This window comes from Typopeltis vanoorti, chromosome 13 (genome assembly GCF_054136105.1).
Source record: "Typopeltis vanoorti isolate ZY-2024b chromosome 13, IOZ_Tvanoo_1.0, whole genome shotgun sequence".
Lineage (NCBI taxonomy): Eukaryota > Metazoa > Arthropoda > Arachnida > Uropygi > Thelyphonidae > Typopeltis > Typopeltis vanoorti.
This window is the reverse complement of record NC_143561.1, coordinates 112362936-112435024: the sequence shown is the minus strand read 5'-3', so window position 1 is coordinate 112435024 and position 72089 is coordinate 112362936.

The window sequence follows — 72089 nt, the reverse complement described above, 5'->3', positions numbered from 1 at the left end:
TAGTCCGCTGTATGCTCAAAAACTGTTTTTGTGCATTTTCTGATTTATTGCTAATCAGCAGAAAGAAAAAAATGGCAATATCTGTAAAATATTGCGTCTTCCTTCTGCAATATAATTTTTTCTGCATTTATATTAATCCATCCTTATTTCCACAGCTTAGATGCTTGGCTAAAATATCACTGGTTCTTGAACAGCTGCCTTCATCTTACATGCGCAAGTAGAAAGGTTGCTTTACGTGCACTTCCTTGGCTACAAAAAAAAAAATCGGAAAAAAGTAACTACACACAAGCAGACTCCTTCTTCACCTGCCGGAACTCCGTTTTCTTTTTTGCCGCAACAAACGCCGTACACACCCACAAACACACTGCTAGAAACGCACTTCACTGAATCTCAAGTCATATCCGAACACCACTGGAATCCCTTTCACACCGTGTCCCGTAATGCTCAGTCGGAGCGCCATCTCCGTACCTGTTCCCTTGTCTGTAACTTCTACTCCAAACGCAGGAAATTTCTACATCGATTCCGTTTCGTCAGCGGTTGCCACACGAGCGCGCTCGTTGATAACTTGGTGGCTAGTGCGTTGCGGGAGACGGTAGAGAGCATAGTCGACGGAGCAGGTGTGTGGCTGGACTACGTCCCGAAGGATGTATCTCTGGTATCTCGTAGTGCCGTGGCTCTGGACAATAGAAGGTGAGTTTACTGCTCGTGATTGTTGTGTTGTCTTGCCATGTTGGGTTCCGAGCAAATTACGAGGTTCGCTGGTACGGAAAGTGCACCCATTGAAAACTAGTTTCCGTATGTTGTAATCCGCCCTTAATTCAGTCACAGGTGGGTAAATAAACTAATTCGCAAAGTCGTTACTTAGAGGGACCAGGATCTTTTTAAACTTCCACGTGCCACTCGAGGCTCGTCAGACATCGACTGCTGTACAGAATTTCTATTTCAGTAATGTGTTTTGATTATGTTTATGTCAATTGAAATGTCTTAAAAGTATTGCAATTCTGATTGGTTAAATAAACTCACGAGGATACTAACAACGGCAGAGGAAACCGTTGAAGAATGCTTTCGTTTGCAGGAAGTGGCAATTAGGAGAAAAAACAAATGATCATCTACTTAAAAGAGAGACAAAGAGAGAGATGTAATTTTTTTTATTCGAAAAAATATTTTATTTTATTTACATTGCGCGTTTGTCTGTGAACTTGAAAGAAAGTGTAAACTGAATTGATAAAGAGAAGACTACCAATTTAGACTAAAAATAGAAGCGAATGTTAAAAGAAAGTGCTAATAATGGCGATCAGTTTGGTTCACTAATTAGTATTAGTTAATACTCCATACTGCACGCATTAAAAATCTGATCAGACGAAAGAATAAACAGAATTTAGGAAAGACACAAAATTTCGTAATAGTCATTTTTCTGAGTGTCTAATTTGGACGAAAATAGTGTCGCTATCGGCGTGATGGATTGATTCGAAAATCTGTAACCCGCAGATAAGGTCGTAGGGCAGCAGATTATGGGAGAAAAATGTAATCGTCACACAAAATAAAAAATGTGGTCACTCCCGCTCCGAGATTGAGGTGAGGATTTGCCCGCTCCATTTACTGCCCATCTCTTTTAGAGGGGGTATTAACGGTCGCGTGCGAGGATGAGTCCTAAAGTGGGAGGAGAGAGGCGGGTCATAGAGACTACGAGGGATTGGTAAACAGCTATTACTTCTTAGACACTCCGTTCTCAGTCAATTCGAACAGATGGACGGGGAAGAAGGAAAAAGGACGGGGGGGGAGTAGAATCGCTCACGACTAATCTCCTAATGAAGCCAGCCATCCACAGCCGACGGCTGATAAACCGTTTTTAACGACCTGTACGGACATCCCGATATGTTCCGTAAGGGTGGGGCACCGCGGAGCTTGTCATCCATAACCAGTGCAAGTTCGGAATGGAGCGGCAGCCAGCTCACCGAGCTGCTCTTTATGTCTTTGTATTAGACTGGTGTGTGTGCGTGGGTGTGCGTGCATTCGCGCACACACGTGGGAGTCCATTTATAAAGCCTAATGGCGGTGTATGGAGATGCCGCTTACGTAAACATGAATCTTCGGGCAGCACGGAAAAATGAGCGTATGATTTGTTTAAGAGTCAGTGAAGCTGTCAGAAAACAAAGCACGTCGCTGTGTTTGCGCTGTTTCACACGCGCCCTTACGAAAGACGAATGAAATAGGACTGACAGAGTTCGTTTACTAATTTTGTTGTTCTGCTAATTTCGGAGAAAAGGTTGTTTTCAGTAGCGGATCGCCTCTTTCACATAATCCATCTGTTCTTCAAGAAGCACAGAAGAGCTGTCGTTAAACCATAACTGAAATATAGAAAACATATCGGATGTTTTCTACAAACAATCCCCATCGGAGTTATTTCAATCGAGTATTCTATTCAAATGAATTAATTACTTTACACCCGTTGCTTATGTTTTAAAAGAATCGCTATTCATTCATCAATGTTTTTATTATTGAACATTAGGAATCTGAAGCGAATCCTTCAGTAGGCTTAGTAATAGAAACAACTTGCCTTTGATGCTCAGCACGATTGAGTTTTGCATTAAAGGAAATGCTGCTTTATTTATCAGTCGCAAATTTAAACAGCGTACTTCCAAAATTAAAACAGAGACAGAGTGGGACAACTTCGTGTTTTGCAAGCAAAATAAATGAAAGCCTTGGGGAAATGTTTACAGTCTGTCGATTCACAAAATTTTAAACCATGTTAATATTTTAAAGCTCTTATCGTTACCTCCATGTTTTCATGGATAAAGTTCAGCTTCTTTCGTATGATAATTTGGATAAAATTTTCATAATAATCAGTCTACATAAACACGTGAAATATTAGTACTTCAATGCAATTAGTATTTCAGTTTAATACTTCAATGCAATTAGTATTTCAGTTTAGTACTTCACATGGAAAATTTGCAGACGTCCTTTTTTTGTATTTTTCATGAGTGTAGGAGGACCGTATTTCAAAAAGATTTTAAATATTAACCTCCCCGTAAGGATCGAGTCCTGTCTTTGAGTCAATTTCAAGTCCTATCAGTTGAGAACAAATGCAGCTGAATCATCTAAATTATCATTGACTGGACTGGGGACGAGATTTATTTCCTTGGAAGAGATTATTCACCTAGAACAGTGTTGGCGAACCTTTTTACCCAGGTGTGTCAAACATCTTCTTTTTTTAAATATTGGCGTTGTTGATGTGCCACTTGCATATATGCATTATAAATTTAACTGCTTAATCATAGCTGGTGACTTATACATATCATATTAGGCTATTTATTTAATAGGACGTTGATATAAAATCCATGGATTCATATTATAAAATTAATTTAATAAACTGAAATTACTGAAATTAGTTTTTTCATCAGAATACCAATATTTTTCAACATCCAAGGTGTGTCACCTAAAACCCTCAAGCGTGTCAGTGCTGACACGCGTGTCATAGGTTCTCCATCACTGACCTAGAACATCTGTTCCCTACCGGTGGTACGCGTACCCCTGGGGGTACGTGCTGAGCCGTTCAGAGGTACACGAAAAATAATCAGTAATGGCGGCAAGTAAAGTAAACAAAATGCAAAAAGTTAGTTATGGAACAAGAAATATTAAGTTTGAATCACCGCTGTTTTAAAAACAAGGGATACACTTTATAGAAATGGGTTTAAAACGGGTACACAAGTGGAAAAAGGTTGAGAACTACTGATCTAGAATATATTTGCGCATAAAACATACATAGTATTGCTGAAACACTATAAGATGAGAAGTGCACATGTCAAATTAAAATATTTGGTTTGATTGCGTCTTCCATCCTAACGCCGATGACTTGGAGCTGTGCTGTTCCAGACATTCCTGCTGGAAGATCTGGTGTACTTCTAAACGCCTTGCATACACAAACGTGTACAATGTTATTCAAATTAGTTGCTATATTTTTAGGTTTATATTTTTTTCACTTCTACGATGTTCATAATAAGGAAAATTTTAGGGAATGCTAATTGAACTTTGGACTGTTCATATTTCTTAGAATTTATAAAAATGTAATGATGCAGCACAAATTATATTTCAGTTTTGTACATGAATTATCACAATTGTTCATAGAATGTGTTGTGTTTTTCCGATTCTTTTCTCCAATGTTTATGCGATGTATACAGTTTATCTCAGGTAGTCATAGAAATTTATCAGACCAGTAATATAGTTTAGGGCTCCCATTTGTGACTAACGACGCTTCTTCCATATTCGACCATATTAAGTAAATTTGACGCTTCTTGTGGTATGCGGGCGTAAAATGACACAATTCTAATGGTATGTAGGAGTGATGACACAGTTCTTGAGGTATGCAGGAGCAATAGTGAGACAGTTTTGGCATACGATGCATTTATTTAAAGTGCGTCATCTCCGATTGAAGCACAAAGATTGCATTTAAATTGTTTTGGATTGCTGAGTCATCTGCATATATAACAACGTTTATATAAATGTTGTTATACAACGATTGGGAACTGTTGTATGATAACATTTCTACAGAGAGCGAAACAAGTGTATAAAATTTCTGTTCCTCTGGAGGGCTCCGGTTTTTTCTCTCCCTTTAAGTGACCATAATAGCAAATCCGGTAGAGTATGTAATTCATTCCATATGCATTCGATAATTTCAAATAAGAACTACGAATTCTTTAGAAAAACAGGTGTAAATTGCTTTCAGTTTAGAAGAGGAGTTGCGCAATGAATGTTTCTGTGTGAATTAGTAATTTATGCTCTGAGAGATCAGAGTATAGATTTTGAAATGTTATTGAAAGTGAGAGAGACGAATATAAATCGCCAAATATAAGTTTGCATAAAATGTTGATCGGATTCTTGTTTTTACGGTTTTATAATTTTCGACGGAATCATGGAAGGACTCGCGGAACCTCTAGAAGGGCTCATATAATTGGGAGGAGGGTTAACTCGTCTCATACAGTAGGGTTTTTCTTTATACAAAACAGATAATGATCTTAAGTTTCATTAGTCAGTCGTATTAGTAGATAATCACACACACACACACACACACACACACACACACACACACACACACACACACACACACACACACACACACACACACACATTTGGTGGCCCACGTTTTGTATTTATATTGCAAATTTAAATAATAAAGAGACTGCAGATCGACTTATTTTTTTTTTTTTTGAAATTAAACGTTTAAACCACCCCCAGGGTTCAGGGAATAATTTACTAATGATACAACTGACAGGATTACGTTCACAAGAAAGAAAGAAGGAAATTCTTGCTTCACTTATTAAGATGTTTTCATTCATCATTGTAGAGGGACTTCTTGTTCGCTGATATACGAGGAAGAGGATAAGAAACATTAGCTTCCACTCTAATCATGTCACGTGGTTTCTCAGTATTATTTAAATAGTGATGCAGCTTCCCCTATCCAGATTAAAAAATAAAATTGAGTTTAAAAGTGGATAATTATTTATATCCTTTCTCAGACTGTTGGTCGTTGAAGACTGTGAAGGCCATCAGGCTTAGTTTTTTTTATGTATTTTAAATTACTTCCGGTTTCGGGACAGATCGTGTTTTTTGAACACTTTTCGAAAAGAAATCTCCCAGTTCTTAAAATTAGCTAACTTAGCCTGCTTTAAAACGGTATACGAAATTCCCCTTGTATTGAACGGGATTTTAACCAATTTCTCATTCCTGGTCAAGCTCACAAATGTAAACGCTAATTCCTCGTAGCAACGGTTGCAAGCTTCTCTGACTATGATTATGATAGGGGTGAAGACGTAGTTTCCCTCACGGAAACTGTTTCGGTACTCATTTTTATGCGGAATGAACCGGAATTCCAGTTTTTTTTATCCCACAGAACGAGCACAGTCCAGAAGTCTAGGAATAAGAATTGATGGATCCTTTTAAGACTCAATAGAATTTTAAAAAAGTATTTTTTTCCCTTCGTTTCATAAAAGCGTGCTACACGGCAGAACATCTCCGTAGTGCAGTCACAAGAATATCAGAATAATCCCAGTTGCAAACATGTGGGTTCGAATCCTTCTAGGACATAAACCATCATAAGAGATTTTCAACTAAAGATGAGTTGGCCAGTGTGCGTGTGTGTAAAATAGGGAAATGATGGGATTTTTCTTGAGCAAAACACTGGCTGGAAAACTACTCATTTAAACAAATCAAATTTTTTGGTGACTTTAAAGTTTTAGTTGCTCGGCTGTAATTCCAACTCACAGCGCTTTTTTTGCAAAATGTTTTCTTTCGGAAATGCTGGAGTGTTTGGCTTAGAACACTCTCTTGCTTTTAGGCACCTCCAAAACGCAGAGTTGACCTACACAGCATGCTCAAGTTATTTACGACAAGTTGCTGTCACGACAGGGAAGTTAATGGAAAATTTTATTTAAGTCACTCAAACTGGCACAAAAAAATAATTTTAATGGATTGTGGATTTCGTTTTCCTGCGTCTTGTATTTAAATTACGTTTTCGAATTCTGAAAAAAAAAAGAATAAAATAACAATTTTTTAAAAAACTTTTCTATCATAAATTCTTTTATATGAAACATCACTGATCAGAATAAGAATGCAAGTGATCAATGAACCTTACTTTTTGTCTAAAAAGGGGCTTACTCTGGAATGTGTCAGCCTATAAATTAGCGTATAGCCCCTGCAAGCATATTGCAATTTTTTTTAATGTTTTCCTAGTTAAAAATTAACTACTCTCACCTAAAATTACCTTAGAAGGAAATTCCACTAATCAAATAAAGTTCTATTTGGAAAGTTTCTTGACGCCTGAAATTCAACATCTGTTGGTGAGGCTTCCGTTTTTAGTATTGCGATATTTCTGTCGTACCCACTGGAGGAAAATCTAATTAACCAAGAAAATGACTGCGAGAAGCCTTCCGATTTAACTAAAATGAATACTAATTTCAGGAAGCTCACAGCTACGGGGGGTTAAATCGATTGCCATATAGAAATGAAAAACAAGCGCTTGATGAAGAAGTACTATAGTTCTGAAACAATCTACGAGAAATAGTACAACATGCACAACACTTCGGAACACCAGTTGCACATGCTAAAATTCTCTAAGATATTTTGTTACTCAGATTTGGAACTTTCATCGTTAATATGAGCTGTGACGTAAGGATCGGCATCATAATATCATGAAATAATATGTTCGCGGTGTTTTAAAGGGAAAAAGACACTAAATTATCTCACGACAACTGCGATTCGATGGAAGTCGCAAGGAGAAGATGTGCGAAAATGAGTCTATTTGGACACTGGAGTGAGAATGAATGGGAGGAAGTGCCAAAACGGACAATAGCATGGAAGTAAGAAGCTAAAGAAAACGGAAGAAGAAGGTAAAGATGGATGGAGAATGTGAATGAAATGACAGCACAGAGAGGAAAGGACTGAAGCAGATTAGAGGAGACTATGGGATAGCTAGAAGCTGATAGGTTTCATCCTATTTGGCATGATGGAAAATAAATAGAAGAACAAATCGAAAAACTGAGAAACGTAGGAAGTAAAATGAACATCAGCGCGAATTTTATACGTTTTTTACATTTAACTTCAATCTGAACATCCGCTGCCGATTAGGATGTTGAGATTGCCTTCTCTGCCTAATATTCGTTTTAGTATGTGTTAACTCATAACATTTTATGCTGTTTTTAAACGCTATGTAATAAATGTTTTGATTGGTAGTCACTCTTTCACGGATGAGAAAACAAACAACAAAAAAAAAAGGATGATTCTCATATGCTCCGCTGTTTTAGTTCAGACTGTTAATGTAGCATCTCAGAAGATTTCGTTCTCATTTTAAACCAGAGTTAGTAACGAAATTGATCCACTTGAATTGATCTCCTGAGTGTAACTGATCTCCTGCGGTCGCGGATATTGCGTCTTAACACAAAGCATCATAAATATCTCTGGCTGGTGAAGAATGCCAAATTGCTTCACTGGCATCGAGTACTTCGCGTTTTACACACTTTGGGTAACGCGCTAAATTAAATAATTCACTTTGTTCAGTGATGTTTCGCTTTGAGGTGTGCCAAAATGGTTTCTAAAGTAAAGGTTTAATTATTTTAAAGTGGAAAAATGCACGACTTTTGACAAGAATATGCGATATTAAGAGGAAAAGGATTCTAACAAATGACTTATTAGAGAGTTCCCCTCTGATAAGGCAACAGAAATTCTTAAGCTATAAATGCACTTTATTGTCCCTTTTAGACCAGAAAATGCTGCCTTCTTTTATCCGCATAATTTGATTATTTGCTCTCTGAATATCCATTATTATATCCGTAGCATACCTATTTATTCTAATTATGCGTTTGTATTTGTTATTGCAAGAGATGAACGGTCAGTATGCCGCCGCGTGTTGTTTATAATTTGATTAAAATTAGTGAGAACCAGTTTTTTATTCCATAAATTATTTACGAACCTCCTCCTTTCCAAACTAATTTGTGATGCATAATTGTTGATTTTACTCTTCTATAGGATTGCTCTTTTTCTTCAGGCAGTATCACAGATTATCCAGTTTCTCTAATTTTAAATCCACAACTTTCTCAAATTTCATTAAAATATAAACAGTGAACAATTCACATTCAAATCTCCAACCCGCCGAACTAATTTCCCTCTTCGTCAAATCCACTTCTTTCTTCCTACTTTTTAGTACTTCCAAAAAAAGAAAGAAAGAAAAAAGGTTACCATACGTTAGCCGATAAGCGTCCAAGTTTTGCTAAATAATTTTGCTTTTCCTTTATTGATCCTGAAAAAGTACGAATAGTGTTTGAGGTTAGTAAGTATGAGAATGTGATTGTTCTATGAGAAGAAGAAATTTGGGTTCCCGCGACACCCGGGACATTTATAGTGGACAAAGGTGTCCAGGACATATCAAGTTAATCGCTTGAGATTTTCTGAACTCCATGGTACATTTGGGCGGTCTAGGCGGATACGACAAAACCAGTACTTGTGATTATTGATAATCTAGTGCTGTGTTTCCAGATAGTGCGTGTGATATTCGTCCAACACAGCTTTCTCTTCTCTGTTATTTGTAATGAAGGCGCTGAAGCAATATCAGTGGGACGATAATTGTATTACACTGTTTTTTGAATGGAATGTCACTGGGTCTAGATGACGTCTTCCAGACTTATTAAAATTCTTCAGTTATCTTTGTGGTGAACAAGGCAGAACTTGTTCAATAGTGTTTTAAATGGATTAGGGTGAAGCAAGAATAATTCCAAAGAGTTTTGTGTTGTGTTTTTGTGTGTGTGTATGGGAGAGGAGTATGCAAGACAGACAGAACGAGAGAGAGAGACAAAGAGAAAGATGAGGAAGCATAACTAAAGCAACCGTGATTTTCATTTGAGCACGAGACAAATTTTGAACCCTATCTAAATCATTTGGATTCGTTGATTTATCCCAGCTCTTGTAATTACTGTATAAGCTGAGATCAAAACTAAATTTTAGTCTTAAGCTATTTTGTAAATGTTATCCAAGGATACACCTGTTAGCTTGAACTAATTTTTCATTTAGTTTTGGAGAATCAACGTTTAGACAGAGGACATGCATATATATGTTTTATCCAACACCCATACTGTTCTGCTACACGCATGCGTGGTGTGTGTGTTTCCAAGTTGCTCTTGAAAGCGAATGAGCCTTTTGATGTGTTTGACCGGAATGCTGGTAGACATCCATACACAGTTTAATTTCATACTTAGAGAATCAATTTCTTGTCGTTTTATTTCGTACCACTTTACTTTTGCAAGCCTACCCTCACAATTTATCTTCAAGAATTACCCCCCCCCGCACCTTTTCTCGTTGAAGAAACACATAAACAGATTTCTTTTTATTTAAAGATAGTGGAAGAATGGTGAGACCACCAGTTTTTGACAGAATTGTGCCCTGTGAAGATACCTATAGAAAAAGCATGAGGCAGAAACACAACATCAGTGAAAAAATAACTCGAGTCTGTAAGACACACACGTACAGAGAAAGAGAGAGAGAGAGATCTTGTTAATCAAGTTGGTATCTGCTTGGCATTGAGCGTTCATTATCCCAAATGTAAGAACGGTGTTCTAAAGTTAGGCAGATTTCGAATTCAGTAATACTTCTTTCCTAACTCGTATGTTTCATCAGTTATTATGAAATATCCGACTGATTCGCAAAAACCATCTCGCATTCTTTTTAAGTGTATTTAATGTAGTGGGTCCCATTTCTTTAATTGCAACTGGCTCTAACATTTCATTGCTCTCATGAACTTGCCAGATTATCAGGAATGTCGTCCGACTCTCTCTGGATTGAGTTCCTCGTTAAAAAAACTTTTTTTTTTCAGATATCTAATCATGCGTAAACGTAGATTGCAGTGAGTCCTTATTTCTTCTTTCATAAGTAAGAACATTATCATTTCTCATTGTAGACTTCATAACAAGATGGAGTTGCTTTGTGTTATGGTCCTTGATGGATGCTGGGTGTGGACCTGGTTGTTCCATTCCGTTTATGTGCAATACAGGGCGTCGGCACTGTGGCCATCCCTTTCCAGATTAAGTGTAGATAGTAAGATTAAATGTTAGATGTGAATATTGCTATTAAGGCCTTTCTTCTACTTAATAATTCTGAAGAAATAGAAAATCCGAAGAAAGCTTTAGAATTGATGAAGTCATTCAATACTAATCTTGAGAATGAAGATGTAATATCGATGGACAGAATTTATGAAAAAACTTCTTAATTTATGCATATTATTTGAGTTAATAAGTACAATAATACAATTGGGATCATAAAAACATTAAATTCGTTGAAACAAGTAACTATGATGTAATTTATGTGCATATGAAAACTGTAGATTTCAAAGTTAAACACACATCGCAAAAGTATATCGATTTACTTGAGTAGAGTATTATAAGACGAGTCTTTCTGGGATAAGTACTGTAATTTTGTAAAACGTTATTTCTATGCATTTACTTTTTCCGGCGAAATGCAATTATTTCTATTTCTATGTTCTTATTGAAAAATACTAAGGAAGATTAGATCACCATCCATCTTTTCACTTTTCTTATCCTTATAAGGACTGGCTTAAAGAGGCGAAGCAAGAATGCTTTTCATATTCCCCGTTATCTGTAGAGGATAGCGTAGGGATAAGGTGTCATTGAGCTATTAAAGCTCTGATCATGGCAGGAGGGTAACAGCAATAGCCGAGCCTCAGTTAGAACTTCATTGGCTACAGCATTGCCATCCATTACCCTCCAAGAATATCCAGAGACAATACTAATTAGATTAGTATACAAAATGATAAATGGTGTATGGTCATATTTTAAGTTTATGATAGATATAAACTCTTATACATCGCAGTTTTTTTAATTTCTGAGAAATATGTTATACTTTAAAAATAAATGTATTTATTTTCCAATTCTATTTTGATGTAACTAAAAAGTTGGGTGAAGAAATTATACAATTTCTTGTCAAGAATTCCGTATAACTTGATATAGAGGGGAAATTCTTAGTAATTCTTTATTGAAACTGTATTGTTATTTACATCTAACGACAAAAGTCCATACTGCCGAAATATATTTATATTATATAACCTAATTTTATAATATTTTGTTATAACTTTAATTTCGCTGCCAGTTTCGTACCTGCCCTTCGGTTATTATTCGCCTCTGGTTATGACAGCGAACCATTGTTCATCGCAGCTGATTCCGAAATTTCAACGACACGTTTTCGCTATAATTGTTGACGCGATGACAGACTCGTAGACTGCAGCCTGGTCTGATAGCGTGCAATAATAACTTCGTGTGCTCACTTCTCTGCACGGCGTTTTCGTGGAAACCCAAGAGTGACGCGTTCTCGCCCTTGTCCAGTGTGGTCATATTGGCATTTCGTTGCGGAACATATTAAGAATTGCCGTTGTTTCTGTGTCAGACGCTTTGCCGGCAAAACGACATCCTAACACACTTGTTCCTTTGCAAACTCATTTAGTTCTTGTCAGACTGTCAATATTTTGAATAATCCCCACGTGCGCTAGCATAAAAGTACACCTCGAGACGAGATGGCGCGTGACTGCGCACATCGTGCTGAAACAGTGTGTCGTTACCGTAATTTTCATGTTCGAGCTTCTCTTCTGTCAACATAGCGAACGTACGTCGAAGTATTTCTACGACGCTGGATATTGTTAGGACGTTTCATGGAAAATCGGATTATTGATTTAAGCACAAGAAAACCAATCAGTTCTTCCATTTCAGTCGGAAACTCTGCAAAAGTTTTTAAATCTATTTATTAAGTTTGCTCGCATGGGATAACGACAAAGGCGCGAATAAATATTGTCATTAATTGACATTTTAAATTGTTTGGGCTTAATACTTGCTTTTACTGGATTTTTTAAACTTGGAATATTTAAAAATTCCTCAATGTATTTCGGTTTGGATTTGAAAACTTCATCAGGACGCACACACAAAAAAGTAAAGATCTAGAATTTAAAGAAAGACTGGATTATTTGTGTCATTAGTACTAGGATAAGATTCAAATAATAAGATTCAAATAATAAGTGTAGTGTTTATTTGTTTTGCGGTAGGAAAACCCTGCCACCTTCGTATGATACCGGCCACTCACCTTCAGTTGAAAAGTCCTTAGAAAGGTTCTTCGCATCCTAGTGATGATTCGAATCTGGGTCTTACCAATCAAAGGGATTGCCAATACTCTCTGAGCTGCTGAGGTCGCGAGGGACTGCACTAACAGTCGAAAAATGCATCACACTAGCCTGTGTTTGTCAGTTTTCTGTGGGCCTGTGTTTCTAAAAAAAAAAAAGGTACATTTAGTAGTGTGAGGAGGCGTAAAATGAGGTAATCCTGGTACAGTTGTAAGGAATAAATATGGAATTTTTCTAACTATTTCAAGCCTCTGGTAAGCATGGTCGTGGGTTCACACTAGACGATGGGATGGGGAGGGAACGACACTGAAGTTTATCGGGAGTTCGTTAACTTTCAAGACGCCTATTACGAAAGGACTGTGTTCTTGCGAAAATCTGTTCTCCCCCCCCCCTCCACTGGTATGAAAGCTAGCGTCTTTATCCACGTTTACAGACTGTGCTTTTGGCTCAACTACGTTTTGTTTAGGTCTGATTTTTATCTTTCCATTAGAAGAGTTTTAATTATTATTCGCTGTGCCTGTCTGAACAAACAAAGGATTTCCTCCTTTGAAGATGAAAATTTTCCTTACAAGAGGCAAGCAATAAAGACGAAATAAGATATTTACCATCGGTTCACTTACTTCGAAATACACACACACACACACACACACACACACACACACACACACACACACACACACACACACACACACACACACACACACACACACACACACACACACAGTGCTGAAGCATAAGATTTTCATCAAATGTTCATAGAGAGGAAAAAAAAAACGGATTAATATTTATGTAGGATATTGCAATAGCCATGTTTATCATTGCATGCAGCTTTTTGTCATATTCATTTAAACATTTCTTTTTCGTTCTTATTTTTCTTAGTGCTGTTGTTAATGATGTCTTATATCGAACTATCTTATTTGCTTTCTCTGATGTTTTTATTATGAATAAAGCACTAAGAAAAATAAGAAAAATATTGCGTCAAAATACGTGACTTCTATTTTCTCTCTCTCTAATGAAGTTTGCAAAGTTGGAAGCTTTGTTTGCAATTATTGCAAAAATTCTAAAAGTCCATAAATCCAAAAAAATGAATTGGATTCGGTTGAAAAAAAGTGCTTACAAGGCTTCAGTGAAATGGCATTAAGCATCTGTTAGTTTTTAAGCAAAACAACATCGGAGTTGTCTTCGAATCGCAGTGCTTAAAATACTATGAACTATACCGAGGTGGTCCCTTTGTCCTCGCCCCCCCCCTCCTTTTATCTGTGCTTTTCACGAGCTGACAGCTTTATCATGGAGCTGTTGGTTATATTATTGAGCCATCAACTCCCGTGCCAAACGCTTGCATTCTCATAAACCTTCCTAACTTTCAAGTTTCAAATTCAAAACACAATTTTGCTATAAAAGAGTAGCAGATGCTTAATATCGTTTTATTGAATACTGGAAAAATACAAAATTCAAATAGTATTAGCATAGGAAACGACTATTGAGAGTAGAGTTAACCTTCTTGCGAAGTGTGACCTCATACCCAATTTATCTTGATGTTCACGCCACCTTTAAAATAATAATGGTGGTATGAAACTCGTTTAATGGTAATTAAATTGTAATTACTCAATTTTAATAATTAAAAAAATGCTAACAATGCATATCCCACGTCGCTATTGTTTCCAATCATCCGACTTCTAAAGCTAGGATTCATTGTATTGTATTGTGTCATATTCATCGTCCATTATTTAATACTCTCGATCTCAGGTTTATTTCATGATTACCGTCAGGGAAAATATCAGTTGTCCAAGCAAAACAAAATTTTCCGTTTATTTGCCCTACACTCTTTTCTACGTATGCAAATGAGTCATAAATTCTTTTCGGCTGGACAAAACGCCCATCCATAAGAGTGGCCTTAGTTGCCTCTAAGTTATTCTATCGAACTCAACGCGTCTTCATCATGAGTATATCTTTAGGATAATATAAAGATATGATTCATCTTCTCAAAGCCTGCCTTAGTAGTTCAGCTGGTAAATATCCTCGCATTCTCTGGACGAGCTTATCTGTAGCTTCTTTATCGATAAGAGCTTATAAAAAATACAAAAAAAAAAGTCTAAAAATCGTATTCATTTGAAATGATTTACGCAAATGTGGAACTGCTGAGCCACATACCTTGCTGGCATTCTTTCAGTAGATGTGGTTTTCTTCATTCGACTGTGCGTAGATTGATTTATCTTTCCTTTGCTTGCTGTCTTAGTCCTCATGTCATTGTTCTTGATTTCCGGACATTCTGTAAATGCGGTTGTCACGAGGTGTTATTGATCATATTTCACATTTTGTTGAAGTTCGTCGTTGAAATATAGCAGAATATTTCAATGCCTTTTCCTTATGGCTTTCAAAGTCTAAAGAAATGTTGTTCGAATCATTTTAGGGGGAAACTAATTACAAGCAATACCTATTGGAAAATTCGAACTTACACCACGGATACAGAAGCTCACTTTTTTGTATTAAGTTTAATATTATTGTTAAGTATTTAGGCTTCCTTAGGACAGCTGTTTCAGTAATGTGTTTCGGTAGTTGAATACCGCAGTTCTTGTTATACTGCGTAGCTAGAGTGGCAAAGTCTTTTAATTTTTCCTTTCTTAATATCGCAACCATCTGCAATATATGGCTCACTGGAGACACGACAATGTGTTTCACTACCTGATTAGAATTTTGTCTGCATGCAGTTCTCAACTTTTATATTAAATGTGACGCTTCTTCGATGCCAGCAGATGGCAATATTGCTATCTGTTAAATATCATGTTACATCGATGCTCGCAGTTACACAGGGATACCGATGAGAATCCACTTAAACAGACATGCAGATGCCACCTGTACAATCATATTTTACAATCAAAAACGGATTTTACTTTCATGCTTTCCAAGTCAATGACCCACTATTTGTTAGCAAGTTTCGTTTGTTATTGGACAGCATCTTATAAGTAGTCTTGTTTGCGAGTGAAGCAAATGCTCAAACTTTTATTTGTTTATTAGAACTATCAGATTTAGCATGTTTAGAAGGAAATTGACTTTCGAGAAATAAGAAAATTAGCTTCTGGATTTCATGTTCTTGGTTAAGCAAATTTTTGTAGAACAAGAAATATTTCGAAATAATTATTTATGCCAAATATTAATTATTCATTTATTTAAATATACACGCGCAATCTGCAACATTACTGCAACAGACAGAGCGATTTATCGGCAGCCAGACTCTCAACTACATTCCTTTCTTATCCATCTCTTCTCTAGAACCAAAGACAATCCCTCAGGTCCGAGTGGCAGATCTCTTGGCTTCTTTAAGCGATTGCTTGTTTATTTTACACCGTTCGGAGCAGCTGCAATCGCTATAGAGGGAATTGCTTCATCTTGTGCAGTTGCTTGTTTACTTGAAAAACTTTATAAATAAAAAACACCATAAATATTTATTTTATTTTATGGTGAGATAATTGAGCTTTTGCTTTGAATATCACGACCTAAATCATCTATTCTTCTTTCATTGCATGTAAATACGATTATTCGATGACAAAGCAGTAAAACTATTTGTTCAGTGTATCATCTTTGCTTTGTAATCTACTTACATCATCGTTATCAATTTCCAGCGATGTACTCTACTCTCAGTGATTACATGTAGAGTTCACCACGACAGTGATACGTGTTTTAATGTACATCATTACTAATCTCCTATCAATAATTTCCATCTAAATAAATCTATTACTTGTTAAATAGATTAGATTGACTGAACCAATCCATCTATATCTTGGTCTTCCTGTATATCTTTCCTGCCATCTTAGTATCAGATACCTTTTCTGTCCTAATTCTGTTAAAGTGGTCACGCCACCTTAAATTAACCTTACTCATATATTCTTCAATGCTAATGATGTTAAGTTCCTTCCTGATGTCTTCATTGTAATATGATTGAAGATTCTTACATCCATTCTTCATCCACTTCTAATCTGCACTTCCGATGAAGTTGGAATTGAGCATCTATTTTAAAAGTTTTAAAATTTCAATTTCTTGTTCAGCATAAATAAAGGAACAACACAATAAAATCGATTCTGTGTTTATCGAAGCTACCATATTCTATATTTATTGAAAATTTACATATTTATAAGATTATCTTTTTATAGCATATTTGTTTATATTAACTTATTTCTCTCGTTGCAAAAGCACCAAAATGTGCCGAATTCTGTTGTCTGGTTTTCCAGACAACATCATTACTTAGGCCTGAGTTAAAACTGTGTGTTAATGTTGTCTGGTTTTCTTTAAACTGTTTTGTTTCAAACCTCTTCCTTATAACCATTTTCTCTTTTTGTATTTCAATTTGTTGAAATTCTGAACGAGCATTAAAAATCTGCATAGCTTCTCAGAAATTATGCTGATAGTTAAGCTATTTTTTTCCTGTCAGGTAAACACTCTCAAACGTTTAATTTTTTACGTGATTTCCACTCACGAAAGTTACATTTGTACGGTGAGTGGGCAAAGTATTTTTTCTCCATTTTTGTATCAATTTATTATCGATAATAAATTGATACAAAATTGATTATCTAATGCGAATGGGGCCTATTTCAGTATAATAATGTAGCGATATTGTCCCTGATAATAAACGAATATTTATGTTTTAACGCATATCTGTTCTGCTAAACTATCACTTCGCATCGATCTGTTTATCTGTCTAACTATAAGGCGCGGCATAAAAATGAAACAGTAAAAGGAATACGCGATTAAATGCAAATCCCTATATGCGCAGGCTCTTTCTTCAACTCCATTATAGAAGTCTCGCTTCTGCTGAAGTAAAGCGCTCTTCTGGATGTATATGAAGAGGGAAAGACTCAGAAGGGAGAACCAATCATAAATCAGCTATAGGTACCTTTCGTTCTGAGCCCATTTCGGAGAGAGACGTGTTGCCGCGACCATTTATGATCTTCGCAGGACTAGTTGGCTCTGGAAATAGATAACCATCCAGGTAAAATTTGCGCGCTTGTCTCTACGGTCCCACAGTTTACACGTGAAAGAAATTTAATCTCCTACTTTCTTTTTTTCCCCTTTTCTCTCTCTCGACTCCTGGCCTTTAGGGAAACAAACTTTCGATAGACGTGTCGGGGTAGTTTATGGCCTTGTCGGTCTCGAGCTTTTTAGTGAGGGGAATCGTTTAATATTTTAGTTCTGAATCACAGCGATCGCAGTTTGTCATCGGATTGGATGGGTTGCTGTGGCTGCGTCAAGATAATAATAACATTAAAGCAACTTCTGTGTTTCTCTAATTCTGTTTATAAATAAATAGAAGGATTGAGGTTTTTCCTCATTTTATATTTCGTTATTTGACTAAATGCGATTATCTGTTACTACTCTAACGTTATGTAGCATACGCAAATTAAAATTAATGGCTGGAAATACAAGTAATTGTAAAGAAAAATCCCGAGTATTTTTCAGTTATTGACAGATTTCGAAATTCGCTGAAACATTTTGACTAAGCGATTAAAATGTGTAGTAGTTGAAAAAAATTCCATGCTTGATTTATAGAGCAGGATTTTCTGCCCACGTAAAAAAATAATAATAAAAATACCAAAAGAATTCTTTACCCCCCCCCCTCAGTACTAATGTACTATAGAATTAGAACTTTTCCTGGGCGGGATCACATAAGAAAAGGTGCTGATATGGGCTGTAATCCTGAAAATAATAAAGAAGGTGGAGCACTTCTTTTAAGTATTTATCACGACCACTATTTGTGACGCAATTTATTACATCCATTCAGCGGCATTTCAAATCAATAAAAATATCCCTGGCTATACTGTTGTTGGAAATTTCATGGCAGATAAATGGATCCATTTGGATGGATCAAAAGTTGAACTAATGAACTCTTTCAAGCTTGATCTCGCATATGGAGAATCAGCGTTTAGAACTAATTGTTTATGAATTGCATCCGAACAGATGCAACTAATGGTCCTCAGCAGAAACCGTTTCCAATTAAACTTCAAATCTCGCTCCATTTGCTTTTGTCTACTGATTTGAATTTCTCCCGAATAACTTGTCACTGATATACATTATTGGATTACGTATGTAGGATCTCAAATGACGCAGCAATTCTTTTTTATTATTGCAGAAGAGGTAGTTGTTCCTTGAATTTCTCTTTCTTTCACAAAAGTACACACGCGAGGAAACGGGCAAGAACTCCTAAAACAAACGAACTCTCCCACTGTCATTGCCTTCCCCCATCTTGCGAGAATGACTGTAAAATTTCCTGGCAAGTGTCCAGTTATTTCCAGTGTATGGAAACCTGTGTTTGCGCGTGAGCAACCTTACCCAGAAGAACGGCTACTTCCTGTGGTTAAACAGTAGGATTCAGAACAGGTAAATCAGAGCTGTGGGTTTCAAATTCTCCTGCTGATTTCACGTTTCCCGTGTCGCGGTCAACTCCTGTGCGTGATGAGGAAAAAAGACGTTACCATAGTTTCCCCCCCCCTTTTTTTTCTATTGCACGATCGAATCAATTTCCTTTTTCCTTACACTTCATTAACATATTCACAAATTACAAAAATGCACCGGTTTAGATGTCAGTCTTTAAATGATTTCTTTGTTTTCTCGTGTCAATTTGGAACTTTTCCAAGCGAATTTGTGCTGATCACGTAACACTGGACATTTTCGCTATCGGTTGGTTCTTTTAGAAAACTCACATTTTTTAGAAGTGGTGACTTTGGTGAAATTTATTTTACCTTTGGTGAAAATAAATTTTAAACTTTCCCCTTTTTGTTTTAAAGTCTGATTCTCATAATTATAGTTCGCACATTCTTTAATAGTTTCATGCATTGGAAACCAAAGATTTATAGAGTAGCAGAACAGTCTGTGACTGATTTTTCCCATCATTCCTTTTTGTCAGTGGGAGTTTTTGGAGTAAAATTTGCACAGATGCCCAGTCAACTTAATCTACACGTATATGTTTAGGACATCTCCAGAATATTCTGAACGGTTTCATCTGCTAACGTCAGATTTTTGAGACCAAAAGGGTTTAATCCTTTTAAATCCTTCGTGATTTGCATATGAATGACAGAACAATATGGTGAAAAATGAAAAAAAGTGGTGAAAGGGTACTAAAGAGCAACTGAAACTTGTTCTTTGTAGTTAAAAAAAACAGCACTAAAGATAAACGATGCCCTTTTGCATCATGACAATGCACCAGCTCACTGAACCGATGCACCCTTAAGTTCAAAAATTTAGATCTGAAATAATTCTCATTTTCTGACATCTCTCCACAAGCAATTGTTACCTTTTTGAGTATCTAAAAAATAAATAAAATTAATTTTAGAGACTTTTATTTATACATTGCAATAGCACTAAAAATGAAACATAAATAAATAAAATACAATCAGCTTGAAATCTTCAATCAGTTAGAATAGTTAAAGAGCTTAGATTAACTAGTTGTAAGTTTATTCTTAAGAAACTTCCATAAATGATGTTTTATTACCAAAACCACCCGAATCTCGTTCCGTTTACACTGTCATTCAATTGAACAGCAATACCAGGTAAGATGCATAATACATTTTATGTTTGATTTCCATGATTTAATAATTACACTATAATTACATTGAAATAAGTGAGCTAAAGCAGGCAACTCTGAATTCATTAGCTACGCTATTAAATTTAATTATTGGCGAGACTCGTTGTATATATATTAAATTTTGCCATCTCACAATAAGTCGTACTGTTAGTAGGAGAGCATCATTAATTATTACATCACTCTCAATAGAGGCATCCGCAACCAGTTGCCTAGTGAGCTGCATGCGCAGTATACAAGAATGCTTTGCGAACACGTTTTTGTGGATGGAATTGAATGCATTTTTGTGAAATAATTGCGCGCGCATGCAACGGTGAGAGAGAGAGAGAGAGAGAGAATTGTTATGTGTTAACAGTTTAAAACCGGTAACCATTCCGAAATGACTCCTCGCGAAAACAGGTGCACATTGTTGATTTAGTACATTATTTATTGAGATGCATCTGTCCTTAATGATTGTTGTATCAAACTTCACAAACACCATTATGCCAGGAAACGGAAATCAAAGGAACGTGTAACTTTATAAAACATCTGTTAGAAATCGCAGTATTTTTATAAATGGAATTGTTTCATTGACTCAAAGTATATAATGATGAAAATGGTGGAGCAACCAATTTAATTGTTAAGGTTATTTTAATGGAAAAAGTGCAGTAATTCAATTGTTGAGCTTAATTTATAGGATAAAGTGCAATAATGAAATTAACAAGCTTATAAGAAAAACTGTAATAATGAAACTAACAAGCTTATAAAAAAAACTGTAATAATGAAACTAACCAGCTTATTTTATAGGAAAAGGGTGCAGTAATTCAATTTGTTGAACTTATAGGAAAAAGTGCAATAATGAATTTAACGAGCTTATTTTATAGGAAAGGTGCAATAACGGAATTAACAAGCCTATTTTATAGGGAAAAAAGTTCAGTAATTCAATTATTGATCTCAATTTATAAGGAAACGTGCAGTAATTGTAAGAACAAATTGCCTGTTGTTAATTTAAAGGTTCACAAAGTTTTCGTCAGTTCACTAAGGGCTCATTATACACTTTCAAGACGTGATGGATTTAGTGTTTAAGAGGATCACCAATACATATCACTGCCCAGTTTTTTCTTCAAATTTTTTTTTATCGATCTTTTGCCACTATCCTTCTCAAGCACTCTTAGGGTTGATTAATTTTCTGATTTTATTATTCAAGCTATTTACACTGTAAACGTCGTCGGAGGGCGGGTAAAGCTGTACAGGAAACACTTTGTCCTTAAGAAAAATGATCAGTGTCTTACCAGTTCCAGATGTTTCTTTAAAAATATAACAGCCGTTTTTAGTTGTGGGGGTTTTCATATTTTTTAAGTTAGGTAAAAGGTTGTTACCAAGAAAGAAGTGCTAATCGATCCAACCTTTTATCTCCTATATTGTCTTCTCTGAATGCCTGGTACATCGCCAATCCGCAATTAATTATCAGGTGATGTCACAAAGCTCGTGTATCGATTAGCGCTTAAGGTGTTGTCAGCTCAATAAGTTTAGAGTTAACAAACTGCAAGTAACCACAAGATATCATGAGGGAAAAAAATTAAAAAAAAAGGGGGAAAAGGTAGGGTAATGGTGGCTGTAATCAGGAAGAAAGAAAGAAAGAAAGAAAGAAAGAGAGTGTGAATTACTGTAATTAGCTTTAAGTTTTCTTAGATTTTCCAACTTGGACATGTAGAGCACAACCCCATTGTTTAAGGGCATCTGAATAATACGTTTAATGAAGCATTTTAATTAGTTTATTACTTTTTTTGATGTGAACATTTCTACCCAAGTCATTCACCATACAAATCAAGACGTTTTGACGTGTTTTTCTCTATTCAACCTTTTAAATAATTCCGCCACTTCGCCGTTTAACGTTTATCCACACACACACACACACACACACACACACACACACACACACACACACACACACACACACACACACACACACAGAAAGAGAATATTTTTATCTAGAGGCGGGCATATTTTCAGATATTTGAATATTTTAAGAAGTGTTTCCTTTCCGTTTTAAATTATTAGATTTTTAACAAGCGGGATCAATGGAGCTTTTTTTCCCTTTATACAAAGTTTAATGCATAAGGATTTCTGCATAATCGTGTAGAAGCAAGATTTCGCTTTCATCTGTCTCTTTTCTTTTTCTCCCTTCGGTGCAAACTTAATTAGTTCAGTTTTGTAAGTTTTATTAAAACCGAAAAGAAAGTAATGCAGTCTGGTTCTTAGTTATTACTTAAGTTTTGCAGTGAAAAGAAGTAATTTTCACTCAAACAATTCAGTTCCGTTGCAATTTCTTGTATGTGACCGCAACTTTAAATTATAAAATTTGCGCATGCGTATTTGTACAAACGGTAATGAGTGTGGTTTTACAGTCTTGTTTCATCTTTGTATATTTCTAATTTAAATTCGAATTTAACAACACTGATTGAATTAGAAATCACCCCCACCTCTGATGTACTTTGATTACCAAATTAAAGATCCCCACCCCCACAAGCTTAGTTTTTATTTTTCTACTTCGCGATTCTTTGGAACACCCTTGGCTTTCTTTAATTCATCTTTTTGACAGAATTATCTCTCTGGATCAGTTTGTGTTTTGGAGATGATTTTTCCTTCTTTTTTTTTTTGTTTGTTCAGAATATTTCAGAATTCAGAATATTTCGTTAGTAGTGCGGCTACGGTTTCTTCTCGAATCCACAGCAAAGAATGTGTGTCAAGTCTAAGGATATCGAGAACATTTAGACAGATGACGAGGGTTGCGCCGAATTTCACCTGACCTAGAAACAACGAACTCTTTTAAAAGAAATTCATCTGGAATGAACACATGGTGTTAACGTGGATCTAAAATGGCTGTTCAATAAATTCCAAATCTGTAAATACATGAAGTGACCCCCCCAGTCTTACCCCCACTTCTGTACATCAGTCATTGGGGAAATCATTAGGCTATGTGTCAGCGTGCGTATGCGATTTTGACGCATCTTACAGGTCATTACACCAATTTAAGGCATAATGTCTGTAGATATTTTGCAGACAATTTTAACTTCGTCAGTATACCTTAAGCTTTGTGTGTGTGTGTGTGTGTGTGTGTGTGTGTGTGTGTGTGTGTGTGTGTGTGTGTGTGTGTGTGTGTGTGTGTGTGTGTGTGTGTGTGTGTGTTAGAATACCTCCGAACTTAAAGTGTGTATATTGCATTTGGTTTTCGCAATCTTCAGTTGTAATAGGCTTACTTCCTGCAAAAATACTACTCCTGAAACCGTTTATCAGCTCCTAGTAAACTTTCTTTTTATATACTTAACAAATAATTATTTTATGGTAATGTTGAAGAAGTTTTAAGGATATCTCCGAATAACAGAAGCTTTCACCAATAAACTATTTAGCAGATATTTTATTTTTCGCTTAATATTTCGTTCTCCAGTGTGTTTCCCTTTAGCAAGAAGCAAAATCGGTAGAACTATTGGGTGAGAATTGTGAAAATTAAGGTCACTGAAATCGACAACGAAATCAATACCAAACAAACGAAACATGCAAGTTGCTTTGCGGCAAAATTACTAAGCAAAAACATTGATAAATCTCAGAAGAATAAGAATATCAAGCGACTTAAATATGATGTCGTGCATCGGATATAGATTATGTGCGCATATTGAACAAGTGTGTGTGTGTGTGCATGAGAGAGAGAGAGAGAGAGAGTTGATATTCCCTTTGTGTGCAGTTCGATATTTTAACAATTATCGGAAATACGCTGCTAATATGACATTAAAAAGCCTGAAATGTGTCAATACGTTCTCTTTGAGAAGTGTGTCCATTTGTAAAGTGTTTAAAGTTGTCTCCTCCCGCATACTTTGGAAATAATTTCCAAAAGATAACCCTCCTGTAAATGGCGTATGTATTGCCAGAAAGCTCTCTTTATCAATTATCGTTCTGTAGAACAAATCAATACGTAGGAGGGTGACGAATTAATTGACTAACTCGGTACGCATGTTTCCAGTGTGATAGGTCCAGTTAATCTGCGTGGTTTCATCTCTATCAGATTCGCCGACCAATTTAAATTAAAAAAAAACAAATTAAATTATTCTCATTACTTTTTTACATAACTACTGAAGAGAAATTCGGTTTCGTGACTGGATCTGCTGCTCACATTCATTATCCTTGAAAAAGAAATGGCCGAATTATGTCGTTCGATTGTAATTATGGCTGAAGCAATTAATACTATGAAGCCAGTTTTTTAACTGCGTGTGTTCTTCGGCCGATTTGTTTGTTTAGAGGAAAGAGTAACCTTCTATTTTCATATCAGAAAAACGCTAACTCACAGTCACTTGAAAAGCGTCCTCGTGTTAGGAGGTTAAATCACCAAGCCTGCTACCGGAAAACAAATGCCGTATAGTACAAGCTGCGCTATGGAGATCTTACTTGTATGTGACCGCAACTTTAAATTATAAAATTTGCTCATGCGTATTTGTACAAACGGTAATGAGTGTGGTTTTACAGTCTTGTTTCATCTTTGTATATTTCTAATTTAAATTCGAATTTAACAACAATGATTGCATTGGAAATCCCCCGCACCTATGATGTACTTTGTTTACCAAATTGAAGATCCCCCCACAATATTATTTTTGTTATTATTATTATTATTATACAACAGCTGATATGTATCTACAAAACGATATGAATTCTGAAATGGTCAATTTCCACTAAAATTTCTGTGCTAAGAATGGCTTCTAGCTTGAGAACCTTTTTGTCTATTACGTCATTCTGTAATAAAATATGTCGAACATTAATGAGTGCATTTGTAGAGCATTCTGAAAGATTATGTAACATCCCTTCATTCAGAAAGGTGAGTTCGAATCCCACCTTAAACTTCAATGAATCTTTATAATGGTTTAATAATCTGAGATCGAGTTCACCTACCTGATTCAGAGGTTAAATTATATAATCTCTGAATCAGATGGATGATTCAGTAATTTAGCAAGTTAAAAATATATATATTTATTTTCCAGTATCTTCCTCTGTTCGATTTAAATTATATTAAACATTTGAACAAATTTAAATTCAGATGTTGTTGACGTATGTGAAACATTAGCTCCTTTAGGATCATTGTCTTCTCCAATTTTTGTTTGCTTATAATTAAACTTCCAGTTATTTATATTATAATATGTTCTGTCAGACGCATTGAGGACTTTCCAAAAAAAAAAAAGAAGAAAAATGCCTTGGCACAATTCCTTGCGAAATGCCTCTAACGCATAAAGAGCAAATACATAAATAATGTGCGATGTGTTTAAAAGATAAAATAATCCTCAACGTAACCACCTAATGACAAATTCATTCTTCGAAGCAAGTTAGAAGCATACTGAGAATTAGGAATTTACTGGCTAGGAAATAAGACGACTAACTTAGGCTTGTCTTCATCAACTTGCTTTACCTCAACGAGAAATTGCTCTCTAAGCTACAGTAATCGGACAGATGCCAACTTCACAAGCCTGGTTCATTAGTTTATTGTAGAAAAAATAATAAATTGAATTTTACGTTAAGAATCAAAAATATGTCCCGGTTTCATTGAAATTCCACAACATTTATTTAATGCTGCATAATTGAAACATTTGGAAAGATTGCACACCCTACGGTTCAATATTTATCTTAAGACATTTGATAGCATTTACAGGATGGAGAGTTTATTTAGATTTATTTTTCTCATTCAAAATATACTTTACTGAGTGTATCAAATACAACTTTGCCATCAATAAAATTCACCATTACGTAATATATATCCTTTCTAGGCTATATAAAACAGATGTGGGATCCCAGGAATAGTTTGTACATGCATGCATGTGTGTGTGTGTGTGTGTGTGTGTGTAGTGCAGTAAGTCCAGTGCGATAGTCGGCACAATATCCCAGCAACGCCCATCCTTCAGAATAAGGGTTGTCAGCATGAACAGTGGCTACATGTAGCAATGTTTAGATGACATTCCTATTGCTGAAAGATAGCGTACTGAATGTAGAGGATGGTGTCGCATATAGCAACAGACCTCCCCACAAACCGAGTTCCCTTTATTTCAGCTAAAAGAAATAAACTACCAGTGGACACTTTGGATATTTTAGGAATGGAAAACCTCATCTGGTCCCTTCTTCTAGGCACATCTGGTCCCAGTTGTTTCGTGTGGGTGGCAGGGCCAGAATATCGCGACAGCATCATGGATCAATGGGCCAGTTGTTCTAAGTGTAGATAGACATTGGCAGTGGAGAAATGTGGTGATAATGTCGAGTTGGCATATGCTAGGTCCCTTCTTCTAGGTACATCGGCGAAATATATCGGAATGCTGCAGTCTCATTGGACATTGTTGACGACAGAATGCTTTCTGTGGGTTTTTTTTTCCATAAAATCGTTTCATTTTAGATTTCATATTATAGTACAAAATTTTATGAAATGATATTTGTTACTTAAGAGCAACAGCTTATTCAGCTTACTTCATGGTCGCAGTTTATTTCACCTCCTCTGGCTGGCATTACGGCTGAAGCAAATTAGACTCTGAAGTGTTAACGTATTTAGAACTAGGGTTCCAGGAAGTAAAATTCTGTCTCGTGTAATTCCGGCTAATTCACGTTTATTTGTACAACCTTTATAATGGTTCCTCACATCCTCGACAAGACTAGTTTTTTCAACCTCGATTCGAATCTTAGTTCATTCGGTAACATCGATGTAATGAAAACTTGAATTCCTTCCAAGACAGGCTCAATCTATATAAAAGGACCTGAAGATAAATTTGCCAAGTTTCACGTAAACGTGGCAGTAAACAGGAAATTTGGCCAGAAAAAAATATATATTTCACACTTACCCCCACAGCTTGGTTGCTTCGGCCATAATTCAAACCCAAAGCAGTCAACAGACCCCAGAACAACTTTAGCATGGTTCTAGGAGCACGAAAGCGATAACAAACTAAGCCTCCAGATTCACAATTCACCAGTCTACATTGCCTCCCATTGGTGAAAGTGACTGTGCGTTCTTGACTTGAGAGACTGTACAACCAGAGGAATATTCTGTCAAGAAGGGGTGTTTGTGGAACTACAAGGCATATAACCTAGTTATTATGTTAGTAGTGCATGAGAGACAGTTACGAGTCGTCTGGCGGAAGCAATATTAAATTGTGTATTAAATTAACCACCTAACTCCTACTAAATTAACCTTTCTAAGGTAAGAAGAGTTAGTTTAGTAGGCGTTAGATGGATGAGTAATATCAATTAAGAACCAGACGCAGAAGAAGAAAATGCTGTGGAGGGTATAAAGAGAGAGGTGACCGCAAATTCATGACCATTGCTTCTGTCCGGCACGAAAGGTGATCAGCATGGCAAGGAAGGCAAAACCAGATTATGAGAAGAATTTAGCCGAGCAGGCCAATGGAAATCCCAATGAGTTCTTTCGTTATGTGGCAAGTAAGAGGAAGAATGACAATGGAAGATTAACCTTAATGAGTGATGACCACGAGGAGACAGAAGCAGATAAAATAGTTAGTTTACTGAGTGACCATTTTGCAAGGGTATATCATTCAAGTGAGGTTACTGCTTTAACCTATGTGACAGAGACCGATCGGGAAACCGAGGTGGATGAATTGGAGGTTCTTAGGATATTGCAGTAGCTCAGTGTAAATACTTCTGTGGGATTAGATGGGATATCAGCTAGGGTTTTTCAAGAATGTAAGGGAACTGGCAATGCCTTTGACTAAGCTATTTAATTTAAGTCTCAGCTCTGGTAGAGTTCCAAGGGAGCGGAAAGAGGACAAAATAATTCCCTTGCATAAGGGAGGTTCTAAGACTGCATTAGCAAATTATAGACCAATTAGTATTTCAGGCATGGTAGTAAAAGTACTAAAAATAGTAAAAAAGAGAATTCAGGAATTGGTGAAAATAAGTATGGTACTGTATGAGGATCAACATGGCTTTGTGAAGGGTCAGTCATGCCTTAGTAATTTACCTTGATTACCTTGATGGACCCATGTTTCACACAGGATTTCTCCATGAGTGCAGGTCACAAAGATGCCTCCATCGATCTCGATCTTGAGCCACTCTCTTCCATGTTATACCCATAGATTTCACTAGTGGATCTTCCCATCTTGTAGGTGGTCTTCCTGGTTTTCTCTTTATTCTTGGTTGCCAGTTCAGTATTCTATATATCCATCTGTTATCGTTGAGTCTGGCTATGTGACCTGCCCATCTCATCTTGCTTTCATATATTGCAGTTACCACATCTTTTACGTCTGATCTCTTTCTTAGTTCCGTGATTCTAACATGTTACAAATCCTTCTACTTTACTTCTTCTTTTCTTGTCGTGTTCCATGTTTCTGATCCATATGTGAGTGATGGTAGAATATCACTATTAAATAGTTTTGCCTTCGGAGAGATGTCAAGATTTGGATCAGTAAGTGTTCCTTTTAGGCTATTGAATGATAGCCATGCAGGTTTCTTTCATTTTGCTAGTTCTTCAGATAAATCGTTATTCATTTTTATTGTTTGTCCTAAGTACTTGTAGGAGTCAACTTGTTCTATAGGAATGTTATCAATACATAGGTGACTGTCACTTGTGTAGATGTTTTTGATCCATTTTGTTGTTTCTAGATTCATTTCTAAGCCCATCTTACTGCTGTTTGTGTATATATTTCACCCATTTCTTCTAAGTCGTTTGGGTTGTGGGATATCAGTACTAGATTATCGGCAAACATAAGGATTTGTATCTTTTCACCATCTATGCTTATTCTTCATTTTAAGTCTATTTTTTTCACAATGTATTCTAAAGTGCTGATAAATAGATTTGGGGAGATCACATCGCCTTGGCAGACCACTTTCTTTATATCTATATTTATTGGTTGATCAAATAGGGTTCTTTGTGTGGTCTGATTGTTGTTAATTTCTTTTATCATGTGGATAGAAGTAGGATCCACATTTATTTCCAGTAAGGCACTGAAGACTGCATTGTGTTCTATGGTATCAAATGCTTTTTTAAAATCAATAAAGAGGAAACATAGAGGGATTCGGTATTCTCTGCATTTTTCTGTTAGTTGTGAAATGACCTGGATATGATCTATTGTGGAGAAGCCCCTTCTGAATCCTGCCTGCTCTCTGCTGGAGTTGTCTTCTAGAGTGTTTTGGATTCTGTTCAGTATTACTCTGTTCATGATCTTATATATGTGTGAGAGAGTAGACAGATTGGACGTTAGTTTTTTATGTCTTCCTTGTTCCCTTTTTTGAATAGAAGTATGGTTTTTGAGGTTTTCCATTCCTCTGGCATCTTTCTTTGAAGTACCACGTAAATCTGGCAGCCAAGGCTTTGAAAATAATTGGTCCACCTTGTTGGATTTCTTCATCCTTAACATGATCAAGTCCTGAGGCTTTACCTTTACTCATTTTCTTAAGGGCATGTTCTATTTCTTCTGGAAGTACATCTGGTATATTGCTTGGTTTTGGAATGATAGGTTCTGAAACTTGGCACTTAGTTGCATAAAGATCATTATAAATATTCTGCACAATTTCTTCCATCCTTTTCCTCTTAGTATGTTTTTCTCTATTTTGAGTCAATTCCATCTTCTGTAAAGCAGATGGAATTGATTGTTTAAAATTTAAGTGCTATATTTTTTTTCAGGCTAGTTTTTGCCTGCACTGCTTCTCTTAATTGTTGTATCCTGAAAGTTTGTAGTCTTCTGGAATTCTTTTCCTTAGTAATTTACAGATAATTTTGTATTCTAGAAAATTTTCTTCAGATTACTTCAGTTCTTTTCTCTTTTTCAGTAATTCTATAATTTGAGATGAGAGTCCTTCTCTTTTATTTTGTTTCACAGGAATTTCTGATTTTTTATTGCAGTCGTTGAATTTATTAATAAATTTAATATAGTCATCATTTTTGTAACAGTCCTTAATAGTCCATTCTGTCTCTTTTATGTACTTGCTCAACTTGTGGTAGCCTATTTGTTTGGATTGTCTTTTGTGGTTTGATGTTGCCCTGATATGTGTTGTTCTTTTTTGTGGTCTATTCTTATAATGGCTCTGAGGAGTCTGTGGTCAGAATCTATGTTGAAGTATGTTTCGCCTATTGTACCAACATTTTGTAACAGTCTTTTGCAGTCTGTTAAAATGTAGTCAATTTCATTTTTTGTGTCTCCATTCGGTGATTGCCAAGTCCATCTTCTTCCTAGGCGTTTGTTGAAAAAAGTGTTCATAATAAAGAGTTGTTCAGTTGCAGCAAATTCAACTAATCTCTCTCCTCTTCTATTTGTTTCTCCTAGGCCATGTGGTCCTATAAACTTTTCGTCTTCTTTTCCACATCCTATTTTGGCATTAAAGTCACCACCGACGAATGTGTATGTTGACTTGTAATTTAATGCCTGTTCAAGATTCATGTAAAAATTTTCTATTTCTTGATTATCAGCTACAGATGTTGGAGCATAACAGGATATTAATTTTATTGCTATATCGTTCTCTATTCCGATTACGAGTACACCTATTCTTTCAGATATGATGTTATAAGAAAGAATCGACTAGGTGAGCTTAGATTTAACAATGAGGCCCACTCCGCTTTGTTTGCCATTGTTTGAGGATGCTCCGAGGAGTATCTGTGAGCCATTCTACCATCTTGCTGTCAGTGCTTTCAATCTTTTTGTTTTATTCACTAGCAGGATATCCAAGTTGATATTGGTTAGTTCTTTGATTAATAAATCTATTCTGTAGTCTCTTGCCAAAGTTCGAGTATTGAGGGTACCGATTGCCATTTTCATAGATTTAAGAGGCGGTCTGTTTTCATCTGCGAGATTCTTAGCACCCCTAGCCTCACTCAGTGCCCTTACCACTGCTGTAGAAAGGTGAGTGTGGACCGCGCAGGACGCGGGGCCGTTTCTGTTGTTGTAGTGGCATCTTTGCTGTGGTAGCATATACACTTCTCCTGACCAGGGTTCTGAAGGGTTTGCCAGAGCTCTGTTAGTGATGTTGGATCCAGGTCCGATAATGGTTAGGATTCCCAACACCCCAGGGTGCACCACGGGGAGATAGAGTTGGACTTTGCATCCCTTTGACTTAATAATTTACAAACTTTTTATAATAGAGTAACAGCTGAGTTGGATAAAGGAAATGTAGCCATTTCCTTTATCCAACTGGGGATTGATATGACACTGGTTTTGTGGATAAGAGAACGGCTGCTGGACAGATATCAAAAATTATTATGTGCTATATCATTTATGTATATAATTTATACATAAATATTCAGTTGCTTGCTAATGATGCGAAATTAGATAGAGTAATAGTTGATCAATGCGATGTGGAGAGCTTGCAATACGATTTAAATAGGCTGTCAGTATGGGCAAAAGTTAACGGGTGTCAGCTTAATGTCGAGATATGTAAAGTTATGCATTTTGGGATAAATAGATTACAAGTCGTGTGTAAAATTGATGGTACCATACTCCAGGAAATTAGACGAAGTGAGAAATTTAGGGGTGGTGGTAGACAGAGAATTAAAGTTTAGGGGACATATTGCTAAGGTAGCCCGTAAGATTACTTGGCTATTGAAGAATACGTTAACAAGTAGAGATAAGGAAGTTATTCTTTTTTTTATAAGGCCTTGATACATCCACATCTGGATTACTGTGCTCAAGTCTGGTCTCTCGGGTTTCTTGGAGATGAAGAAGTGGCAGAGAAGATTCAGAAGCAAGTGACCAAGATGGTGAGTGGCTTGTGGAATGTTTCCTATGAAGATAGATTGAGGGTATGTGAATTGCAGAAGTCGGCTGATATGGGAAAAAGAGGGTATATGATAGAAACGTTTAAGTTACTTAAAGGGTTGATGCAGGGGAAATGTTTCAGCACTTGACTATAGGAGGGGTCATCTCTGGAAGTTGAATAAAGGTGTGGTTAGTAGGGGTGTCAGGACTAGATTTTTTGCTTAGAGAGTTGTGAATGAGTGAAATGGGTTGGCAAAGTCAGTTGTGAGTGCCTTGTCTGTTAATGGGTTCAAAAAGAGGTGCAACAGGTTGGGTGGATGCCTTAGGTCTCCCGCAATGAGTCTTCCGACTCCATGGAGGTGCCCGTACAACAAAAAAAAAATAATAATGAGACTCCAAAGTATGGAATTGGATCCACCGCAGCCAGTCGGAATAAATTTCGGGATGCTATTGAATGTTCGTGGATCAGAATTCCTGTGAATTTGTTTCTACTTGTTCTCCAAAAAGTTGTTCGTAGGACAAAAGAACCAGAATAGCAATTCCTAAGAAAATGGAGAGCTACTTGCTGTGACCTAGGTATACCTAATAAACTAGCTACGGAGTATATATTAAGTCGTGTGTGTTATGTTGCTATTTTGGCTACTCAACTATATTTCATGGCTGTTTATTTCTTTTCTTAATTGAAATAAGTAAATCTCTGAGTTACGGCTTTAATGGTCAATGTGAAGTTTTGGAAGTGATTGGATGATTTGTTTCACATCTCAAACAAACAGGAACATTTCGGGAACACATTTGAACAGAGTAGAATGCACACTAGCATTCGTGGTCTTTAAAGTGAAGTCAATGACCATCCTATGATCCCTGCGAATTTATAAAGAACAAATAAAGGAAAAAAAAAGATATTTTTCTCTGCCAATTTCTGGTGGAATTTTGGTTCCAACTATTAGTTTTAATGCTTTCTCGCGATTACAACCAATTGGAACTTTGCCAACAAAATAATAGATTGCTGACAATGGGGCTCCTCAACTAAATTAAACACGTGTGAGAAAGGCGAGTTCAGAGGAGGTGGAAGGAGAACATCGCTGGTTTTTATTTGCTTCGTGTCTCTTAAGGCATACTCATATTAACTCTTTTGTCCATGTCGGTGCCTAACAAATATCTTATTATGCTCCTTATATTTCCTGCAGTTCTTAATGTTTCAGCTAAATTTTAATTAAAAATTGGAACCGAAGTAAATTAAACGAGTGATAATAAAAAAAATAAAAATGTAAATGTGTGTATATATACAGTATATCGTATTTTTACTCCCAAACCGAGATGACTGGTATTCTTTTTAGCTCCTAACTTGAGATTCGTAGATCATCCAGTCTCCAATTTTCACTCTCGCGGCAATCGAGTGCATTATCTGCGGCTTTCTAGGTGAGTGGCGAGGAGAATGGTAGTAGAAAACTACCACCATTCGATGCTTCTAATCGCGACTGAGTATTACATGTATGCCTGACATATACAGCAAATTACTGGTATGCAGTCTTGCGCCTCAGTTGATTTTTTTAAGCTATGGCTTTAAAACTGAAAAGTTCCTTATAGGACGAAAGAACTCTGTTTACCTGCGCCTGAGATGAACTAACTCAGGAAGACTGCTTCGATGCTCCTTCACAGTTGTTTGCTCTGTTTCATTGTTTCCAAACTATTTTATGTGCGAATTTACACACACGAGAAATTAACGATAATAAGTTTGTTAATTTAATATTATGACTTTCCTGAAGTTGTTTTTTTTTCATTTGATGTGCGAAGTGCGAGGATATTTTAAGAGATATAATAATCATTCTTAATTATGTGTGTTCTGAACAGCTTATTATTATATAACAATCTAGGATCTGAACTTCAGTTTATAACATCCCTTATAAACGATTTTTTTCCAGTATAGTCCTCTTGTTAAGTCGGCAACAGCACACAGCATAAGAGTATAATCTTTTATTCCGTCATAGTAATTGGCTGCAGCTGTTGCCATAGCAACAGTTAAAGCCAGAGAGTTGCTAGTTTAATGGGATTGAAAAAAAATTTTCCATTTGGGACTTCAGTTATGCGTTGAAGAAAGAGGTGTGAACGACAGCATAAATTTCGTTACATATTTAATTTTATACTACTTAAGACTGTTTATTAGTGAGAATGGATCACTGCACATTTTTCAACCAAGCAGGCAAACTAAAAAAAACTTTTAGGAGAGAAACACAACGTTGCTAAGAGTGATAATATTGGCATAGGAGCTTATTCCCTTTGTTGCTATTGCCTCAGCAGTCGGCTACTTTAAGTATTTGTGTGTTATATTCCTGTTTAAGCATTGAATATCATGTGACAGCGAGAGTTTTGATAAGGTGAAGGATGTGAAATCATATTCCTGATATAATGAACTGTAAAATATCGTCTATTTGTTTCGCCTCACCACCAGTTTTAAAGAATATTTTAGAGCATGTTGGACTCAGAAGTATCGAACAAAGAGATAGTCCACTGGATATTAAAATGAATATTAGACCCAGCATTATTTCAAAGCCAAATGTAGAAACTGTGAAAGTTTAGTAAAAATAAGTTCACCAGAGAGCTTATGGGAATACACTCGCCGGCATTCACGAGTTGCCTTAGGGCGGACTACTTAGAAAGCAAACGTTGCCCAAGCATCTATATATTCGCTTTCCATTGGTCCATTTCGATAATATTTCACTGGCAGCTGTTTCGAACTGGTTGGTTCTCCTCAGAGATCAAGCGCTGTTTAAGTAAAGGCCTATCTAAAAATTAGGCGATCCCCAGACCATTCTAAATGAGCAACCAGTTGGCAGGGACAGGCTCGCCCTACCACTGAGCAGAACCGCTCATATTCCAAGAGAAAGGCCCACGCCGAAAAACATTTTCCCCAGAGACTCAAATTTCCTCTCAAGGCAAACCCCCGAAATCTTAAGCTCCCCTAAGAGGGAGCTTGAGTAAGTAAAGGGTCTTTCTAAAAATTAGACAATCCCCCAGACTCTTCTAAACGAGTGACCGAAGGACTGCCCAACTCAGCGCTGGTTCCACTCATTGACAGACTTGGAAGAACCGTTCGTATCCCAAGAATAAGCACCCATCGATACGACTCCGATAGAGGCCCTGCCGGAAAACGCCATTCCCCAGAGACTCAAATTGCTCTCCCAACTCAAAACTCCTCCGATATCTTAAACCCCACACAGCGGGACAAGACCTGATTTATAAGTAAAGGCCTCTCTAAAAATAAGGCGATCCCCCAGACTACTCCCTACGTGTGACTGAAGGATCGTCCAACTCAGCGGCGGTTCTGCTCAGTGGCAAGCCCACCCCACCACTGAGCAGAACCGTTCATATTCCAGGGAAAGGCATTCACCGACAAGATCCCACACGGGCCACGCCGGAAAACACTTTCCCCAGAAACTCAAAATGCTCTCTCAAGACAACCCCCACCCCCCCTGAAATTTAAGTCCCTGTCACCGGGAACGAAATTCCGGAAGAAATCTTAAGAGAGTAAAAACTCTTGTTCAGTACTGTACTAAGAAACTTGAAATGGCGGAAAGATGTATTTTTCATAAGCGAACTTTCAGTCGGTGCGAACTAAAATAAAGAGCCAAAAGGCTTCATTTCGCCGATACAAAAATCAAGTGGATGTTAAATCCAGCATTACTTCAAAGCTGAATGTAGAAACTATGAAAATTTCATACGAAATTTGACCAAAGAGCTAAAGATGAAGGTTTTAGTGATGTGAAAAGTGCTTCGCATTACTAATAGCATAATTATCAGAAAACATGACAACCTTTCTTATTACCGAAACGAAGGTCAGGACTTCATTACTGCAGCGCAAGTATAATTGTGCGAGAGGATTTTTCGCATTATGGAATTGGTCGTCTGGTTTTATCAATACTGCACGAATGGAGAAGTGCGGTCTGGAAAATGTGCTTTGCATGGAACGGTCATCTGTTATTTCTGGCAACTGAGTGTAAACGTATCGAATATTTTAATGGTTAAATGGAAGGCGTTGAGGAAGAAATGTGGATGACTACGAATAAAGAAGTGGGAGATATGAATAACGAAGGAGAGGGGAACGAGAGTATTCTGTTATGCTGTATTTTTCATGCCCCAATTGGAATATTCTCTTATACATAATTCATCCAATTTTGGAATATGCAATTAAGGATTGTAAAGTCACTGTTTTAAATAGGACGTAAGAGCACGCGATCTCTCTCTCTGTCCGCTTTATTCTGTTGCTGAAAGCGGCAGAAATAGTTGACAGATACCTGTAGTTCCGTGAAATTTCTAGAGGTGTAATAACCCTCGTGCGTAGGGTTGATCTCATCGGAACAATGGCTTCCACTTGAAACTGCTCCAAGTGTGGTTGAATACGCGACTCTGTCACGATAATAATGCCAGACTATATCTCTTCCAAGTCACTCCCTTGATTTTAAAGTGCAACGCAAACATGGAAGTCATTTATTTAACGTGGTTGGCCCGAAATTATTCTATATTCTTGTGTAGACATGTTTCTATATCTCGAGTAAGTTTGTAATAACAGTACTGCAAGAAAAGTTTTATGTCATGGTACAGAATACATTTTGGGTCAGTCTCACCTAACTTAAAGTTCTTGCACAGTAAGGACTCTTCCTTAAGTAAACGCAAAGAAAGAAATATTGTTTTTTTAGCTTATGAGAAGTCCTAATTAAAACAAAAAAAATCAAATATTTCATTGGCCATTTCATGTCTCCAGAAAACTACTCCTTATTTGGTCCCTGAGAACGCAATCAATTTAGTGACGTACACACTTGCATCACAGTTGCTTTGTCATTATTTGAACATCCACCAACTACACCCATCGTATAGTTGAATATTCAAATATGACCACAATAGTTCATAAATGGTTCAGATCTCTTCTGCCTTCTACGTGTTAGGCCTACTGGCCTGTTACAGAGCCCTTCTAAATCGTACCCGTCCCGAGGATAAGGTGACTAGCCCTATGCCTCCCGGTGTATTCTGTGGTTGTAGCGCGTGTGTTCAAGGGGCCGGTTTGCCTGCTTGTGGGATGAAAAATCCTGCTGTCCACGCCCAAGACCAGTTAACTTAACTATGTCGGAGAAAGATCCTTAAGCTTCTCAAGTCAGCGAAGGGAATCGAACCCAAGACACTCCTTTCCAGGCATATGGTTACGAAGCGCATGGCACTAGGCTAACCGCGCGGACTGGTTCAGATCTATTATTTATAAAAACAGAGTACTATTAGCAATCGAATCATGAAGTGAATTTTTTCGAATTATTACAGCGTAAACTCGGGAAAATTCACCAAGAAGTTGGCATTTAAGAAATCTGTGTCTGGCCGAAATTGGATACTGTACAAGTTGAAGAATCTGAAATTGAGGAGGATTTTCTTAAATAACCCATATATCAAACGACAATGTAGTGTGTTTTTGCTTTTTTTTAAATTTTAAACTTAATCCTGGGTTAGCGAGTCGAACAATAATGGATGGATTATTCTAATATGCAAAACTTGATTTTAATTTCAATTTTAATTAAAATTGCCTTTTAATAATTAGTGTTTGTGCTTTATTCTCTTCTCTCTCTTCTATTGAATTTTTTATTTGAAAATTCGAAAGTTCCTTTTTTTTTTTTTCTGAATACATTCGCATCATATAATTTCTGTTTACTAATAGCCGTCTACATTACACGTAAGCAAACAGCGATTTATAAAAGTTAAAGTTGGATTATTGGGGAAAAAAGGCAGTTAAAGCAAGAACTAATGTGATAGCAATTATTACACAAGTCTTCTCGATGTAAAACATCTTTTATTTCTGTTCGCTTTATTAGAATTCCCTGCAAAGTATCAAATTGCAGAATTCGTGATACGTACTGCATTATTCTAATTGAGAATTGCAAAAAAGACCACATCTGCATTAAAATTAAAGCATATTTGCTTTTAAGCTTAAAAAAAGCACTTTCTCTTTTACATTGCAGTAGCACTTTCTTTGTGACATCCGTGTGCGAAAGGTTACTTGGAGAATGCGTTTCTGTTTGCCTTGTCTTTTATTAGGTGGTCTAAAGTTATTTTCTGTTTTTGGCAAACAATTTTTATCACAATATCATGGAATTCATATTGCTCTGTCAACACAGCCAGACTCTTAAGTGACTGCAGTGGAGCTAAAGAACGTGACCGCGCAGACTTATTATCTATTAGGACCCCGAACAAGTGAGTAAAAATTAACTCGCCGATATATCTTAGATAAAAACCGATATTTTATTCTTTGTAATGGTGTAAAATGCTCAAAAGGCTTAGTGGGTCAATAGAAGTCTTTGTTACGTTACGCAGTTTTAATTTTTTTTTTTATTATTTATGTGTTTAATAGATATTCCAATTAATTCAAATGTTTTTGGATTTTTTTCATATTTTAATAGGAAATTTCTTATAATAACATTTATTGGATTCATTATGTTAATCTCGCATTCGCAACATTCCCATATATTCGCAATGATTCTAGATAATTTTTATACTTGAAAAAGGACATATTATTTGTGCTATATTTGTACCAAGCGAGAAACCTTTATAAGGTTTTTTTCATGTGAAGGTCCGTTTCCTGTGAAGAATCTGTGGAAATTACAAGGTTTTACTTCCAGAAACTTGGGTTCCTTATCCCCAAAACAGACTGGAGAAGACAACCATCGATAGGCATAGTACACTGCCCTCATAGCTTAGCCGCAATTTCATATAACTAGTAGGAATTTTCCTAAAGATTTTATAAAAACATCTGTTAAAAGCGCTAAAACATTTCTATGCTTAATTTTATAAATCAAGTGGATATTAAATCCAGTTATTTCAAAGCCGAATACAGAAACTATAAAAGTTTCGTACGAAATTTGACCAGAGAGTTTAAGGGAATACACTCACCGACGTTTACGAGTTGCCCTAGCCGGAACTTATAGGAGAACATGATCGCTGCCCAAGCGTCCATATATTCGCCTCCTATTGGTCCATTTTGATCAGGGTTCACTGGCCTGACAGCTGTTTCAAACTGGTTGGATTTCGTCAGAGACCAGGTAGAAGCCTTATATTATGTAGGTAGAAACCTGTTAAATAAATGAACGCTTCGGTAGCGATCATGTTACTCCTATAGGGCAACTCGTAAATGCCAGCGAGTGTATTCCCGTAAGTTCTCTGGTTAAATTTCGTCAAATTTTATAGTTTCTGTATTCGGCTTCGAAATAATGCTGGATTTAATATCCACTTGATTTATTGAATCCCGAAATGAAGCCTTTTGGCTCTTTATTTTAGTAAATTTACATGCTTATGTTTGTGACATGTATATATTCGCACTGAAACCTAAATACTGAGGAAAATCTTCAATAAAGTACTTCTTGTAGTATAACTAAAAAGAGAGAAAACAATGGCGGTGAAGTTGAATCGTCAAGTCGTTTTAGATTTTTTTATGCGGCTTACACCCACGAAATATTGTAAACCTATAGTACAATATACTGGACTGTAATCCATCTCAAACGTAAGTACACCAGCATCCAAGCCCACAGCGGGATTCCAACTCGCAGCCTGTTGGTTGTAGATCGGATTCGCTTCCCACTGACCAACCGGGCTGGTTTAAATTGGCTTACTTTAATGAAAAAATGAAGTAAAACATTAGAAAATTGCTTGTTTAGAAATGATAATAAATCATCTACTGTCTATAGTACATGAGCTAATACCGGCCTCAGGTTTAAATATTGTGAAAATAATTTATTTCATTAGTAGAAAAATAATATTACGAAGTTTCACGAGTCTCTCATACTTTCCACATTTGCTCTTATCGAAAATGTAAAAATGAAACTTATAACACTTGTGACTACGTTAATTTTCTTCCTTTATAAGATGGCAGCTTCTGTGTTATTACAAGTAGATGAAAGGGTATTGACCGAGGCGATTTGGTTTTGATGTGAAATTCGCCTACTTGTATTTTAATTAGATTTATTGCGTCTATTCGCTCCCCTGTTTATTTTAGATGTTTACTTGTGCGTATTGGTATGGCATTTTCATGTCCTAAAAAACATTTTATATGTAAATAAGTAATGAAGTGCTGAGAAAGCAAGAAGACTTTCTTAGCGTAGATTATTTTTATTAGTGATTTAGAGGGGGAGTTCACAATATTAAAAACATTAATGTCAGCGAAGTAACCGCTTTTAACTTACAGCATGAGCCCGATGCTCCCACAGCACTTGGATCATATTTTGACAGATTAGATTTTTAAAAAAATAATAAACTTGTTTTTCGATGTCTTTCTTAGCAAGCCTCCCCCATCCCCTGTTTTTCTTCGATTGTTCCAAAATTCTCAGAAACCTTACCATGTGCGAAAGAAATACTTCTCCCTACCACCAAGTGATCCAATGTGAACTGAAAAACGGATCGAAAAAACAGGAAACGTATTTTTAACAGAAAATAATTGAAACACGTGCATTTCTAAAAACTCTGAAAAATCATCAAAAAATATTATCGGATTGCTTTGTTCCGTATGTGGTCTTTGTTCTTCAGAGTCTGCACTGGGATCGGTAACCAGCTGGAATCGTTTTGATTCTTTGCTCCTAAACGCAATGTTGTGTTTGCTCAAAATCTAGATTGCCGAACTGCACAGATTGAAAACAATTAGTAATTTGTAAGTTGGAAGTGCTTAATTTTTCTGCTGCCAGACTAATCCTGGAGCGAGATTAACTTGTTCACTCTTTGCATTACGTTGAAAAATACTGAAGATAAAGTATTAGAAATGAGATAGAAATGATTTTAAGATTTCATTCAGCTGCTCTAAAAATGTAATGTAGTCGAGCCTGCGTAGCTCACTTGATACAGACGAGTCCTTTAGTTGGAAAGATCTCCGTTCGAATCCCGTCTATGACGTCAAGAACCTTTATCAGATATTTTCGATCAAACATTAGCTGCTCTCATATGAAGATGGGAAGTTTTTTTGCCGCAGAAACTTGGATTTTTCTCACCCAAGACAAGCAAACCAGCCTGAGAACACACCTGTCTACGGGCATAAATACATATCCTTAGGGATGCAGTAGAGTGGCGCACTGACTGCATGAATTCGCCGTCATCCCTAATCAGGGGACTCTGTCCTTCCTAAGGGACTGATAGGTTGAAGAAGAAGAGAAAAATGTACAATGAGAAGAAAACAAAAGCGTATAATTCTTTTACGATTCAAGTATAAAAGCGAATCGATTAGAAATCTACTCAGTAAGTAAGATAACATCGATCTTCGCCTTACGCACAAATCTCATCAAGGAATGCAAAACTGGGAATACGCAAAGGATGGTTACAGAATTAGCATCTAAAATGCGATGTCCTTCCCTATTTATCTCACACACACACACAAACGCACGCGCGACTCAGAAAGGTGTAAGCAGTTTGTCGTATTGTCCCTGGCAGAAGAAAACTGTATCATTGTTATCTCTCTCTGCATGCACACACCTTTACTTACTTTAGCCTCATTTAAGCTCTGTATAGATGAAACGAGCACAAAATTGTCGTATGTGACGTCAGAAACAAATTATTTAACATGTACGTCATGATAAATGCAACTAATTAACTCTAATGTTTAATATACATGTAATAACGCAACGAAAAATTGTTATGAATACATTTTGTTAATCGGAAATACGATGCTAATTTTCTTTGTATAAATAATTCTTAGCTTATAAATTCCCATTTTTGTAAATGAAAATTTCAGTATCGATTTATCCGCCCGTGTCGGCCGCACCTTCACACAGCGAGATACGGCGTATCTGAATGAGATTATTATCATTAGGAAACGGTTTATCTATGCAAACACCACTTGTTGTTCACATAGCAATGACTGTCGTTAATCACACTTCATGCAGAATCTTCGAAACCGTTAAAGTAAGCACTGCACTCTACAGCGCCTGTCAATTCGCATAACAAAAACTATTTCAGCATTCCAGCTGATGCAAATTCAGCAGAATGGACCATTTTCATTTGTTTTTCTTTACGTCTGTGTTTCCGCCGGAAGAAAAAAAAAGCGCAGGTTTTGTTGTCAGAAAGTTTTTCTTTGAAACCCATTAACGAATTTGGAGTGTTTTTCGGTTCCAGATTGAAACCTGAAGTTCAATTAACCGGTCTCGTGTGGAGGTAGAACAGCATTTGCTTTGTCAACGAACAAGTAATCAGAGAACAAACACACGCATAACCTGCTTTGTAAATGATTCATTCGAGTTTTGTTCATTAGCATACTTTTGTAGTAATTTATATGAAAAGGAAAAGTCAAGAAAAAAGCGATATAACATTTCTATAACATCTTAATTTTTTGTTTATTATAAAGACTGAGGTCTCCTTATGATGTTAGATTCCCTGCCTAACAGTGATCTAAATAATCTCTTAAATAATGTAAGAGTTGAGCATGCTAATCTGCTTCCTGTCTCTATTTCAATTGGTAAAGAGGAAAGAACTTAGGTCTTCAGGTAAGAGAAACTAAGGGACAGAATACTGTGGAATATCTACGCGCACAGTTACTTAACCCTTGGAAGAAAGAGCTTTTTATTTTGCCAACGACATAATGCATGTGGACGAAAAATAAACATTTGGTTAAGAGCAAGCTGATGGAACCTGGGAAATGTGACAAGTAGGTGAGGAAAAGTGGTAATGAATGTTGGGAGTAATCCGTTCCGATGCGATAAAAATGAAAGGGTTCGTAGGAAACGTCCAGGAGATATGTATTAACCGGAATTTTGGAAAGAAAGTTCTGAAGTTATTCCTGTCTGTTGTCTTGAAAAGTTGAAGCGAGAAAGCATTCGCCCATTACAGGCGAACTTTTTCTAACGTCGAAATTCGGAATTGTTGAGAGGTTCACAAGAAGTGTCGAGTTTTCTTTCAGTGTTTCCTTTTATCTGAAGAAATTTTCAAAGTTTGTTGAACTATCCTGGAATACAGAATATATTTTATTTCTCACATGTACATTTGAGGCGGGGGGGAATGTTCTATATAGTTGTATGGGCATTTGATTATGTGACGGTATGAAAAATTACAATTAAAATATTTTGATAATGGTAACTGTTTGCAGATGATCAATAGTATTAGCTACATCAGAAGATGATTTACAAAGATCATTAAAATCATTAAATGATATCTCAAAACAATATAATATGAAAATATCTAAAGAAAAAACAAAAATAATGGCATCCAAAGGAGAAAACCCAATAAGAAGTAAACGAGTGATAGATAATAAAATAATAGAACAAGTAAATACTTTCAAATACTTGGGATGTGCTTTATCATACGAAGAGGAAAAAGACATAGACACGACATAGACACCAAAATATCAAACTTTGTCAAAGTAAATGGCATAATAAATAATATATTTAAGCCATCCTAGTACAAAAACACACTAGAATCAGACTGTATAATGTCTTGTCAAAACCAACTCTACTATACGGAAGCGAAATATGAACCACAAAAAGGAAAGATGAAAAACGAATTCAAATAGCAGAAATGAAGTTTCTCAAAAAAACAGCCGGATATACTAAGTGGGACCATAAAATAAATGAAGAAATTTTGCAATCCCTGAATATAAAACCAATTAATTACTACATAAGACAGTATAAACAAAAGTGGATAGAACATTTAAATCGAATGGACAACAGCAGACTACCAAGAATATTATACAAATATAAAATAAGTAGAAAAAGAAGAATCGGAGAAAATATTACTTTGTCATCAAAAACGTAGAACAGAAGTATTTTTATAAATCAACTGCTTTAAAATTTTTGACTTTTACTTCATCTTTTAAGAAATAATTAACACCTTTTCATTCGTCAAAAGGTGTGAGTGTTACTTGTTCAATTTACTCTTTTTGGAAATCGGTAGGCAGCCGGTCACCGCCTCTCACCATAGTCGAGATTGAGCACATTTCCACGGCGTAGTAGATAAGTGGAGAGATTCCTAATGTTGGTTATTACTCATTTGCATGTTATGGTGTCTGTTTTGGGTCGATTTAGCTGCTTCATAGGATTATATGCCAGAGTTTATCCAAAGGAAAAAAAACCTACGTGTTTGTATGCTAAAGATCGACAAACTAATTACAGTTTTCCTTTAGTCGTAAGTAGAATTGAGCCTACAATGGCTTTCCTGTTGCAGAACATAGGCAACATATCCTTAGCTTCAATTTTTTTTTATCTCTAAAATTTCTGATAATCGCGATGTAATAATTAATTTTAATTCAATAAGTTATTTATATATGATGCATAATTTAATTATTAAATGACTGTTTCCCCATATTTTAACAAGTCGTTGTGCATTGTGGGTAAGCGTTAATTTCTAATGATCCATTTGCCCTTTGCAAACGCTATTTTGAAACTGAGACCACAAAGAGTGCCTTCGTTAGAGAAAACGTAATTCCGGTAATTGTACGATTTTGGTTTGTGAAAAGGGAAATAAATGATTCACTACAAAGGCCGTGGCGACAACCACAACAACAATTTAACTCTGTAATAGCATATCATTACACAGTTAAGTACAGAAAAGAAGAGTGAATATAGCAAACATACTGTTAAGATCGAGGGAGTATATGCTCGTGAGATTTCCTTTTCCTTATAAAAATGTTTATAATGCAAATCGATGATTGCGACAAATGGTTTCGATATAAATGATAAATGCGATTTTGTTTCGTAAAATGTTTGCCAAGTGATCTTCTTTTGTGTTTTGAAGAATGTTCTTTCATCGCGTCTCCAAGGTTACATATGAAATTTACAACTCACATTCCACAAAACGCATATGCAGACTTCACATTTCATCATCCACTGTGTGTTGTAATGACAATGGCATAGTTGCTGAATAGCTGTGAAGGTTTTCAGAATGGATGTTTTATTATTATTATTATTATTATTATTATTATAATCAGCAATTACAGACCCATAGCAACATTACCAATTATCGATCAAATTATGGAGCGGATCATACTGAAGAAACTCACAGCATACACTGAGATCTTTCATATTATCCCCAAAACACAATATGGTTTTCAGAAAAATAAGGGAACAACATCTCTCTTGGAAGACTTTACAGACGTAATTAACACCGCCTTAGACAAAAACAAAATAGCCATGGTAGTCTTTATAGATCTAACCAAAGCATTCGATACACATACACATCAAACTTTGTTAGAAAAGCTGAGGCATGTTGGAATAGACGGGCCTCTTCACAGGTGGTTTACAAACTACCTCCAAAATAGAAAGCATATCACACGTATCGGATCAAACCGAAGCAGAGAGCTACCAGTAACCTGTGGAGTGCCACAGGTTACTGTACTCTCCCCAACTCTATTCAACATTTACACGCACGATATTAATCAGCTACCACTCAAAGGTAAGATATTCCAGTACGCAGACGATACAGCAATAATATCCATCCATAATAACGCAAGCATAGCCAAAAAACAAATACGCAACATGATATAAATCTGATCATAGACTGGCTCACGAAAAACTCCATACACTTAAACTCATAAAAGACAAAATTAATGATATTCAGAAATCCACTGACTCGACCAGTTGATAACAAATATATAACCATCCAACATCCACTTTCCAACATAAAAAACACACAGAACAGCAAAACCACTACAATCACTCAGGTTGAAACAATACGATACCTTGGAATTTACCTCGATGCAGATATGAACTGGAATAACTGCATAAACCATCTACACAACAAACTCCGAACAATAAATGGCAAACTCTACAGGTTAAAAGACATAGTTCCCATACGCCTAAAAACACTAATATGCAAAGCACTATGCCAAAATATACTAAGATACGCTATAACAACGTATGCTTTCTGTGCACCCTACAAATTAAATAGATTAATGTCGCTACAGTACAAAATGACAAAACTGATATTTTGGGAACAGAGAGAAAATCACGACCTTATGAATATTGCAATGTCAGAACTCAAAATACTGACAGCAAAACATTTATGTCACTATGCAGCCTTGCTGATACATTATTTCGATGCCAACTACAGGACAGTTAGAAATACATACCGTATTACAAGACCTCAGACTACTAATTATATCACATATAAATACAATAATCACTACGGAAAGGCCACGGGAAACTTCTACATCCCAGACATGATTAACAAATTACCTTTTGAATACAGAAACCTTACAAACTACAATAGCCTGAAAAGAGCTCTAAAGACATAATATGACACGCACCCAAAATACCATACAAACTTAATGAAACACAATATATTCGCTCAGGCTTCCAGTTCAGCGACGCATCAGTACATTCCAATTTATTGTGTGTGTGTGTGTGTGTGTGTGTGTGTGTGTGTGTGTGTGTGTGTGTGTGTGTGTGTGTGTGTGTGTGTGTGTGTGTGTGTGTGTGTGTGTGTGTGTGCGTGCGTGTGCGCGTGTGCGCGCGCGAATTTCTCAATCATAGATTCCGTAGCATCCTAACACAGTAAAAAAAAAAAAAATACATAATAACCAACTGGTGTCATCCTCAGATAAGCTTACATATAAGCTTCGAGGATGAAAGGAAAAAAAAATTAGTTCTCATCCAAGATGTATCATATGTAACCAAATGCATGTAATGTACGTATCACAAGAAAACCAATGTATGTATTATATGTAAACCAATGTACGTAATGTAAATATCACATGTAAACAAATGTAAGTAAGGTATCATATGTAAACAAATGAATGTAATGTATATAATAACTGTAACAAATGTATGCAATGTAAATAAAAAAAAAAAAAAATTATTTTAAAAGTAAATCATGAGTTTACACCGTATGTTTGTGAAAATAAGGACACATAATATTCAGATTGCATATCTGTAAATACTGTTGTATAATCACACCTTTTCAAATTTGAAAAAAAAAAAATAGTAAACCACAACATGTAATATTATACAACTTATGTAACTCTGAACAATATAATTGTAAATTATTATTATGATTGTTATATACATTACATTCATTACAAAAAAAACTGTTATCATCATTACTATTTAAATCTCATTATATGTAGCACAAAGTGCTGAACCTTGTAAAATAATATACTGAATAGATGATCATTGTACATATGTAAATATTTGAAAGAACAATAAAAAAAAAAAATGCGTGACACCTCCAAGGAGTCCGAAGACTCATCGCGGAAGGACACCTACAACTGTCTCAACCACTACACCGAACCTCTACTACGAATCATCTCCATCAACGCCATCTACCGCCCACCTTCACCACTACCACAACTAGCATTTTTTGTCTGTAAATTGCGTGTGTTCTGTAGGGCCGATTTGTCTGTATGCGGGATGAAAAACCCGAGTTTCCGGGAGAAAAAACTCTGCTACCGCCGTATGAGATCGGCTAACTCACCTTCGATTGAAATCGTTTGCATGTATCCTATAAGTAATGATAAAAATTGTGTACATTTTGTTGTGAGCTAATCATTATTACTGGTAAGATCAAGTGAATATTAAATCCAGCATTATTTCAAAGCCGAATACAGAAACTATGAAAGTTTCGTATGAAATTTGACCAGAGAGCTTACGGGAATACACTCGCCGGAATTTACGAGTTTCCCTAGCCGGACCATATAGGTGGCACGATCGCTATGCGCAACTTATATTAAATTATAAAATATTAAAATATTTTGCAATTTTAAATTCCTTTCATATAAATACGAACTTTTTTCTTATTTTTTGGATTTCTCTACACATTATGTGATTTTATTCTTTCACCAGTTATTTTTTTGAATGTAAAGGTATTTATTTTATGATGTTGGATGTGGAAGGTCTGGTAAGAAGAAAAAAAGTCCTTTTTAGGACTTCCAGGGTAACGAATGGCAATGCTGTAGCCAATTAAGTTTTAACAGAGGCTCGGCTATTGCCCGTTACCCAGCCATGACTGGAGCCTTTAGTTCGATAACACTCCATCCACACAGATTCTCTTCATTCAGATGACGGGATAAAGAGTCAAGGACTCAGTCCATCGCCCAGTTCTTTTAAGAACTTTAGATATGTATCATTAACTTAATGTTATGATCTAAATTTAGCGTTGCTGGTATTAAGATGCATTACGAGTACGAATCTTGTAATATCAGCTGTGGTTAGTGTATAAATAACTGCGTATACGAATATAGTGACGAACCGACAGGCATAGACTTCTTTAACAACGATTTATTTTCGGCGAATTGCGCAGTGTTCGTTTTCAGATATAGTCATTTTTATTATAGTCTATCTTCTGATAGTGTTGCAGGTAAAACTTTAATCGCGCCGAGTAAAAAATGGTGTGTCCGTTGAGATGGCCAAAAACAATTCTCCAAGTCTTGTGGTGGTGCGAGGTGGGTTTCTAACTAACACTGGCTGCGTTCAGGCTTACGGGATTTCATTTATTTAAGTGCTATATGGCACAAGTGGTGAAGAAGTGACTGTGAGGCGTGAGGGATACGCGTGATAAATGGAAGGGCTGCTGAACAGACGAACGCAGAAAGTAATTCGTTTTATTACATAGTTTTAATGGCGATCCAAGCCCGACTAAGTGTCGCATCATTATCTCTAATGAGGTTCTAAACGGTGACTTCAGAAGTTCGTCGCTGTTAAGACGGACATGTCACTGACCCGTTGTTGAACTAATTAAATACGACCTACGCCCCCTACAAAGAAATTGTTGACACAATTAAGCGCTTTGTGTTTACCCTTGTAAAAACCAAACAATCCCGCTCTCCATTTTAAATTTCTCTTTCCCCCCTTATGTGGTTGTAGAATACGAACGATGTAAGACGCTTCGCCCATTCTTTACGGGAATGGATTTTTAAGTCTTTCACAACGTGATGAATGCAGCTAAAAGAGCGATGGTAGTAAAGGAATTTAAAAGGGCTGCACTGCTGAATCAATGAACATGCTGGTTGTATTAAGTGCAGTGAAGTTTTTTTTTTTGTAACATGGAAGAAGAAAGATAGTTGCGTAGTCATTAACAGTAGAATTTAACAACACGTGGTATCAGTGGAGTTACGAGTCATCACAGACAGTGATTAATTCCAGTGCTTCTTCCTCATTTCGCAACAGGTAAAGGCAGTTCTGTAAACCGCAGCTGAGTCCAAGGGGTTGGTATCCTTCTATCTCCGTGGCACCCACACTGCTCGTTGTATGACTTTCTTTATTCATTCATTTTATTACTTTATCTTTGTTTTACATCCATTTTGCATTAATTTTACTATTCGTGAATATATTAGGAAAATTAGTTCGTTTTAAATCTCGCACAATCTGACATTCGCTCGGTGATTGCTGACTGCTTGCATTGAACCTCTGTTTGCTAATTCAGATGCGCCAGTACAGCTGACTAATTTCGAATCTCATGATCACCGAGTCTTCAATGGTCACTTAAAACCCGGCGATATTTCAAAGTGCTACGAAGGAGTTGTGTGTTTACAGTGAACGTGTCACAAGTTCCTATTTGTGTGTGTAAGTTACGGAACCAATTACATGCTGTAATTACAATGGCGCTGCAAGAATTGAAATGCTGTTTAAATATAGGTCTTGACGGGCACATTTCTGACTCAGTTCTTGTTTATTTGTCAGCGTGCAGCGGAGTGAGCACGACAGCGCTTATAGAAGTTGGAAATGGGGGAAATAATGGGAGTGTCCGCTAGAAATTATAGTCTCAGAGAAAGGTGGTGCTCATTCGGGTTAATGCGAGACTTAAACTGTTGATGGCTCAACTAAAGGATTCTTCGTATGCATTTATAATTACTTACAGCTCCCAGTCTGTCGTTATATTTATGCATAAATAAATATATCGAATATGCACAGAAAGTTTTATGAGATGGTTCTCGCATATGAGTCAACATTCTCATGTGTATCTATGGACAATCTCGGCGAAATATAATCACACGACCAGCTAGCTTAGCAATCCGAATGAAATATTGTCTTCTCTTTCCACTTTACAGGCCGTTATTACTACTGTAGCAAGAATGTTTTAGATTAGAGATGATTTTTATTGTTCTGTTTAGCCCCCACCCCTTCTTACTTCGAATTACCTTTAGGTCACCTATGCATTATGGTCCGTATCTCGCTTCAGTTTGTTAATTTTCGAAGCCTTTCCCGTACGGTAAATTCTAGGCGAAATATAATCACACGACCAGCTTCGAAGAATAGCAAACCAAGTTCTATTCTAGTTTGTTGTGCATTTCAGATCACCATTCTCGTCCTCCTGATGTGACCAGCATGTTTCAGATATCAGAGTGGCTGGAGGTCGCACTAAGATTTCTTCAAAACTCTACTTTGGTACGCCGGTAGAATATTGAAAATGATTTTAGTATGCCAGTGTCTGGTGAACTACAAATGTGTAGCTAAACCTGTACAACAACAGCACGAGACTCTCCAGTATAGTTAGTCTTTTAATCGTTTTTAAAGAAAAAAATACGTAATTTAACTTTTTATTTCATATTTTATTTTTTAACACATGCATATCGTACTTTCCACAATATGTTGCATGATATCTATGACATATACACTGGTGTCCAAAAGCTAAGGACGAACTACGTTTCTATCGGCATATGCAAATATTTTCATGACTACAGTCAAATGTGGACATAAATTTATTGCTAGCATACTACTCAATTATATTACACAAAATTTGTTTTATAAATTTCGTAGAAATTAAATTTCAAAACGTTTTTGGCAAAAGTTGCAAATTTTCTAAGGACGTAGTTAAGGAATTAATGTATAAGTGCTTACAGAAAACTACGTGAAGAGATATTTCATTATGGAATATGTCCATCCCGAACTGCGATGCAGTCCTTACAACGCCGTACCATGCTTAGCACCAAGTGATTCAGGAGTTCTTCAGGCAGAATGGCCCACTCCTCCTTCAGAGCAAGGATAAGGCCCTGTTTGCTTTTTGAAGGGGAATGTCGAGCGGCTACGCGTCTTACTATTTCGTCCCAAATGTGTTCTATTGGGTTGAGATCGGGATGGGGGGGAGGGGCGTGCTGGCCACTCGATTCGATTAATATCGTCGGTCTCCAGATTCTCCACTGCTTTTGTCATCCATACAAATAAAATGAATTCTTCGCCTACAGCACCACGGAACAATCAAACATGACGTTGAACTTCGTTGCAATATCGTTTACCACTCGTAGTCCCTTTTCCAACACTAGAAGCTCCGTGCGTTGATTAAGCATAATGCCTCCCCACACAATGACCCAGCACCGTTTCATCTATCCCTGTCAAGAACATTCTTGAGATGGTAAGTAGTACCACTTTCACACCAGATTAAGTGTTGTCTAGAGTCAGAGGAAAGACCAAAACGACTCTCATTTGTCGAGAGTATATTTACAATAGTCAGTACTCTTTAAAAATTGGACAATATACAAGAGTATATATTGTCTAATTTTTATGGATACGACATCACTGAAAACGTGCTCCAGGATGAGATGTCGACAAAGGAATGCAGACTAAAGGCCTACTTGAACCAGACGTCTTGTCACAATTTGTCGAGATATCCCAGTGCCTGTGCTTTAATGGAGCCGACTTGCAAGATGACCCGCCGTGATGCGTCGATTGGGTTTTGCTGTTATAACCAAAAATCTGTGTTCAATGCTCCGTGGTAAAGCGAGGGCGACCTCTTAGCAAACATCTAAAACACATTTCATCGGTTTGAAATGTGTTTTAGATGTACCCAGAACCTGGATACAACGCTATGTTAGATTCCAAAGTGTCTGGGAATCTCGCTTGCAATCATTCAGGTGAGGTGTTTGAGACATTACAAGACATCCAAAAAAAAAACTTTATTCCTTCACGAAAAGAGGTTCCTTCAAACACAATTCGCTTAGAAAGGGCTTTGGCCTTTCATTCTGTTGAATGCTATTGATCAGTCATACAAATTGCCACAAGCTGATTCATCTGAATTTGCGGCTGTAATCTTCAGAATTAGTGTTCGTCCTTAGGTTTTCCCTACCAGTGTTCACTACATGCAATGTCTTATACAAATATTCTATTTTTCCACTGAAAGATGCCTCGGAATTTATTTGTTGACCTCCATACTAGGCAGGACCGCTTGAACTCGATTCAGTTATAATATTTTTGCCAAGTAGTGGACTCCCTCTCAATTTCAAAAATGTATCCGTATTTAAGAGTATATTACAATATAAGATACTGCACTTGTTATCGCACTTCAACTCTAGAAATCTTATAAATTCTCAGTGTTAACAAGTCATATTATCTTCGCACTGATGGATACTGTTTAAAGAAAATATCTTGAATTCGTCTCGGACACTTCAGAAAAATATTCGTTCGTTTTTCTTCACAACATGCCTTTTCCCCTGTTTTTCTGTCACTGTAGTAGGTTTCGCCTCTCACTAATGCTATATTAATTCGCTGCAAGCAAATCCCACCAGTCAGAAGCCGTTAAAGAAAAAAATTGCCATCTATAAATCTAAGAAATCTCCAGCACGTCATCTCTCGTATCGAAGTTTCCGGAACACATCAACCCGTCGCGATCTCACTAACTACGATCACAAACAGTGGGAGACGCTTGGGTGACCTCAGATGCCCTAGGCTGCCCATACCCTACTTCAGAACGTTCCAAGGAGAACTGGTAAAATTTTCTTCAGTATTATACTTTTTTGTATTCTAATTATTGCATCATACTGATATGTACTGATACTCAGTTATACTGATATGTATAACTGAGTCTGTATCGACCTCTGTGTAGAAAGACATTGGATAATGAGATAAGTGTAAAAAAAAATCTTTCGTTTGACGTAGTTGCATATTATCATAACCAAAATTAAACTGGGAGTTTATTAAGGATTCCCTAACGCGAAATTGAAGTAAGCAGCGTAAAAGAGGTGCGACTGGCAAGCGTGTTATGTCCACAAAGCATTCTGTTACTATAATTATATTTCCCAGTGAAAAAACACCTCGTCTTCGATCAGTGGTTATAAATTATGCGAGTTATAATTGAAATGCGAATTAATGGTTAGTCGTGTTTGATTTTGTATTATGTTTTGACGAAGAGCAGCCCTTGGAGATTGGAGTTATGTAAATTCCATAAAACGCATTGAAGTTTATTTTAAATATCTGATTATTGAATAATCTTTCGATAATTTTTCGAGACCTCTTGACTTCTACCAATGTGTCCCTTTACTTTCTTGCATTCTGATGGTTAATTATAGATTTTTCATCCATTTTCCGATATTTTAGAGATCAGAATAATGCTAATGGCACAAGCAACAGCATATAACATTCCCTGCAGCCTCCATTCTCAAGTAATTGCTACAAAGACTTTCTTTAATATTTAAATGGCGACGTCTTTTCTGTTTTGATATGACCAAGTAAATAACCGATTAATAATAACTACCAATTTTCAACACGTGACAAGAAACGATGTAATCTATAATTTAATCCTGTTCCGTTCTTTAGCTAAAACCGTGTCAAAGATGCATGTCCTGCAGAAATCCAGTTGATAGCAGAGTGTTGGAGGAAATTAAAACGATTAACTTGAGCTGTTGTCTCCTAGCATGCGCACTTTTTCATCAGATTAATGCTCGGTTTTTGAAGTTAGTCCCTTAAGCACCGTAAAAACGTAAGGTTTAACAGCTTACCAAGAACAGGAACTTAATTATTCTTTGTCGGTGAAATAATATTAATAGAACGACAATGATATTTGGGTTAATATGGCTGTTCTAATTGAACTCGAAAATTTCTTTTTCGACCTGCGGATACATACGTATTCATGAGAATATGGGATAAGCAAATTGTGACATCAAAAATCAAAATGTAAATAATATGCGTCACCACATGTTCTAGACAACCATTTAAGAATGCCGCTGGTCGGTAAACGTCAATAGTGTTGATCGCAATGGGAAAGAAAAGAAGATATTTCGGACTTATTTTGGGTGCCGTCTGGCTGCTGCTGCGATTTTGAAAACAGCAGAGTTGACCAGTTTCTCAAAAGGTGAAATATCCCGGGTGTTTATTCACCGGAAATATAACCCACATTGCTTGTCTAAGAAGCGTAAATATGGTCCTAAGACAGTCTTTCAGGAACGTGATCGACAAACAAAACTTTCTGTGCGGCAATTGACCGAAGGCTGTTCTCGACCAATATGTCGCTGAACTATGCGCAAGGAATTGAAGAGGGTCGGTATGGGCAGTCGCATGCCTATGTGGAAACCACTGATTTATGCAAAGAATCGGAAAGTTCGTCTACAGTGGTGTGAGGAACACCGTGACTGGACATTGGAAGACTGGAAAAAAGTCATGTGGTCCGACGCGTCACGGTAGGTGGAGGGTTTGTCGGAAGCCCCATGAAGCAATGAATCCAGCTTGCCCCTTGTAAACACAATTCAAGGTTCTATATGTGGTGTTATGGTATGGGGCGTGTTCTGTTGGTGTAGAACCGGTCCCCTGAGATTGCTGGAAGGTCAGGTGTCCTCCACGGAATATCTGATCATTGTGAGGCTCAAGTCCATCGTGAAATGTTGACTTTGTATCCACAGATGACGGTTGTTTTATGGACGACAATGCCACTGTCCGTCGCGCAAGAACTTTTAGCGGTGGTTCCGCGAGCATGAAGGCAATTTCCACCATTTTCCCTGGCCGCCACAAAGCTCGGATCTGAACTCCATTGATAATGTATGGGACGTGTTAGAGAAACAGATCCGGGAGCAAAGTCCTCCTCCATTAAATCTAGACCAGTTAAATGAGTGTCTTGTGAACTGGTATGTAGTAGACGAAAGTAAAATCCAACACCTTTTGGAATCAATGCCAAACCGCATATGTTGTAATTCGTGCTCTAGGATGTTCAACACGGTAATTAATAAAAATTTTCTAACTCACGAGAATAACTTGAGTCGCTATTCTTTTCTGCGACTTTTCGGTTGTAATAGCCTTCTATTTATATACGATCGAAATGCCTTTGTGCTGTTATCTTGTACACAACGGCTAATTTGCTCTAATGTTTCCGTAGCTTAGTTGGAATCGACAGTACTCTTTCTTTGGTAATTCGAACTCGGGTCTTCCTTAGTTCAAATCCAGTGTAGGAAACGAAGAAATTATCAATGTTTTTCAACTGAATGCGATTTATCTAGTCTCGTACATGCAATTAAGTGACATAACCTGCCCTCCTCACTGACTGTTGGTTAATTGACGCAATTAACTGACATAAGGTATAGTCCTCAGCACAAGTTGGAAGATACTCTACCCATATTCTTTTTGCATGGGGGTGAATTTTTCACTATTTCATCTTTCAGACCTTATAGTGTTCGAAACTCCGATTACTCATTAAATATTTTGCACTGACTCCTGTATTTATAAAAATAACTAATCAAGTTCAGTTTTAAAAACGGGAAGCAATTCTAATTACAACTTTTAATTAAATTTTGCAATTATAAAATGACATTAAGTTGTTTGTCGTATATTTTGATATTTTCTGCATCGCTTTCAAAAGCCTTAGTAGAGTATCTTCCATGGTATTGCATAATTAGCATTTACATGACTTCATTTTTAGAGAATACTTTATAACGATGTGTGAATAGAAGCAAACGAATGGTGATCTAAAATTTATCCATAGAGTGAGGAAGTATTTGTATCAAAATAGTATAAACTAAGAAATAACCACACTTGGTTTATTCTACAGTAAATGAATAAAACACAAGCCAATAAAAACGATACACGCCACTTTGTTTTTATCTTAAGAAAGATTATAATTTGAGATTTTAGTTCTTAAAAGAACTGGCGGATGGACTGAGTCCTTGACTCTTCATCCTGTCATCTGAATGAAGAAAATCTGTGTGGATGGAGTGTTATTGAGCTAAAAGCTTTAGTCATGGCTCGGTAACGGTAATAGCCGAGCCTCAGTTAAAACTTCATTGGCTACAGCATTGCCATCAGTTAGCCTGGAAGTCCTAAAAAAGGACAACCACTGAGATTTTATTTTAATTCTAAGAATTCTTCTATAATACGTATATATTGAAAATTTTGTTGCTTTGCAGATTTTCAATATAAATAACTAAATTGTTTTAAATTTATATTTATAATTTTATTATTATTATTATATTATTATATAATAATAATAATTATTATTATTACAATAAACTAACAACAAAAATTCGTAGGGCAAAAAGACGCTACTACTTCCAAAAATTCATGGAATATAACGACAACATTAAGCAAACATGGGCTACACTCAACGAATTAGTAACCCGAAAAAAGAAAACTTCAGCACAAGATTTTATTGCAGAAAGTTTCGGTCAGGACAACCATGCTTTCACAAACAACATCACTCAACTCAAAAAAGGCAAACTACCAACGATCAACAAAAACCTACCGACACAATGTCAACAACAAACGATGTATTTTCCACCCATAACAAAACAGGAACTGAAAGAAGCAATCCTACAACTAAAACCAAAGATCACTCCAGGAATAGACAAAATAAGACTCACAGACCTTATAAAACACTTTGAACAAATAAATCCATTACTTTTGAAACTCGTGAACATAATATTCGAAACAGGCATTATTCCACAACAACTAAAAACTGCAGTAATTACGCCAATATACAAACACGGAAAAAGAAACGATACTCAGAACTACAGGCCAATAGGTACACTACCATTCATATCAAAAATTCTAGAAAAAATAACACACACCAGACTACAGAACTATTTACAGGAGTACAACATCATCTCACAAAACCAATACGGCTTTCAGAAAACAAAAAGTACCATTACTTTATTAGAAGACATCGCCGACACAATAAACAAAGTTCTCGACATAAACAAGTACGCCGTCCTTATACTGCTGGGCCTAACCAAAGCATTTGACACACTTGAACATGACATACTACTCACCAAACTATACTCAATAGGTATAAGAGGAACATTGCATACATGGTTCAAGAACTACTTCTCAAACGGAACACAAGTAACAAAAATAGGTACATGTCACAGTCGGAGAATACAAGTAAAACACGGAGTATACAAGTAAAATACAAGTAAAACAACATATACATTAACGATGTTCATAACATATCCATAAGAAATCAAATATTTCAATACGCAGATGACACTGCACTACTAGCAATCCACACAGACATTAACACAGCTCTCTGCAAAGCACAACAAGACCTAAACGAAATCACAAGATACTTCCACCAAAACGCAATTCTAATCAACGGCACCAAAACACAGATGTTGATAATACACAACCCAAGAATCATATTCCCCGCATCACTATCGATACATTGTCACACATACCGCTGCATTAACAACAAAAATACCTGCCAATGTTCCGAAATCAAACCTGTAACACTCGCAAAATACCTCGGTCTCTATATAAATTCCCACCTTAAATGGAAACGTATAGAATACCTACACACCAAACTCCGGATCATCGCAGCAAAACTCTTCCAAGTTAAAGACATTATTCCACCCAACATAAAAAAACTCCTATATCACGGTATCTGCGAATCCCTACTCAGATACGGAATAAGTCTATGCAAATACATCAAACAGCTACCTAACAAAATTAGAAAAACTACGCAGGAAAATCGTGTCAACAGTGATCTGGACACCTTACACGCAACAACCAATATCCGACAAGCACATGGCGATACACAGAATTCCGAGCATTAAAAACCTGAAACACTACATGACATTAACAATGAATTACTTCAACATCACCTATCGAAACAATAGAGACACATATCGTATAACACGATCTACAACAACCCTCTACATCCCCACACCCATCAACAACTCATACGGTTCTTTTGTGAGATCACATCAGATACCCACGCAATTCAACAACCTTCCAAGAAAGTTAAAACACGTAGATAACTACAGAACATTAAAAAACGAACTCTGGAAAATATACCAACAAAGTTAAGAAACCATTAACACTAATATACACATCACAAATCACCAGCATCCAATGCCTACATAAAAACAGTAGCAACAACACAAATAGTGAAGGCTAAATCCCACTCTCTTCATAAACGCTAACCCAAGCTTCGACGTAGGTGGGATTAACTTGCCTACAAGTAATCCTTATAAGAAAATGCAGAAATTTGTATGTATAATCACTCTTTCTCAAACTTGAAAAAAAAAAAATAAAATAAAATAAACAATAAAAAATTATACAAAAATTCTGTATAATCTTCATTGTTAATATTAGAAGAATGTGTTGTAAATACATAATATAAAGGCAAAAAAGTATTATTAAAATTTTTAATTGAAATCCACTGTAAGAATTGCAGCACTTAGAGCTGAACTCTGTAAAATTATAAGGTGCAATGTCGCACAAGATGTTTATTGTATGTATAAATATTTTAGCAATCAATAAAATATTTTTTAGCAATTAAAAAAAATTATTATTATTATTATTATTATTATTATTCCTGATACCTCCAAGGAGTCCGAAGACTCATCGCGGAAGGACACCTAAAACTGTCTCAACCACTACACCGAACCTCTACCACGAATCATAATTTTAAGGAATTTTTTATTTTTTTTTTTCAGAATTAATTAAAAAATAGGATTGTAAAAATAAAATTGTAAAAGTTTTCATTGAATAGGTTTCGAACTGCGCACTAAAATTTTAATAATAAAATTTCTGACTTCTAATAGTTTCGTGATTATATTTTTGCAATGTAATTAAGATCAACGGATTAATTTTTTTAACTTCGTAGTTCAAATACTTGCGTGATTTTGGTCGAATAATTTTATTCGCTTTTCCCTATATTTTCATAAGAAAAATAATCCCATTTTCTCTCTTGTTACTTCATTTTGCTCTCTCTTCCGAGCATTTTTGTGCAGAATCTCTTCAGATGCTGCACAGACGGGATATGTTAATTCCACCGTTGCTATAAATGTACATCTTTCGTGGGCGTAACCGTCAATACTGAATGTTCTATAAAATATCTCGTTCTTCACAGTTATATACTAAGAATAATTTCACTTTTTTTTTTCAACTCACTTTCTTTGTCAGTGGGAGAATATTTAAAAAATATGTTCTGTTTTTTATTGTATTTTATTAAAATTGTATTACGTAAAGATTTTTATGTCAACATTTAAAATTAAAAAACAATAATAAGAAAACTGAATCGTCTGTTATTTTGTAGACTGTGTGTGACGTCATTATTTCACGTTTCCATGGAAACACTAGGTGCTGCGTGCGCATATTAACTAGTGCATATTTCCACTATCATCCTAGCGATACTGTTAATAATTAAACGTTCGCGTTTTTTTTCCTTTCTGTTAGTTTTGTTTGATACGAATTTCAGAGATCAGTTAAATTGGAGAGGACTTGGATTTAAATCGCGTCACAGCGTTCATTTCATGGAATATTCTCATCCACATCTAATATTAAGGTAGAATTACGTCAGTCTGAAAGTTCATTCAGAAGCTAATTCTTAAATTAATGTGTACAGAGAGTTTTAAGTGAAGCTATTTTAATTTCTGTGTAGATTGTCTGTGGTTCTATTGACTCATGGGAATTCACGAATTGGGATTCGTATGCAGTATAACTTCGTTATGAGAGTTCTGTTGGAAAAATGCAATGCGTTATAATGAATATTCTCATTATAACTGATTAAACACCTCGAAAAGCGAAACTTTTAATAACTGCAAGAATCGTTGCATGTTATAGGGAATATTGAAACAAATATGGCGCTTCTAGAGTGCAGGAAAAAATCTTTTAAGAAATTAAAGTTATATAAATTGTTAGGTTTGAATAAATCAGTTCAAAGTGGAGATTTTGTGCATAATTTACTGCAAAAATAAATAAATAGAATCTTGCAATAGGCATTTATCTCGAATAAAATATATTTATGAGATGATCCTGAACAAATGAAGCCATCCAAACTCCGGATTCCTTTGTCAAAATATATGAATTCCTATTTCCGAACCAGCATTATGTGTAGATTGACTTTTGTGGTGATTCAACACACCAACGCTGAGTGGGTAGTTTCCATTATTCAAGTAGGAAACTACTTATTCGCAGTTCACGGCATCAGATTGCTATTACATTGTCAAAGCAACCGAGCTCGAGGAGGTGCAATGAAGACATGTAAAGCTATTTTGTTCTTTTTTTATTTTTTGGAAATATCGCTCTGCTGACAATGGCTGCACTGAATGTCTGTGACTATACTGTTTCGTCTGCTCTTTTTTGTTATTATGCTATTGTTCTCTATATCTCGTGACAGGGAACTCGTGCAGTAACGACCATTTCCCACATTCTTTCTATCACGGTTTATTCTGGCATAATCTTACTGCCTACAATTTTCCAGGTATTATTGAATTTGCAACCTGAAATTTTCGATTCTGCGACACCTCGATTTTTCATTTTTACCACATTTTTCTGCTGATCCACTTTGATCTGTTATATTTCTTCTGACCTTTTTTTCCCATTTGAAAACCGAATAACCCACAAGTCAGTTTCTGTAAGAAATATTGCCCACATTTAAAAACTTCTTTTTAAACAAAATTCTATTTCCAGTGTGTGTTCAGCATGTTCGCTCTTCACAGTTTCTTTTTCTTTTCCCGGAGATATAAATGCACATTAGCGACAATCCTTTCATTTTAATTACTTCATTTTTCAAGCAATTTATCTCCAAAGTTATTTTGTACATTTGACTGGTGTGAAGATGAAAATAAATTCAAATTAATGTATAGGAACTATTGATATGGAAAAAAAGAAAAAAATACGAAACATTGATCCCAAAGTATCGTAACGTTAGTTTGCGTCGACTAGAATTCCCATTATAACTTAATCTGCCCCAAACTGACTCTGTGTTTCGTAAATGTATCGAAAATACGGGAATATCTTTATAATGAAACTTTTATAGCGAATTTATACGCATTCTTGGATGGCTTTATATCATTTGTTTGAAACCTTGAACACACGACAGGCAAATAATGCTAATGAGCGGTATATGAAAGAACATTATTGACTATTCTTTGCATTATGTTTGCGTGCTGATGACAAGCCGTAAAAGGGTGTGGCGCAACCATTGAACAATGTTTTATGAACTATATGGAAATGACGGACAAGAAATAAGCTGCTGAAGAGAAAGTACTAATGCTAAGTGACAGCAGTTCCTTGGTTGTTTTTAACAAGTAAACAGCATTGAAAGCAAAATAATCATTGAGAGACAGACGGGCTGAAAACAATTTATACCCGAGGATGAAAAATTGTAAAACGTAACCTGTGTCTAGTAGATAAAGCAGTCGGTCGTGTCCTACAGCAGGTAAAGGAACACGAAAACGTATTGTGAGGGAAGACGTACTGAAAAGATGAAGGCAACTGAAACACAATATCGAAACACTTGGAATTATGTCTCAAAATCTGAACAGCAGTTTACAGAGAGCTTTATGAAGTGGATCCGACACACATTCTTAAAAAATAAAAATAAAAATAAAAAACAGTGTGTGTAAAATTATTATAGTTGAAAAACTTTCATGCAAACACTTGGTTAATAGGATAATTTTGAATAAAATTGAGTATCAAGAAATCGTATGGATCCATCTGGGTTTCATTAAGTATGTTTGGCCCTTCATTTATTTTGCGGTGTAGGCGTAGAAGACTGGTGAAATACGTTTTCAATTAGTGAAGTCATTCTACGGGATTTCACTGCTTAAAGAAAACACAATCGTCCTCTTAAAAAGAAAGGAAAAAAGGTACTAGTGTACTTCTGTAATCCTCCCCACACCATCTTTTTTTTTTTTGCTGGATGTGTTGGTTCGAATACACTTCCCACTGGGTTTATCTGCCTCTTGCGATCTATTTGCCATTTCCCAGGAGTGCCGCAAACACTTATCTATTTCTGTGATTTGCTACTCGAGTCACGTGACTGTTCCAAACGTGATCTATAAATGACACTCTTCCTAGAGATTTAGGATTCCCTACGGCTCACAAAGCTTCCCTTACGACAGGTATTTTCACTTAGACATGGTTTTAATATAGGAATGGTGAACATTGAAGCTGGACCGCACTGGCAAACTTACTAAGAGGCACACTACCGAGACGCTGGTTTCCGCCCATTTGTAGTCAGAATCATTTTAGTAATATCGCCGTAAATGCCACTAGCGAAACATCCTGCAGGCATCGAATTTGCAAAATATTAAATTAACGTTGAATTGATTTTTTAAAATAAACATTTCTAATTTGTAATTTCAGTAATTGCTATAAATTAAAATAATTTTAAAACAGGTTGTTGGGCTTGACAACTCCTACCCATTTAAAATTTGAATGTGTGCAATGTGCAGCATATCACTTGCTGTCCTAGTCTCCGTAGACGGAGACTAGGACAGCACAAAAGACGTTTAGTCTAAATAGCTGTTAGCAACGTCCTGTAGGTGGACATGGTAAGAGATAGGCGACCATGTCTGCTGACCTGCAGGCCGTGCGGCTTGCTTAAAAGAGTAGTAGTAAGTACAACGGAGTCATTCTTAGACTGAGATAAGAAACAGAGGAGATCGGGTCAGTAAGATTGGGGTCATTAATCAGATTGCTCTCTATTGAGCACTCTACGTTCTTAAAGGACGTATTTTCTGAGTGAGAGAGGAGGGGAGAGGATGTTCTCCAAACGTAGAAACGGTATTTTGCAGTAGGCCTAATCTTGAATTGCCAAGAAGGTGAGTTCCGGTACAAAGCAATTCATCAAATACAATAGAAAATCTGGCTTAGGCATCCCTAAATAATGCTGTGTGTGTATGCCCAGTGCAGATAAAGGCACAAACAAAATCTTGCATAATCAAATGTAAAAACGTACTTTTGAAATTCTGTATAAAAGTTTGTATATTTATTTTCATAATAAAATAACAAAGATTCCGAAAAGAATACTGCGAGCATGAGCCAATAGGAGAATTAAATCATCACTTTCCTGATGATTTAATTCTCGTGATTTCTTTCCGAACAAAAACATGTGGGATGGAAAAAAATAATTTGACTGATGTGTTAAAGAAATGTCTTTCATTTTAAATTCCATGGTTTTTTGTTTCTTTTTGTCATTGCGAAGGGGAAAGCATTTCGGATAAAACACGTGATGATTCAGTGAGTAGCGAATACATCCGTCTGTTATTAACAGATGGGAGAGCAAATTGTGTTGTTGATTACACGAGCTTTATAATGATCCTATTTCTTCCTTTAGGGAATTGAGATGATTCTTTTGGAAATTTCAGGTTATTATATTAACAAGTATTTATTTCACGAGTTATGAGAATCTCGGTATTATTCTATTAGAAAAACAATTCACAAAGCAATTGCCATTGTTTTGTCTATTTTAATCGTTCGTTTGTTTGAGTAAAGCCTTTGTAAGCTAGCGCTTCCATGTTCCCATCCATGGTAACGAAACTTCTGTTTCCGTAACAAAGTAGGAGGATCTTTCGAGGTAGATTACAAAGTAAATTATACTTGCCAGATATTATTTAATGATTTTCCCAAGCGTAAGCAAACAACGTTTGCTCGTGAAGTATCTTCATGATTAGCCTGCTTGTATATATTCCACCGACTTCACATCAGTTTCCTCATTTTACCAGTGAAGATAGCTCCAGGATGATATTCATGTTAAATCATTTTAGTATCTGCTTTTACACAAGCATATGCAATTCTCGTAAAAGATGAATATAATTTATTATTGAATATAATATAATGTATTGGAAAATTAATATATATATATATATATATATATACATATATATATATATATATGTATGTATTTATATATGTATTTATATATGTATTTATATTAGAGTTTTTGGAATATATTCCTACATATAAAATATATAAGAGGATCGTTTTTGGTGTGATAGTTTCATTAGAGATTGACGGGAGTTTTGGATTACTTTTGAAGAGAACGGACACGTTATTTTAGGCTACCTGATTGAAGTTTTATACAAGGTTTTTTCGGGAAACTCAAATTCCACTGGCGCTAACACAGTTTGAAACATACTGTCTCCCCTTCTGCATGAGAAATGCACGAGGTCTGATGGCCGAGTAGGCCCCACCCGCTACGAGGACCAGTGGTGGACGCATGTTATTTTAGGGAGGTAGGTTTCACTCTGTGGCCAAGTGAGTTCTTGACACTCTTTTTCCCCTTTTATTACGGCACTGCAAATCTAAATATTGCTGCTACTTCGCACGTTTTTCCAACGCTCGGTTTTGCTGGCAGTACTTTGCGGCTGCGGGATTCTCTTTGCGGGTTGATTGGGTCTACGGGACTTTTACGCGGACTCAAGGACCCGCATTAGTAAACAGTGCTTTTATACCTCATTTTCTCATAATGATTGAAGTTGACGCTGAGCCCTGGTAGAGTCACTTGACAGAGTGCTGGCCATAGACATACTTAAAAAGATTCTTAAAAAATTTGAACTCAATTTATACTCTATGCTGGGGGACGACGACGAGGGTGACGACAATGCTCCAACAGAAGAGAGGCTGGGCTTGGTGATCTTTGCCTCCTCAGACTTCACAGAGGTCCTCGCGAGCAAGAAGGGCAATACCACGACCTCTGAACCACCAAAAAAGGATGGAATTGAAGAAGATGGTTCCGTTTCGGAATCCTATGCCTCCACAAGAGAAACTCTGCAAAAGAACAAACATGGATGTATGTCTCTTAGGGCCATCATGTACAATCGACAGATCCCTTATATTACCGCCAAAAATGTCACCGACGGCATCGAGATTCAGCCCACCACAGCGATGGACTACTGAAACTGACAGACGAAATGAATGCCAGAGGCATTCAGTATCACACCTTCTCGCTCCACACCTTCGTGGAGCTCAGAGGAGTATCTGAATACGCATTCGCAGAAGAAGTGGCTGCTGATCTACGCCATCACGACACGCCACCCATCAAGATCAGCAGAATGACCGAAATAGATAAGACTACAATGCCATTAGGATTAGTTGAGATCCATCAATCTTACAAGCATATTTATGACCTAACGTCAATCTCTGTCGACTTAAAATCAGCCCAGATCCCTTAAGGAAAAGGACTTCAATAGGTCAGTGCAACAAACGTCATAAGTTTGGCCACGCCCAGAAAATGTGTAAGGCTGAGTTTAAATGTGTAAAATGCGGAGATCGCCACCCAACCAATACACGTACAAAGCCGAAAACCACTCCGGCTAAATGTGCCAACTGCGGTGGCCCACACAGAGGATGCATTCAAAATCCAAAAAAAATAGAAGTTCAGAGATAGACAGACAGTCTTCCTTCCCCAGTAGACGCATGCCAGAGGCCTCAACTCCACAGCCTCTCAATCACCAGCGAACATGTTAGAAGCCAATCTGCCACAGTCGGAGGCCTTTAAAAGAACAACTCAACAACGACACATAGGCGGATGTAGTCCGTTCTAAACAGATAACCCATGAACAGGATCAGCCAGTACCAACACACAAATCTGACAGTTATCATCACCTACTCTCTTCTTCTCTGTCAAATATGCTACAAGACTTCATCATATCCAACCCTACGCTATCCTCTACTAAAAGATTCCTAAAGGATATACAAACCATCCTCAGAGCGCTCACTCATGATCAGGAATAAACTAAATCCAGACTCTCTGCAGATTATCGCGAGGAACGCGAATGGCCTCAGAAATAGGGTCTTGGCGCTCCAAGAGTTCACCCAAAGACATCAGCCGGATGTAGTTTTGATAAGTGAACCGCATATGAGACCATCGGCAGGTAGACTAAACATCTATGCAGCATACAATCCTCCATTAAAAATATTACTGTCCTCGGATTTGGATGCCATCTTGGGCATCAGAGAGCTTCTCATCGTTACCGGTGACTTAAACGCCAAACATCTCGCCTGGAACAGTCCAACTATCAATAGGAATGGCCATATACTTGCTAACTATACAGGATCCCACAATGCGGTTGTGGCAGATCCCACTGAAACTACGCATCACAGAATCGAATTTTGTGATGCGTAGTTTCATTGCATTTATCAAATGCAATGATTCACTTAATTAAATTATACCTTTTTGACAGGCGTATGCAAATCAAGATCAACGGTACAGTATCACCCAGAAACGTATCTCGGCTGGAGTCCCACAAGAATCCTTACTAGCACCGATTCTGTTTTCTATATACTGTACATGTTTGATATCCCGCACAATCCGTTGTCTTCTATCATGGCCCGCTACGCTGATGATGCATCAATATTAGCCAGATCTCTACAACCACATCTCATCTTGCCATCAAAAACCTGCAAGAAAACCTACTACACATTGAGAAATGGTTCTTCAAATTGAGATTGCAAGTAAATCCCAAAAGTGCATAGCCATGCTATTCACCAGAACACCGATGCTTCCTAAAGGGAAAAACTTCCTGCTTAACACAAAAATCCCGTGGCAAAGAGAAATCAAATACCTTGGTGTACTACTGAACAGAAGGCTAACTTTCAGCTGTTATATCAAGGCTCTCTGTGCAAAGGCATCAAAAACCATTGCTCAATTCTATCCTCTAATCAACAGTTAAACTAAGTATACCAAATACCAGAATCAAACTACTTAACTACAAACTGATGGTTCGTCCTATACTCACTTACGCTTCTCCGGCCTGGAGGTATACTGCCGATACTAGTATTCTCAAATTACAACGAGTGCAATACACTCCATTGTTCGTTAGAAATGTTCAACTCCATCAGGACACAGATGTCCCCTATATTTACACTTTTCTGCAAACTTTAAAAACAAAGTTCTTTTTAAAAGCATCTGCACACTCCCAACAAACTGGTTCAACTAGCTGCAAATGACGAAGCAACGGATTACTTCAAAATGAAAGACCAAAAGTCATCTTAAATTCCAATTCTGATGTTTAATCTCCAAGCCCGCTCAAGGCGAGCAATTGGCTCATAAATTTTTCCATTCACTGTTTCCTCATCAGATAGCGGGGAGTGTGAAAAGCATTTTGCTTCACCCTTGAAATCAGAAATTTAATCGTTAATCGTTGATAGTTTTATTGGTAATATGTGTACTTCTGCGTGGAAGTATAATTTCCACGCAGGAATAAATATTCGTATTGTACCTTGAACTGTAATCCACATTATAAGATTGAGGGAAAACAGAAATGACAAAACTCAATGAAATCTTTAGTTTTTTTAATTAGAAAATCAGAGAGCAATTTTCTCAAAAAGGCTGATTAATACAATATTTTTATACAAGAAAATTAATACAAAAGAAATTCTCTACATTGCGCATGATCTTAATTTTTTAATTTCAAATTTCGACAGCTAATGTGATGATGTAGAATCACATTAGCTGTCGAAATTTTTCTAATACCCTTTATTAGAAAACTGTAGCTCACTTTCTCGATTCCTAAGAAAAGCATAAACATATCCCTATAATTCAACAGAAACTCAATGTTCTTCTCTGTGGGCTGTCCAGCATGTCTTCAGTTGATATTTACAATAATGACAGGATTTCTTCCTACCTCGCAGACATGTGAGCAGTAGAAAATATTGAGAGTGGGGGGGGTAAAAATTGTAAATATGAAATCCGGCTTTCTTCTGTATACTGGTTTTGAATCTGATTCTCATTTCTTAACCCTCTATCTTTCGCCACCCCACCCCCCAATAAAAACAGTGATTTTAGTTTTAGTCGGGCATTCTTCAGCTGACTACAATTTTGAATATTTTTATATCCGTTTCGCTTCATTCCCTGATAGCCAGAATGATGACATTTCTTATAAAAAAAGGTGTCGAAGACAACGCCAAAATACAGTAGTTTAATCGATTCATATTGCGCTACGATGTGCTTGGGCATAGATGTTCAGTAAAATTTGTTAATTGGTAATGCCGTGATTGACGGTCAATCAATGCAAAAAAAAAAAAAAAAAAAGTTAGGTTTCATATTCAGAGATGTGGGCATTCAGAAGTGGAACCAATAGAAAAAAAATCACATCCAGCATTGTGAGTATTTGAATTGTCCTCGTATTTCTCATAAGCAATCTAATTTTCTGTGTATTAATTATGTTTCTTTATACTGCATCCAAATATCAACTCTTCCACGTATCTCAAGTTTGGAAACGCTCTCTGGTCTTCGAAGATTTAGAATGTTCGGAAGCCAAACTTCACTTCGTTTGATACGTTTTGAGAGCTTGCTTGATGCATCTAGTAGAGATTGCCTCACTTGTGGAAACTAACCACAGAGGCAGTGGATGAGTCACCAAATGGAATCTGAAATTTGCAGTTCCATCTGAGATTTAAATCTCACATTGTGAGAGAAAAACTTTCGCTGGAAAGTCAGTCCACTCTGTTCTGCGTTGGATGCAAGAGTCTATAAGACATTCCATATCAAACTAATTCTAAATCGAAGATTCTAGGAATCGTTGGGATGGCGACCTCGTCATATATATATATATATATATATATATATATATTTAAAAACGCTATTTAAAAAGTATATATATATATATACCTTTTAAATAGCGCGCCAACCGGCACAGAGAGTGCGCAGGGGCTAGGGAGCGCACCTAGCGGCAATTTTTTGACAACAAACTGCCATTTGCCCCGTTCTGCTATGAGTATTAGTCGTGGAGTTACATCTCTTGAAGTGAGCACGTGCGCAAGCTGTTCGTCGGATTAGTGACAAAATGACAATGAAAGAGCTTGAAGAACAAGTGTGTGTGTGAAATTTTGATGCAAACTTGGTAACATTTTATAGAAATTTCAATTGCTTAACCAAGTATACGGGAAGAACTGCATGAGATGAACTCAGTGTTATGAGTGGTTTAAGCTCGATGGATGAGTCGGTCAAAGATCAAGGTGATGCTGGTTGTGTTTTTTGATTAGAAAAGCATTGTTTATTATGAATTTGTATCACGTGGTGAGATGGTAAACAAAGAATTGTTTACCAGGAAGTATAGCGCGTTTGAAGGATGCCATGCACAGGAAGAAGCCTGAATTGTGACAAAACCAGACTTGGATGTTGCATGCCACGACGCTGCGTCGCTCCTCATCCGCAGTTATATGTCAAAACATCAGACATCCGTTGTGTCCTATCCGCCCTATTCTCCGGACTTAGCCCAAGCAGACCTTTTCTTGTTTCCCAAACTTAAAACCGCTTTGAAAGGACGTCGTTTCCAACCCATAGAGGAGATTCAGGAAAATGCGATTAGAGAACTATCACAGAAAGCGCGTTCCAGGAAGCGTTCCAACAATGTAAGAAACGTTTGGAACTGCGTATCCCCAGTGGAGGGGACTATTTTGAAGTGGGTTGTAAAATGAGCAATAAAGTCTTTATAGCAAACGTTCGTTCTTTTCTTTTTGAACACGCCTTTGTGTGTGCGCGTGCGTGCGTGCATACAACTGTATTAATGATAACATTTATTAAAATGTTCTATTATATCATTACTAAGATATCATGCATTTAAGACTAAATACACGAGAAACAAAAACTACTTGAATAGGACTTGCATAGGATCCCTTAAATTTGAAAGACCTGGGTTCGAATCCCGTCTAAAACGCGAAAAACCTTTATAAAGGATTTTGGTAATCTAAAAGACTTTTAGCAGGCCTCATTCGATGTGGCCGATTTTTTCTCTCCGGAAGCCTTGTTTTCCTATCCTGCAAATCACTCAAACCAACCATACGAACAAACGCAGTTTACAAATAACACGGCTTCATTAGGTGTAATTTCAAGCATATGCTCGGTTTCGAGTTTGCTTTGTCTTTCATTTAAATTGCTATGATACCTGAATGTGTGAAAACGTGACGTCAGCATGTTGACAGATGCTTATTGAACTGGTGCCGATAAGCAAACATTTACTTTTATTAGCGAGAGAATTACAGAAAGAGCATTTAAGTTTAGAACCGTTTTGTAGAGTGGAATTTGAAATTTAAAATGAAAATATTTAAATATCTTCTAGAAAATATCTGCACGTTAATTATTTTATAATGGTGTGAACTATTTGCACGGTTGCGCAGAAGGAATTGAACTATTCCTTTGAGAAATTATGTGCTTTAATGTTGGCTTTTATTGTTAGTTATGTTTGTTTAAAGTAACTAACAATAAAAGCCAACATTAAAGCACATAATTTCTCAAAGGAATAGTTCAATTCCTTCTATTGCGAATACGTTCTAATTTAATCTCCGACGTAATTATTATTTTTTCTGTTAATAATTCAAACCATTTCAAAACCTACTACTACGCTAATCTAATTCTGTTTTAATAATATCCGTTTGGCATGAATAGTTGAAAACATTTTTAAAATATCAGCAATTTTGCATTTACGTGGAGCAGTCTGACTTGCTGGGATATTTAAACGCAGTCGGTATGTACATTTAAAAATTATTCGAGCCAGGTTATCGCTCCGGAACTTATTACACAAGTGTGCTTTAGATAATCTGAACTGTGATATGGACAGCATCCTCGCGTATCTCTATCGCATCTCCGAAAAGAAGTCCCATGCAATTAAAGGTTAAAGAACGTCATAATTAAATGAAGTTCCCGACACACCCACCAATTATAATTTAAACTGGCGGAGTGTGTTATTCGAAGTACGTGAATTTCTATTAGCGCGCGCTCACACACACCCCCACACACGCATTGCATCAGTACGTTAACTGCTTCGAATTTCTGATGTTAGAAGGTCAGTTTTTGTTCCTATATTTGGCTGTATGGAAGAGTCGTTGAATATTTTCTGTCCTCAACGATACTTGTTCATTATTAATGGATTTATCTCATAAATTAATAATACTATAGGTATCCATAACAACGGCTCTCAAAACTCAAAAGTAATCTTCATTTTGACTGATTTAATTCATTTGGAGTGTACGGAAGCCTCGAAATTGTTTTCTAGTTTAGTGGCTGCTTCATCCAAACCGTGTATGGGTTGGCATTTTATAACTTACTAGGCCCCCCCCCTGGCGTCTACGGCGCCCAAGCCCCCGTGTTCCGGACTGGTAGGCCGGTTCTCCTTGAATTCTGATGACTCGAATTTTGAAGACTCGACACTAAGGGTAGCCCCTGAATTTCAAAACGTTTCAAATAACTTGACAAAAACGTGACATAAAAAGGCCTACACCCCTTTCAAAGCTGATATTACATCCGTTTCCAATTTCAGCTTATCATTTTATAGTATAGGGTAGATTTCCGCTATGCTTCACTAAATAAATTTGACGATAGCAAACTGATTCACGATTATTTAATTTAAGGTTTTTGCCAGAGAATGTACAATCCGATAATTTCAGTATCAAACCACATATTTATAAATTTAGTTTATACATTAAATTAATTACCCTGAAATGCAAGATATATTAATTGTAATGCAATTTTTATGTCCCATATTTTGTCCAAATTCATTCTGTAGATCGCTGAGCGTCCGGATGAACTCACCCACAAATATCTGTTTTGTATTTCGTGAATTTGTAAGTTAAGAACCCAATCTTAAAAGCATTGGGTTTAAAATAGTCCAATCCGTCATTTAGGGCTTAATTATTACCGAGATCGACTTACTCGCTGGCAATTGTGCAACATTTGTCATTGCGTGTAATGCACTTGTACTTAAACTCGTAAATCGCATATTCATCCAGCATAAGCTTGAAATCCGACGCTTGCACAGAGCCACAACACGCACAGAGTCAATGTTGCGGCTGTTATGTTCATTCAGTATACATCAGAGTACTGAGCTGTCTCATCTTACTGCAATTATAACGAAGCTGCTGCGGCTGATATTTACACTACTTTTAGTCTTAAATCAAACACGCTGAATCTTTTAATCCATACAAAGAATGTTTGCAGGCGTAAAGCTAAGCAACCTAGAGTTATGGCTACGAAACGCAAGTCGTGAGTCCTTAAGGGCCTGTTAGAACTACTGTAAATGATAAGGGTAGTATGAGTTTTACAACTAAAATTCATTTTATTTTGTTGTATTAGATGTTAGAAATATCTGCCCAAATTTCGCCAATTTTTTCCTTATCGGAGTTCTTTATTCTCCCTGTTTCTCCGATGTATTAAACCTTGAGTTGAACTATCGTTAAAATCCGTAACTACTGTATCTGTTCTACGAATGCTCCAAAATTCCCGTTGATCTCTGTCGTACGCTTGTGAAACGTATTGCTGCAGTCATCACAGCGAAAGAAGGTCATAGATGGGCATCATGGCTGTT